Raw genomic sequence first — 53,023 nt, 5'->3', positions numbered from 1 at the left:
GCAATTTTCAAAGTGGCTTAATAAATAGTAAAAAAATTCAGAAAAATGTAAAATTTGGTCTCCAAGCACATTTCAATATAGAGATCATATCTAACGGTTCAGATCGACTTTTTAGCTTTTAAAATTTCAAATTTGGACCGGTAGCACTTCGGCCCATATGCTACCGAATGCATATTAATCACACACTCTCTCTATATATATATACATTCGAAACAATCCCTTCATGAAGACGCATTGAATTATTTTTTTCTATAGTTCTTTTAAATTGGCTTAATTCTTTTTAATTAAGTTAATATGCATGGTAGAACCTCCATTATATATGCTGCCTCCGCTCCTCCTCCCTGTCCTTATATTAATTTCCAGCAACGCAAAGGAAAATTATAGAGATCATTAATTTGTTTGGTAACACAAAATTTTAGGAGCATAGGAATGAGGATCTATAGAATATATTTAAAGAGTACAATAATTTATAGAAATGTGCACAAAAGAATTATTTGGTTGTATATAGCGAGAACAATTACAGAAATGATTTTATGAGAGAAGAGGTCATGGAAAAGAGAATTTTAACCCAAGCAAAAAAAAAAAAAAAAAAAATCCTCCCATGGAAGGAAATTGAAAATCAGTAAAAGTTCAGTTCAAAATAATATGAAAATTAAAATTTTCCGAATATTACTTGAAAAATAACTTTCATATGTTGGACTTTAATTTGAGTTTCCAACGTTTACATTGAAAAAAAAAATTATACAAGAAAAATGAAAGTCAAGCCTTCAAATTCTAATGATAAAGACACGAAATGTCTAGATTTTACAATAGTTTTTATTAAAAAAAAGTTACAGAAAATTAAAAAAAATAATAATTTACAACACCAATGTTAATATGTTGCTTTGTCAATCCGGAGTGTTTCGCAAACTAATAAGTGAAGTCTTGTATAAATGAGTCCGGCTAGTATGACATCGGTGTCATATGACACTAACTTCAAAATTGATCGAATAAACTTCAAACAACTAATCCAAACTGTTCAAACCAATTTGCTTTTATGAGTGATACGTTTACAAGCAAATATTTATATTTTCGAGTTATTTTAGTATCAAATCAAGCAGTAAAAATATTGAAAAATGAATGTATTAAAATTAACTTACACATTTGACTGCTTGATTTGATACTAAATAAATTCGAAAAATGATAAATTTTGCATGCAAACACACAACTAACAAAGTAAATCGGTTTGAACGGTTCGGATTTATCATTTAAAGTCGATTTGATAAGGTTTGAAATTAGTGTTATATAAGCTAAAATTATATTGATATTATACTAACCACACTCTGTATAAATATATTACCAGTCAGCTACTTACCAGCTGACCTTCAGGAAAAAAGAAAAAAGCCTTGTACAATTTTGTACAATTTTGGTACCGCTACGGACCTTCAAAAAACAGCAAAATTATGCCGAATTAACAGAAATTGGGTTGCACAAGTTTCCATGAATTTCCATTGATAGTTAGAATAAATATCGTAATCTGTGAGGATGTATAAAAAACTGGTTTCAAGCTTTACGATTACAACCAAACAGGTAATATATTTAAATGGACTCAAAAAGTTACATAAAAAACGCCTTGGTGGTGTATGGAAAACTACAAACTTTTGAAATGTTAATCACACAATTGACACCGGTAATATATTTAAATGAGACTATAAATTGGCAAGCAGATACTTCAAAATAACAAAATTAGACATGCAGAAATAATCCAAGCCAATACAGTTCAGCATCTCTAATGATCCAATTCAGAAATAAAGAAACCTAATTGAACATAATAAAACTAGAAAGAAAGGAAAGCGAGCAGACATGGATAGATACACAACCCACATGCGTGGGAAATATCAAGAGAGAAGCACACACATCATAGACATGAACAAACAAGCGAGAAAATAGGATGACAAACAACCACAAACCAATAAATGAATTTAATAATCCTCGCCTTCATCACCCTCATCATCAGCTGCCTCAGCACCGACTTCTTCATAGTCCTTCTCAAGAGCAGCAAGATCTTCTCTTGCTTCTGAGAACTCACCTTCTTCCATACCTTCACCGACATACCAATGCACGAACGCCCTCTTTGCATACATCAGATCGAACTTGTGGTCAATGCGGCCAAACACTTCTGCCACGGCAGTGTTGTTGCTGATCATGCATACAGCCCTCTGCACCTTGGCCAAGTCTCCTCCAGGAACAACACTTGGGGGCTGGTAGTTGATACCACACTTGAAACCAGTGGGACACCTTTAAGCAAAAAAAAAATATATATATATATAGAGTAACAAGATTTATTAACTAAAACCAATGTTCAATGCAATGGAACAGTTGAGGACATCTTGGCTCTAAAGGGAATCTTTGTTCTCTTTGAACAAAAGAGAACAAAAAAAACTTGAGATTTCTTACTTCCAAGTTTGATATATAAAACAAGACAAGCAAAAGATTCATAATTCTTTGATGAGTAATGTCAGGAATAGCGTACCAATCAACAAACTGGACAGTTCTCTTGCTCTTGATAGCAGCCACAGCAGCATTAACATCCTTGGGCACAACATCACCACGGTACATCAAACAGCAGGCCATGTACTTGCCATGCCTTGGGTCACACTTTGCCATCATACTAGAGGGCTCAAACACGGCATTAGTTATCTCCGGTACTGAGAGCTGCTCGTGGTATGCCTTTTCAGCTGAGATTACCGGGGCATATGACGAAAGCATGAAATGGATGCGAGGGTATGGGACAAGGTTGGTCTGGAATTCAGTGATATCAACATTGATAGCACCATCAAACCTGAGAGAGGTGGTAAGTGAGGAGATGATCTGAGAAATGAGGCGGTTCAGGTTAGTGTAGGTTGGTCTCTCAATGTCAAGGGCTCTGCGGCATATGTCGTAGATGGCCTCATTGTCTAAGAGGACAGCCACATCAGTGTGCTCAAGCAACGAGTGGGTTGACAACACACTGTTGTACGGCTCCACCACTGCTGTAGACACCTACATTTTATCAACTGCTTCTTTAAGCATAATTCTGTTCTATTCATGAATACTGCAAAGGCTCCATTCATGAAAGATGTACTAATATTAGCAGTGGCCATTCAAAAAGAACTTTAGTTGTTTAAAAGATGTACCTGGGGAGAAGGATATATGGTGAAGCCAAGCTTTGATTTTTTCCCATAATCAACAGACAAGCGCTCCAACAGCAGAGAACCAAGGCCAGATCCAGTGCCACCACCGACTGCATTAAAAACAAGGAACCCTTGCAACCCAGTGCAGTTGTCTGCCAGCTTACGCACACGGTCAAGACATAGGTCCACAATCTCCTTTCCAACTAGAAGAAAAATACAAAATAAACCAAAAACATTAGTATTGCTTTAAAAATTCCTTTAAGAAATTTGTGTAAAGTTGTTGTTGCAGCCTTGCAGGGGTGGGTGTCTCCTTTTTTCACTCAATTTACATTTTGTTTCCTAAATAATATATTTTTTGTACATTAAATAACATAAAGAAAATAAGGAAAAATCATCCATCCAAACCTGGTATTTTCGTCACAAGAGCAAGTCAAATTCAAACTGATAAGAGATAGGGGAGGATAAAAGGTCGTTACCAGTGTAGTGGCCTCTGGCAAAGTTGTTAGCGGCATCCTCCTTGCCAGAGATGAGTTGCTCAGGGTGGAAAAGCTGGCGATAAGTACCAGTACGAACCTCATCGATAACAGTCGGTTCCAAATCCACAAAAACAGCACGTGGCACATGCTTGCCAGCTCCAGTCTCACTGAAGAATGTGTTGAATGCATCGTGCTCTACACCAACTGTGCTATCACTGTTGAAGAGAAGCATCATAAATTAAGTGGTGAAAAATAAAAATTAAATCCATTTAAAATTGCTAGACTGATTAATGATGGTTTTATATACCAGACAGTTATGAGGTTCCTTTAGGTCTCAAGAATTAAAACATAGGCTTCAAGTAATCATATTTAATATCCTAGGATTTAAATTGCAGTTAGTTTGCACGAATCAATCCATTAATCAGACAAAAACTGACAATTTTCTTCTTCTTTTTTATTACACTGTAGCAAATGGGCTTAAAATTGAGAAAAAAATCTGCATGTCCCAAGTTTCTAATAAACTACAAGCTTTTAGTGAGAATAGGGATTGATTGCTCAAGTCAATTCAAAAGATATCTTGCATACCTAGTCTTGTATATGCCTATGATTTACCCTTTTTTTTAATGTGCATAAACTAAGTTAGTTATACAAAAAATTGCAGTTCTATCATAGGAGACTTAAAAAACTAGATCCATGAGACTCGTGCTGCTAAACTGTAGATTTTCCTAGAGAATATTATATTAAAAAAATAATTTAAAAGAAATGACAAAAACCAACGCATGTATTAGAAGGCAATAAATTAAATAACAGTTCCTAAATGCACAACTATAAGAATTCAACTAATTCTACTAAAATATGAATAAACTTGTAAATCAATATTAGATCCAAGGCACAGGCTTCATCAATCATTACTGATATCATACCTGACTTAAAATAACAAGAAACACCTAAAAAAAAAGACACAAAAGCGAACTGATACTAGGTTTAGGAACCTAGGTAAGAGATCTAAGAAAAAATAACTCCAGTATTAAAATACAGCCGATAATCATAGTACCCTTTTTTTCAAGTCGAGTAGAGATAATAACACATTATATAGATCAGACTCAAAACTAACAACAAAGGCAAGTGATCAGTCGCAAACGACAGAAAGATCTAGAGATCCTTAGATCCAGGAACAATTTGCCTTACTAATAAGCAAATTTGCCTTACTAATAAGGAATGTCCTGATTCTCCTTTATCGAGAGATCTACTCCAATAATTTCAAATACAACTGAAATTGTCTTCGTAGATCTCTAAATTCACACCAGCTTGGCATTGCAGATCTGGTATCAGATCTCGATGGAACAACTTTTTTTTTTTTTTTAAATCTTAAAAAATTGTAGTTCAGGCGTAGATCCAGTGCATAGAAAACTAAATAAATAATCAGACCTACTAGAAAAATCTCGAAAAGAGGAAAGGGAAAAAAAGAGAGGAGGATAATAGATCTTACGAAGGCATGTTGCCATCAGGCTGGATGCCATGCTCGAGGCAGTAGAGCTCCCAACAGGCATTACCGACCTGGATACCGGCCTGGCCAATGTGAACGCTAATGATCTCCCTCATTTTTTGCCTCTCTTTTTTTTCTCCTCTCTCTCTCTCTCTCTCTCCTATCTGAGTAGTAGATCTCGCTTAGCTTTCTTCCACCTACTGGGGGGAGTGAGAAAAGAAATGGAGAGTGGAAGAGTGGGAGTGTCGGTATGTGCTTTTATTTGCGCGAGTTTACAAATGACCCCCCGTTAAGATAAGAAATTAAGAAATAGTGGGTGAGCTAAATTTGGCCAAGGAAATTCAGATTTTCTGGTGCTCAAACATTCGTACAAAAAAATATTCTGACAAAAGGACCCCACTTAAACACTGTTTCATTAAAACTTTGAATTTTCCTGGACCCCGGATTCGGTTATTTGACACACGCGTACACATACTATATGTGGCCTCATAAGAACCGAAATCTACATGATTGTAGGTAGACTTATCCTTGAGTGCAAATCCTCGACATCGTTGTAAGATTTCTAGTGCACCGAGTGCCGTTGGATCACGAACTTGATACGATTATCCGTCTGATCAGCACTGTAAACCTTCAAGTGCTGTCGAGGCTCTGAATCCCTTATCCACCGGAGGTTTAGCTGTCCATTCTTCGGGTAAACATCTGATGCTAGCTGTCGACCTTTCAAAATCCGACAGATCTAGCTTGTTGCTCTGATTTACTTAAAATATCAGAGGTAACATTTTAATTTTTGTAAAAGGGCTGAGTTGAGCAGCATCAGATTAAGGATTACATTTTTATTTTAAATTATTGACTGTAATCAGAAATTTGTACGATCGAACCCGTGTATATGAAGCGTCTTGTAAATAAGAATAATTTATATTACATTTAAGAGTGAGTCCATGGTATTATGCATATTAGATTTGGTCTGTAATACGGCTCAATATTTGACTTTTCAAAATTTTAACGGTCGATCTAAACCGTTCATCTTGTTCCCCATATTAATATGTGTTTGGAGACCAAATTTTACATTTTTTGAAATTTTTTTACTATTATTTTAGATTTATTGAAAATCACTGTTTTTGAATGATCCAGAATTTTCAGATCAAGTAATTTTCTAAATATATAAACAAATAGTAAAATAATTTCAAAAAATGTAAAAGTTGGTCTCCAAACACATATTAATATGGAGAACAAGATGAACGGTTCGAATCAACTATTAGAATTTTAAAAACTCAAATATTGAGCCGTAGCACAGACCAACCTGTAATATGCATAGTACTATAGACTCACTCTACATTTAATTATTTGAGTGTTCAGAATTTCGATTGCCGTTATTGACTATTTTTTTTATTTATATTTATATTCATTTTTATTTTTTTCGAATATAGATATAAATCGGATATTAGATTGATAAAGATATAGATATTTATTAAAAATAATAAAATTTATAATATTTATTCAATTATAATAATGAATAATGTGATTTTTTTTTATAATATATTAAATTATATTGTATGTATCTGCTATTTGAATATGAATAATTAAAACGTAAAATTATATCTGTATCCACACAGATATTTGAATATCAAATATTTATATTTAACTTTTTTAATATGGATCGAATATTATCCACTTCTTTCAACCCTATTTATTGTATTCATTTTTCATTATTTTTTTGACCACTTGATCACGTACTAAATAAATTCGAAACTTTAAAATTTTCACATATACATGCATCACTCATGAAATACATAGATTTCAACAGTTTGAATTCATTGTTGAAAAATAATTCAATAGTCTTTTAAAGATGTATACTCACTCACTAATCTTTTTTGATGAACACATCCATTAGTTTTGCTCTTATATTTTGAGGATTTCAAAATAATTTAATTTTTATTTATACTAACTCGTCAGTTCGGAATCACTTCCGTACTGAAATAAATTTTAAATTAAATTATTTAAGAGAATACTGACCGCCCCTAGGCACATTAGTCCTGTTTTCCATTTAAAGGGAAGAGAGACGAAAAAAAGTTTGACGACGCTATTATTCATATTTAAGATAATACTGACGCTTGTAATCGTAGCTGATTGACGTGAATCACCTGCTTCATAATCATAAATTTTGAAGGTAATTTGTCATGCACGGCTCCTTTCTTTCCTTACTGTTCTCTTTTTCTGCGCACTTGTTTCTAGAGCACAGCTCTACACTCTAGTCCCGTTTAATTTCATCTTTATTCACTTAGATTTATTATCCTTGTATAATTTTAAGACATAAATACTAGTCATGTTGTAATGTATCAAATTTAACATGTCGTGCGGTATTATGACTAATACAACTTTTACGTGACGCATTGTGCGTGACCAAACTAGGATAGATGATCGCGGTACGTTAGTCGCATTAATTATAAGTGCACCTCCTGTCATGTGTCTAAATATAATTGTTTGTGTTTGTCATATTTAACTATTTTTTTTGTGATTTAAGTTAGCTTATTCAGAATCCACCGTTACATCAATATTTAATGGTCCTGATCACGCGTGACTGTATGTCTTACAGTGCCGTGACTACACCAATTCGAATGTTGTGCTGCGTTGTGCTAATTTTTCGAAAAATAATCATAATTGATTGCAGCACGAGGCACACAAATTACAACACATGACCGGTACACGTACCATACCGCACCGTGAAATATTCGATTTGGACATGACCTTTTTACATCCCCGTATAATTCTATACGCATGTCACAGGAAATTAAGTCTTTCAGAGTTTCAGTCATTCGGAACTATTTTGTGCTGAATTTCTCTGCCATTTGAGATGCAACCCTCGCAATCGTCTCAATATAAGTATTTTTCGTTTAATTTTATGAGTATATTTGCAACAAATTAAGGATGTGTCAGGAGCTCCTTTTCATATATATTTTTAACTATCACGCCTACCATGTCTGTTGCTTCTGGCACGGGTATGTTTATAATTTATGTAATGAATTGCATTGATCAGACACATATTCTATTATACATGAGGGATCTTTAATAATAATCTATGATTCTAACCCCTTTTTTTTACTCATGTCTAAAGTCCTAATTAATAAAATTTTCTACGAGCAAAAAAAAGTTCAATCGAATTAAATTTTCAGGGTGTGGTATTGGTGTGTTCACTGCATCCAATTGCTGGTACCAGTCGACCCCTCGCAGAATTGCATTCATTGAATATGCATTGCACCGATTCGGCATCCGCTCTGCACAGCACCCATATATTTGGCATAATCCAACCTCTTCATCTCAGGTTATCAACTGTGAGCAACCTGTTTACCAGTAGAAGCCAACCAAAGATGTGAAACCTCGGTGGCACCGGAATCTGTCATATCCTGTGACCACAATACTAATAGCACCAGAAAAGGGAATTTACTGACAGAAACAAGGTCGCGTACTTGCGTTCGATTTGATCGAACAAATGGCTGATCAGAGGCGTTTCTACTGAGTACTGAGACCCCCTGTACTGACACTCGCAACAGCTCAGTTCAACTTAGCCCCTTTTCTTAAAAAAAAAAAAAAAATTACCAATTTTTTACAATATTTTATTATCTGTCCTTTGGTTTTTTAATTTTTCACAGACAATGTTGAGCAATTTCAATTTCTCAATACTGTTATAACTCTATTGTAACTCTTCTAATTATTAAATGAGGAGGGTTCAAATGCACCTAAAGTTTTGTGCATCCAAATACACCCTATTCTTTTTCTCCGTTTTCAAAGTCCGAATAGTCAATCCGAACCATTAGATGCGATCTATATATTAAGATGTGCTCAGATACCAAATTTTACATTTTTTTCGAATAGTCAATCCGAACCTTTGAAAATCGCTGGTCCAATGGTTCAGAAAATATAAAATCAGCGATTTTCAAAGTGGCTTAATAAATAATAAAAAAATTTCAAAAAATGTAAAATTTGATCTCCAAGCATATCTTAATATATAGATCGCATCTAACGGTTCGGATTGACTATTCGGACTTTGAAAACGGAGAAAAATAATTTGAAATATAGGGTGCATTTAGGTGCATTTGAACCCTCCTCTTATTAAATATGGGCTTGATCCATTTTTTCCTCAAAAATAGAATTAGGTTTTACGAAAACAAATCATCTTTCAATATTTTATTTTCCAGATTAGACCCAAATAAATATATTTCTTTTTCTCACTTGAAAGACATACTGGCACAAAAGACGATATTGCGTCCCTTAATAAAATTTATCAAATAATAATAAATCCGAGCGATGACATTTGATTCAAGGCAAAACAAACCGTCAAATAGCTGTTTTCGAGACAGCATATTGAGAAATTTGAAATGTCTAGCTATTAATCGCTGATCAAATTCGGATGAAATATATATATATTATATTATTATATATATATATATAAAAGTAAAGTGTTAGGTCCTTCCATTACTAGCACTTATTTCAAAATTTATTGTATTTTACTTTATTTTTAATAATTTCCCAATGTTTTCCACACAACGTATTTATTATTCAGATTTGAACCATGCGCTATCTACAGCTTGTCTTTATTCAGGTTTACAGGTGGATGAATTTTTTTTTTTTTTTTATGGTTGTCAGCAAATACAGGTGAATGAATTTTGAATTCAAATATTTGTTGCTAAGTTGTATGTTTTATTTTTTTAGTAAAACTATTTAATTGTTTTAATATTAAAAAAAAATTATCCGAATTACAAACCAGCACTCTTCGTGCGAAGTTTTATTAAATCTAGACTCTAGAGCACACTAGCTACCACAGATTGATTGCCGAATTAGGTTCACGTAACTTTTGTAATTACATTCTGAAAGTTCAGTAATTAATTAGATATCAATCGATCAAACTCGTCAGTCAGTCATCAGTAATTCCACACTTATTAATTTAAACTGTCAAGAGTAGAACTAGGGTGTTCTTAAGTTGACCGAGTTTCTTGGTGAACTCAAGTCTAAATCTTATCAAATCAGCTTCAAACGACGAATTTGAACTGTTGAAACCCGCCAACCTTACGAGTGATGCGTCTACTTGTGAAAATTTTGAACTTTTTAATTAATTTAGTATAAAGTCAAACAGTCAAAATTAAAAGGTTAATAAATTAATTTTAATACATTCATTTTTTGCCGTTTTTTGACCACTTGACTTTATACTAAATTAATTCGAAAGTTCAAAATTTTCACATGTAAACGCATCACTCGTAAGGTAAACATATTTCAACAGTTTTGATTCGTCGTTTGAAGCCAATCCGATGAGTTTTAGACTTGAATTCACCAAAGGATTTAGTGAACTTAAGAACACCCTAGTTCACTCAACTGTGAGTAGAACTAGGTGTTCTTAAGTTCACGTAGGGTGTGTTTGGATAGAGCAAGAATAGCACTAACCCGAGAATAACGCTATTTTTTTGAGCTATTCGATGTTTGGATAAAACAAGAATAGCACCAACCCACTATTCTTTGTTTGTTTTATACGGGTTAGCTCACTATTCTACTAACCCAACTAAAAGTTGAGTTAGCTACTATTCTCAAAATTGAGATTAGCTTTATTCTTGTTGTATTCCTTTTTTTCATCCAAACTTACCCCTAGAGATTTAGAACCTAAGAACACCCTAGTTCACTCAACTGTTAATACTAGGGTTACACAAAAAATTCGTAGTTCATGATTCGATTCGAGTTTGATTCAAAAAAGTTCGTAAAAAATTTGATTCGAAATAGTTCGAAATTAATTCAAACTGGACTTGGTTCGTTCGAAATAGGTTTGCGAACTATTCTAGTTCGAATATCAAAGTAAAGTGAACCGTTGATTTCCGCTGATGACTTATGTTATGACTTAAAAGTTAAAACATAAGGTCACCCAACCATAAGTTGTAACTCGTAAGTCGTAACCCTCGCTCTCAGTTCTAAAATACTATACGACTTTCATCTCTCGTTTTCGGTGACTGTGATCACTTTTTCTTGTCGTAAAATATTTAAAATTAAGTTCGTAAATAATTCAAATCAAACTTAGTTCAAAATTAATTCAAATCAACCTTAAATTAAGAGGCGCGTTGGATTCGTTTGCAGCGCTAGTCAATACTCAATATATATTTTTTTTTTGATTGATGTCAATACTTAATACTCGCTATAGCACATATGGGAAGCATCGGTTCAAACAGGCCAATCATCACAAACCACGTGGCGCACTCTCATTGGATTAAAAATCGGCTCCTGGCCTTGATTATGACTGATTGCCGACCACTGCACACTTGCGAGACGTCACGTGGCAAGCTGCAACCAAAGTAATTTCTGCATATATTTTGTGTACCGAACCGGAGGATCTTTTATTTTCAAAATTAACCTTTTACTTTATTTCAAAACATGGCACAGAAGCTTAGGCTTTCAGCTTTTGTTTCCTTATCCAATTTCTAATCGAATGCTGCCATGTCTAAATAGAATTCGAATCCTCTGAGTTAAGATGACTGTCCGATTTAAATTCACATTAATATTAAAAGTCGCTGTGTGTTATAGGTGTGGTCCGGATTGGTTCAAATTTTAATCACATGGCCGAAAAATTAATTCAAACAATGCGTTAATGCAGATGATATAGATTCAGTCTAAATACCAGCACGGTGTGCATGTTAAAACGTGTCTTATGTCGAATCGTACTGGTAAACATGGACTTAGTTCGATAACCCTCCTTAAAAGATAATTGATTAAAAACTTAATTCATACTAAGAAGCACTTGTTCGATAAAATAGTAAAATTAAAGATAAAATTTTAATATGAATAAAATATATATTATAGTATGTAAAGACTAAATGTCCCTTGCATCATGTTTTGTATCATTTAATTTAATTATCCAACATAATTATTACAACCAATTGTAAATAATTAAACTTATTTAATTAATTAAATAAATTAAGAAAAATAATTAGTATTCTGCTGTAAAGGTCAGGGTCAGCGAGTGTGTTTCATTAAAAATAAAAAAAAATGAATTTTCGCTTATAAAAAAAAACAAATGTCATATACAATAATTCTCAAACTAGAGAATTAGTTTTTTGTCTAGTGACAAAGATAATATTCTCTTTGTAGAAAGTCACGTTTCAAAATCTAGAATGAACAATTATCTGTGAATATTAAATAATTAGATGACTTGAATTCTAACTCTTACTTAAAAAGGTTCCCAAACTAGTTACGTGAAAAAGAAAAGAACAATTTCCAGTTTTATTCACAGAGAGTATGAAGAGTTATGTAATGAGAAAAGATTTACGCCCTAATATACACATTCTCTTCTCACAGATAACATGATTTTGAGAAAACGTAAAGGAAAACTAGAATAACTTGATAGAATCCAGAAGTTAAAACTCACTTTCTATCATATTTTAATGAGAATTTATAAAAAGAAGGCGGAAATTCAACAAAATGGATGTCTATAGAAAGAGCTTCGCGAAAAGAAGCTATTTACTGTTTTAGATTTACGAGTTTGTTATTGGACAATTGGCAGAGATGAAAAGATGTTTTTTTTTTTTTTGAAATCTTAGCAGCTGCTGCTAAGTAATGAAAAGATGTTTTATTGTGCTATTTTAGACTGAGTGCTATCATTTGAGGAAAAAGGAGTAAATAACAATAAAGAAAAAAGTTGCTCCGAGGAGGGGACAGTGGAGGAGTGCGTATCCTCGAGATATCTCAATTTTTGTGCGATCGACATGTACGGTGCCTATTTGGAATGCGTATCCTCTGGATTAACTCAAAAAGGAATCTTTTGAGTTAATGAATCTCAACCGTCTGATTTTAAGCGGAGTCAATCCGGTCCCTGTTTATGTTATAGGGGCCTTTTAATATTAGTGCGGATCTAGTTTGCACGAATCTTAAAACAGATCAGATGGTCATGATTCATTAACTCAAAAGATTCCCTTTGAGTTAATGCAGAGGATACGAATTCGCCTATTTGGAGATAACACAAGGAGCAATATTACTTGTGCTTTGAGATTCGTGCATAACATATTTGAAAGGTTGAGAAAAATAATAATTTGTTTTTAATTTTAATAAGTGAGAAAAATAAGATTTCTCATAATTAATTCTACAGTAAAACCGAATACTCATTTCAATACATTTTCGTATATATATACTTGTACTGTGGATTCTGAATTTTTCAAAAAAACTTTCCATCTATATCAAATCTTCTCATGTAATTCCTTAACAAAGGAACATACTCTTCAAAAAGAGATGCCAAAAAAGTGTCATATATTCATTTTCAAAACTGTACGGCACAATACACTACGACACTGTCTTAAAATTTCAGTGGACACGACACATCATGTATTCCTTATACACATGAAATACAACACAACACAACACGGTTTCAATTCCCTGGCCTCGGTAGGATAATTAAAAATTTACCATATTGATCGTAATTCAAATATATATTCAATAGCTCAGTATCATATATACTGCGAAAGGTCTTTCGCTTAACATAATTATTTTTATTTTTAAGTTAATGGGATAATGGATAAACAATAATAAGTTATAGTCACGAAAAATTGACCACCGTTTAAGTCGTAATTTTAGTTAAATAATAAATTATCACACTTATATCGTCCTCTGTGTAACATATGATCACCTTCTACCGCTATTTACTAAATATCTCAGTTAAATCATTTGCAGCACATGATTATAAAATTTCTAAACAAAGTATTTATATTTTATAATAACCACGATGAGCATGATAGTTCATTGTCAGTGTCTGTGGAGAGTCTCGCATTTAATATTAACCGCTAATAGTTTAATACGTTCAAAGTGCACCATATATGTACTCAAAATCAAGACCTGGAAAATTTAGATTGAGGGGCTCTTCTCCACAATTTAAAATGGATGGTATTTAGTCTAATTGTGCAAACTAACCTATTGTGAACAATTTAGAAGAGTAGAGAATATTTTATAGTAAATTAGTTAGAAATTAGAATAGTGAAAAAATAAATCGTATATTAACAACAACAACAACAATAATATTAATTACTTAAAATGATAAATGATTATGAAATTAAGCATCATCATCATCATAATAACAGTATATCAATGATGATGATAATGCTGTTAATAATAATCTAAATAATATAAGAGTGAGTCTATGGTACCATGCATGACAAGGATTGGTTTGTAATACATACCAATATTTTTGTTTTTAAAATCTTAATAGTCAATCGAAACGTTCAATATGATTCTCATATGAAAATGTACTCGCAAACCAACTTTTATAGTTTTTAGAAATATTTTATTTTTTAAGATAGGTAGAAAATCATTTTTTTGAATGGTCCAAAATGTTCAAATCAAAGTTATTTTCTACCTATCTTAAAAAATAGTAAATAAATTCTAAAAAATATAAAATTCAGTATGCAAGTACATAGTCATATGGAGATCATATTGAATGGTTCAAATCAACTGGTAAAATTTTGAAAACAAAAATATTAATCAGTATTATGGACCAATCCATACTATGCACGATACCATGGACTCACTAGTAATATTGATAATAATAGTTTAAATAATAACACTGCGGTAAATAATGATAATGATGATAATAATAGTAATAATAATAGTAATAATAATAATAATAATAATAATAATAGTAATAATAGTAATAATAATATTACTAATTGTAATAAGAGGAGGGATCAAGTTACAACATTTTTTGAGTTACAACAAGTTACAACAAGCATTATTTACATTTTCAAAGTCCAAATCGTCGATCCAAACCGTTAGATGTGATTTCTACAATAAAATGTGCTTGGAGACCAAATTTTACATTTTTTGGAATTTTTTTACTATTTATTAAGATGGGTACAAAATTCAATGGTATGAATTTGACTAGTTTTTGTACCCACCTTAATAAATAGTAAAAAAATTCCAAAAAATATAAAATTTGGTCTCCAAGCACATTTTATTGTAGAGATCACATCTAACGATTTGGATCGACGATTTGGACTTTGAAAATGTAAATAATGCTTGTTGTAACTTGTTGTAACTTGATCCCTCCTCTTGTAATAATGATAATAGTATCGATAATTATAATCATGTGAAATAGTAAAAACTGCGGATTTAGTGTAGTGGCATGGTCCGTATGGATATGTCTATCTACGGAGAAGTCGCATGTTCAATTGTCGAAAACAACATCTAAAGGATGCTAGAATTTACCGAAGTCCTTTAATGAAAAATGATAATCCTACAAAAAATGACATAATATCGATAATATTGATAGTTATTTAAATAATATCAAATAATAATGTACTAATAAATAATATAATAGTCTCCCAATTACAATTCTTCCAACAATTTTACAACTCTAACTGTCAGATATTTTAACAGTTAAACAACTAATGGCACATATCGTATTCAAGAAAGTCATTGCCAATCGAATTAAAGAAAATCAACAATGAGTATTCTAGCCTTAGTGCATGGTGTTCACTAATGTTTTAATAGTGTTTTAGTCAAGTCTTACTATTTCTTTTAACAAGTTTTAACAGTGATAATTATTTTTCTCCCAATTTGCCTCCAAGTTAAAAAAAGAAATATTTCTTTCACTTTTTTTTTCTTCTTTGACAATTCTTATCTATTTTTTCGACAATCTACGAGAAATTTTACGAATATAAAACTAAGAAAGTATTTTACCTAATTTTTTTTTTCAAATGAGATCCACGATGAAGAATTTTTGAGTTATACTCGTGTCGTTGTTTTATTTATTTTTAAAGCCTTTATACCTGACGTTGTAAGCTAATAGTGCTTCTCAGATGTTTTTGGAGTGTTTTTAATAAGACTTAATAGTTATTTTAACAAGTTTTAATAGAGCTTTTAGAAAGACCTAACAATGAATTTCTTATGTATTTAATTTTGCTTTTGACAAATCTTAATATTATACCAAGTTATAAAAAAAAGAAGACAAATCTTAATATTTCAAAAAAATTTAACAATTTTCCCATAAAGTCTTAATAATGCATTAAAACACATATTTTAGGAGTCCTTTTTCTTTTCCATCTCCTTCTCCCTCTCCCTCTCCCTCTTTGTAAATAACTCTTATTTTATCTTATAAATTCCAAGCACTAAGAGGTTGGAGGCAGAGGTAGGTGGTATGACGGTTGGAGAGGTAACTGCAATAGGATTCGAGAAGGAAGAAGAGGGAAGAGAAGATTGACGAGGTGGTTGCCACAGGTCCTAATTGAGATCGTTTACGAGAGATTTTCTAAACGGTATCGCAACTGAGTGGAGATTTGACAGAGGTGTAAGAGGCAGAGGTGAGAGGAGATTAAGATCAGAATGATGAGGCGAGAGAGAGCCGACTTTTGCTTTTGAGAGGAGATCAGAATCGGAATGGGAGAGTAAACTTTTTTTGTTTGTTAAAGTCTTAGACTTTTGAAATTAGAGATAAAAATGAAAGAAGAGATTGGAGAACATTTGGGGATAGAAGGTCCGGAGCCCATAAATTCTTCTGCGCTAATAATCATTTATTTTTAATTCGTTGTTCTTAATCTTTGAGGATAATGTTTGGTTGGAGTAAAAATAGGCTATTAATAGAACGAGGCTATTCGGAATAGCTTGTTCTTTGTTTGAATGAAATTGAATAGTTAGAATAGTGAATTCAACTATTTTATCTTACTAAAATAGTATATTCTTATAAAAAAATAAATTTAAGCTATTCTAATAAGAAAAATGCAGAAAAACTATTCCAGCTATTGTTATTTTGCAACCGCGCATACCTATGCGTTTGATAAAATTGTTCAATCGGAACACTACGCTCCTATATATATTTTATTAATTTTAACAACGGTCAAACAAGCCTAATGGCTATTACAAATTTAAAATCAAAGAAATCCCCTCACCCAAATAATCATGGATGCTTTTGAGCATCTTCAGAAAAGCCCAATGGCTATTACAAATTTAAAATCAAAGAAACCCCCTCACCCAAAATAATCATGGATGCTATTGAGCATCTCTTATCACCATAGTGACAAGGTACTCGAATTATATCCGTTTTATTCTTTTTTGGAGTGATGTCGAACCGAACACTGAATTATTCGGTTGACCGAACTTTGACCGAATTAAACCTGAATAATTTCCGAATTTTACGAAGTTTTCCCGAATTTTACGAATTATTCACGAATTTTTCCTGAATTTTTCTAAGAACAATTATTTTTTTGGTTTTTTTATTTTTTTGCTCCCTTGTAGGACTGAGATTTCTGATCCGGATAATTCCGAATCTTTTCCGAATTATATCCGAATTATACCCGAATCACGAATTTTTGATCTCGCCGAGCCGAACCCGAATAATTCATTTGTCACTATGCTTATCAGAAGGCTACCATAAGTACACAGCACAACTCAATAATTACACAATAAGTATAGCAATAGCACCTGGGTGACCGATGAGGAGTGAGGACCCACCTGTATGATTCCAGTGGCACTGCAAGATGCAGTCTTTTCGACACTTGCTATTAAAAACTAAAAAGGAAACCGACGTATGATGCACCTAGAAAATTCAAAATACACGGGCCCTTGAATCCAAATGCGTAGCCGACAGGGCTAGACCGCTTTGGCATCGGACTCGGATCGTATTTTTGCGCGGTAGTTTTACCGCTTTTGGTTGGAAAACGCAAAGAAGGTACGGGGTTGTTGACTGTTGTGTGGCCTGATAGCTGAGTTCAGATCCTCTGCATTACCTTACCTTTTGAGTTTCAAGTTAGATCAGAATCCTAGTCAAACCGGCCCAAGGCTGCAATGCACGTGGTAATTTAAGATTCGTGCTAATATATAAAGAACAGCCAAATTCGAAGTTAGACGGTGAGGTACCTTAGGTGATACGATTTAATGGTGAGAGAGAGGTGACACGGAGCAAAAGAGGAAAAGATCAGAAATTTGAGAGAAACAGGATAAAATCAGATAAAATAGAAAGGGGGAAAGAAAAATAAAAGGAAAGCAAAAGGAGGTGACACTCTCCATCTTTCTCACATGGCTTCGTTGCGGTGTCTATTGGCATTTCTCTTTTGCATCTCCGCCTTCTCAGTCGTCAAATCGTCTGCTGACCCACCTTCTCCTGTCTGCCCCCAAACGGGTCCCACCTTCCTTGATTCCATCAGAGCTCAATGCCCTCTCTCGATCGACTTCGCTTTACCCATAGAGGTTAGGGTTTCTTCTCTTCTTTTCTTATTCCTTTCCAGCTCTATTATTTCTTTGTTATTTGCGATATTGGTTTAATTCGAGTATATTCTGGGGGTTTTCATGCCTTTTGAGCTTCAATTGAAGGGGCCTCCTGTTCTTTTAGGTTCTATTGGTTTATGGTAGCTGAGCTAATATTCAACGTTGTTATAAAGATTTGAACCGAGATCCTTTTAATTGAATCAAACGACCATGATTTGTGAGCTATTTCTTGCTTTGAGCTCTTGTTCGCAAATAAATAAAAAAAAAAAACACTGAATATTCCTTGGATGTATGTGGTGAGGCTAGTGTTAAAGTGTGGAACCCAGCATGTTAAAATCCAAATCTCACTACTTTCAATTTGGGAATGAGACTAAATATGGTTCCATACATCTCTCTCTCTCTCTCTCTCTCTGTGTTCTTTTTTTAATATCTTTTATCCTACCTGGATAATTTATTTTTTGTTTATTTGAAGTACCAACAGAGGCTCTATTTTAATATAGTGCATTAACATACAAAGATGATAATATATGTTTAGGCTGTGTTATGATAGTAGGATTATATCATTATATGCTTAGGCTGTGCTCTACAATCCATACAATCCACAAGAGGGGTTTTGGTGGGGGGGGGGGGGGGGGGGTGGTGGTACAAAATTGGTGAATATTATATAATGCTGATAACCTCCTTCCCGTCCTCTATATCAAATAACCTAGGTATCTTGAAATTATTCTGAACCTTAAATTGCTAATGTAACAAGTGGTCAAGATTCATTTGAAATAATCTTTTGTTCTTATGCACTACAGTACCTCTCTCATGGTACAGTTGGGTCAAATTGTTTGTTTCATCGTTCAATTGCCTCTGTTTGCTACTTTGAATTATATATATCTTTATTTGATGCTCTTGTTTTTTTTTAAGGTGGATGGCAAGTCTCTGGATAAATTGGTGGCGGGTCTATTGCGTGCCAACAAGAGAGGTTCTTATTATGCGATCTTGTTCTATGCCAAGTGGTGCCCCTTCTCAAGAAATTTCAGACCAATGTTTGATGCACTCAGCTATATGTTTCCACAAGTGACACACCTTGCTTTGGAAGAATCCGCTGCCACCCCAAGGTACCGCTGCTTAGGAAATGCGTGTTTACCAATTATTAAAAGGATCTGTCCCTGACATGCATTAGTAATGCAATATATTCCCGACTGGCATAGTACCAGAATCTGGTATAGTATATGTGTTTCTGAAATGCAAAGAACAAGAACACAATGTAATGTAACATTTGCATTTAATTTTTTTGTAGTCTGTATTCAAGATATGGGATTCGTAGCGTTCCAACTGTGCTGTTGATTAGTGGCACTTCAACAGTTAGATTCGCTGATACAAAGGATATTAGCTCTCTCGTGGCATTTTACAGGGAAAACACAGGTAGGTTGTCTGGCCTTGGTTTCTGATGGTTTCACAGAATATGTATATGTGTTGTAGTTCTGCATTCTTTTACTACTAAGCCAGCTTGAAGGATGGTATTAGAATAAGAAAAGGAGTGAGGCTATGGCACTATGCATAGCACGGATTGGTCTGTACTATGGATCAATATCTCCATTTTTAAAGTACAAACAGTCGATCTGAACTGTTCAACATGATCTTCATATGGAAAATGTACTTTATGCTCAAATATTACATTTTTAGAATTTTTTAGATAGGTAGAGAGAATCACTATATCTAAAAATTCTTGACCATTCAAAAGTAGTGATTATCTACCTATCTAAAAAAATAGTAAACAAATTCGAAGCATGTAAAATTTAGTCTGAGATCATGTTGAACGGTTCAGATTGACTATTTGAACTTTGAAAACGGAGATATTGATCCATAGTACGGACCAATCCGCACTATGCATGGTACATAGCTTCACTCTAAGAAAAGTCTTAAACATTAAAGTTGCGTTTGGATGAATCGTGGGGTTAGCGAGGTTAGCAGCTAACCCAAGAGTTCGGAATAGCTGCTAACCGAACTTTTCATTGGAATAGCGGAATAGCCGGTAGCTCAAGAGAGAGAGAGCATAGAGAGTTGTGTCCAACCACAGAATAGAGTTTGGAATAGCTCGCTAACCACCTGGGTTAGTGCTATTCCTCACCCATCCAAACTTAAGCGCTTTCAACAGCTGGCTCCTGTGTGGTTTTTGAGCACCTTGATTGTCTACTTGGATAACTGTTGAACTAGACCTAAAAACAAGAAGAAGAAGAGGTGCATTTTTTGTTGGTTGCTGGTAAACATTAAGGGGTTATTCTGTCTATTTCTTTTTCCTATTTACAACTCCGGGCCTGGTTCAGTGTACCAGCTGACAGCCAGTACATTATGGTAAATAGTAGTATTGGCTACTCTGAACTAACCAAAATTTTCTGTTACACAGATTTCGAACCAGTTGCAAACCTGGATGTCCAGCCAAGTGATATCACTTTCACATCCATTTGGCTACAAGATATACCATTAATGGAGAAAGTTGTGGCCGACCCCTACCTAGCCCTTAGCGTGCTTTTTGTGCTGCTGAAAGTTGCACTCTGGATCCTTCCTTTGGTCGGGCCACACCTAAGAGCCTTCTGGGTGGTTTATGCACAGGGTTTAAAGCAAAAGGTTGTTGGTGGGATGAATCATATCTTAGAGCGAGCAGCACATGTGCTTGATGTGAAGAGGCTCTGCAACAAGCTCAAGCACTTCAACAAGAAAAGGAATTTGAGGAGAGGCGCTAAAAGTGCTCGTGTCTGGGCCTCCCCTTTGGCGTCTGTTTCGCTTGGTGAATGTTCTACTTCAAGCCGACACGCAACCTGATATAGCTCTGATTTGTATTTGGTTCCACTAGTCGATTAATCTGACTGCTTTTCTCTAATTTAGTTAATCCTTTTAACTGGTGGATGTGATATATGGGCCGTATGGCATCTCGGGCATGTAAATTTCAGAGGACCTAGTGCTGTAATTCGGGCCTACGGTGTTTTTTTTTTCCCCCTTTTTAGTCATTCCAGTGAGGGAAACTTGAAATGCTTTCATTATTTCTTTGTACTGTTTTTTTGCTTTTTTCTTTCATTTATGTCAATTTGCTCATCAACTACTATATGAATTCGATCATCTTCTGTTTGTTTGTATCTCTGTCTGCTTGTTCAAAGCTGTAATGATTTGCAGCTTTTGCAGTGATGTTTTGGTTTTATTCAGTGTTGTAAAATGCGGTATGCGGAAGGTATGCGGAAGACCACCGCATACCGCATATACGGTATACGGCCGCATATGCGGATTTTTATGCGGACTTATATATGCGGATTTTAAAAGAAACGATCAAATAAAATAAGATATAATACTCACAATATAATAAAACAAAGAAAACATACAGCCCAAAATCAAATAATAAATAAGCTGGACTTAACAAAGGGCTTTTATTTTTAATTAATGCAAATATATATGAGTCTGTATCTCAAAGTAAATTTCGGCCCAAAATCTCATGTACTGGCCCATGATCAAAGCTACGCATGAATCTCATTAAATGAAATAAAGTGAGTTTGCACAGCGAGCCAGCGACAGCTCAAAAGCGTCCGGACTTGTTTTTCTTTAGTCCCACAGCATCAAATTAAATATATGAAGACGCTTAGGACTCTATAAAATAAGCTGGGAGGTTCCTTTCACAGATCACTTAACTGGATGTCTCCATCCGGATGAGTCTTTGCAATTTGATTGGATCCGTTTTATCAATGGATATCAGATCATTTTTTTATAAATAAAATTATTTGAATTAAGAAATTTTAGAATCTGGTAACAGGTTTTAATATTTTTTAGTATGTTTTCAATGTGGACCGCATATGCAGTCCGCATAATTATTTTTTATGCGGTTCACCGCATACGCATATGCGGCCGCATATGTGCCGCATAGAACCGCATTTTACAACACTGGTTTTATTTATAAATTCTAACTCGTCTTCTAATTTAACGATCAAAATGATGGTATGAAAACATTTTAAGCACTAAAGCACCTACCGCAAAACAATAACAGTGCTGGTTATAATATCACCAGTTTTCGTTGTTAGTACATCATGTTATAACTTTGTTTTTTATTTATAATTTATAATTTAGAATTAAATGTTATATTTAAATTGTTGGTCTTGTTTATTTTTGAGAGACGTGTCTATAGAAAATTATATAATTCTAAATTATTTTATATTAGATTAAGTGATTGATAAAAGAACGAATTTAGTAAATTTTGATATATCAATTTTAATGGACTTAATTTCTCACATTTGATCACTATAAAATGAATTCTGAAAGTTACAAAATTACGTACGAATATTAAATTATACAATATAAATAAAAGAATTAGATTGGAGCAGCAAGACTTGTAACATCGAAAAGATACACCAGACAAAAATATAATATGAACAAAAGGTGTGAAAGAGAACTGTATTCTATTCGTATTTGTTCTATTTTGGATTAGAAACAGTTTTCAAGCAGCGATGCTAAAATAATAACAATTATCGCGACTATGAATGATGTTTCCCCATGCCAGTTTTGTGCGTAGCACGAAACAGAAGCAATCGGATCAGAACAAGACGGTTTGATTCGGGCCGGATCAAGTTTAGTTCCCTCCTGTTCTCTTGGCATTTCACAAACAGGAGGATCTCTGAGACTGACTGTTGCAAAACAAAGAGGAACAGGACGGGTAAGTATCCCTGCGGTACTAGACCGTGTAGAATCATCTCCAGCCGAGCACAAATTATTTCGGTACTAACTACTAAGATTATGAATTCGCACTCATTAGATATCTCAAACTTTGAGTCGAGCACAAATTATTTCGGTACTAACTACTAAGATTATGAATTCGCATCTCATTAGACATCTCATGAGTTGATATGTGAAAAATCTAGACCGTTCAAATCATTTCTACATGAATCTCAAAGCACAATAATATTGGCTCCCTGCATTTCAAATAAGCACAAATATTTTTTGATCTGGTTTTAGATAAACTGAAAGTCTGAAAGTTTGAAGTATCTCATAGAATACAGACTCATAGATTTGCTTTAAGATTCGTACCAAACTAAAACGGATAATGCAGATCTCATTCTACACAGTATTGTACCACACGGGATCTGAACATGAGGACTGTGTCCTCGACTCCTCAGTCCTCTCTGCGACTCTATGAGATAGAGTATCTAACTCAGTTTTCGCCGTTCCCGTATTCCCAAATACTAGCGTGGCTTTCCCGCCACAGCTTGGCGCCACAAACGCTAAACCCTAGCGGTCTTATCGAGACACTCTATACAATCGCAAGTACCCATCAGTCCATCACCCACCAGTCCATACATTTCCATTCCCGCCATAAACCTAAAAGAGGTTATAATCTCCATCGCTAGAGAAAGTACCCGGTTCGTTCTCTCCCATCTCTTGCTCCGCTTCCTTGATCACAGTCGCCAACGCTAATGGACAAAGATCAATCGCCTGAAGTAAACAAGCTTCCCGAGCTCAAATTAGGTTATTCTTTTCATTCCCAAATTCTTATTATTCAATGTTTTACCTCCACTTTAATTTCAGAATCTTGTTTGAATAAAAATGGTTAAATTTTGTTGGAATACTTCCTTCAGGGTGTGGAGTTGGGGGGGGGGGGGGGGGGATGGTAAAATGTCAAGTTCTCTTAATGTTGAGCAAAAAAAAAAAAAAAGGCTGTTTCGATTGATTTTAACCTGTCATCTGTGGTTTTGTTTAGACGCTAGACAAGCGCAGGGTTTCATATCTTTCTTCAAGAAGCTGCCTCAAGTGAGTTTTTTATTTTTATTTTTTTGGTGGTTGATCTAATCCTCTTTGATACCGTCAGCAAAATATGCTAACTATTTCATTAATATCTATGTGGATTGTAGGATCATAGAGCCGTGCGCTTCTTTGATCGCAAGGTGAGCTGCTCTTTTATCAATGGAAATAGTTATATAAGAGTTGCATAGTTGCATATTCTACTAGATATCTTTAAGGTTTAAGCTCTACATATGTTATATATGTCAAAAGAATTTCATGTGTGGCTTTCTTTTATCTACTTGTCCTTCACTAGTTCACTTGACTTTTAACTTACTGCGCCAGGCCCTTTTCTTGTCTTCATTTTTTTTTTACTGTACATGACTATATTATATTTTATCTATATAAAATAATATTGAATGCATGAGTTTTAAACAATAGAAAATTTCTTAGGCCTCTTTTCTGGATGCTATTTTTCTTCAGCACCCTTGTATCACTGCTAAAATTTTCTTGCACAATTTTGGCTAGTTCTTACACGTACCATTGGGAATCATAGAACTTGTTTCTTTTGTTTAAGATACTATATGAAGTTAATTCGAACAATGGGAAGCATTTCTGATGCCCATAGGATAAATTAAACAAATGATGTTGAGCTAAATAAGTCTAAATGTACTGCTGCCACTAGCTGCTCTCTGGAGATTGTATTTTTTTACTTAAACTAAGCAATTTTTGTCATTTTACATGTTATTCTGAACTGATCTGATCAGGATTATTACACTGCTCACGGTGAAAATGCCACCTTCATTGCAAGGACATATTACCACACTACCACCGCCTTGCGCCAGTTAGGAAATGGTTCTGACGCTCTCTCCAGTGTAACCATCAGCAAAAACATGTTTGAGACGATCCTTCGTGATCTTCTACTGGAGAGGTCAGATCGCACTGTTGAGGTCTATGAAGGTAGCGGGTCAAACTGGAGGGTGAGCAAAACGGGTACACCTGGCAACACTGGTAGCTTTGAGGACATTCTTTTTGCAAACAATGACATGCAGGAAACACCTGTTATTGTTTCGCTTCTCTCGATTTCTCGCGAGAATCAGTTAACTGTCGGGTTATGTCTTATTGATCTGACAAGGAGAAAGCTCGGCATAGCTGAATTTCTCGATGATTCTCAGTTCACAAATGTGGAGTCAGTGCTGGTAGCACTTGGTTGTAAGGAGTGCCTTGTTCCAATTGAAAGTGCAAAATCTGTTGAATTCAAACCACTTTACGAAGCTATCTCAAAATGCAATGTACTGTTGACTGAAAGAAAAAAGTCTGAGTTCAGGTCGAGAGATCTCGTTCAAGATCTCGGCAGGATAGTAAGAGGTTCAATTGAGCCTGTTCGGGACCTTCTTTCCAATTTTGACCTCGCCCTGGGTGCACTCGGTTCTCTGATTTCCTATGTCGATTTACTGGCAGATGATAGCAATTATGGGAACTATTCGATCGAGAAGTACAGTTTGGATTGGTACATGAGGCTGGATTCTGCGGCGGTGCGTGCATTAAATGTATTTGAGAGCAAGACTGACCTGAACAAGAATTTTAGCCTGTTTGGTCTAATGAATCGCACCTGTACTGCTGGTATGGGTAAACGGCTTTTGAATCGGTGGCTTAAACAGCCCTTGTTAGATGTCAGTGAAATAAATTGCCGGTTGGATTTAGTTCAGACATTTGTTGAAGATGCTGAGATCAGACAAGGGTTAAGACAACACCTAAAGAGGATAGCTGACATCGAAAGAATAACTCGGGTACTTCAAAAGAAGACCAGTAGCCTCCTTCCTGTGGTAAAGCTTTATCAGGTTAGTTCCCTCGGACATTGAAAAAAATATTTGTTTGTTAAATTGGTACAGCAGTATAGATAATAATGGTAGGTGAATGCAGTAAATTCAACAGAACTACCTTGGAATAAACTATGGCTAGTCGTGTTGCTTTTATCACTTGTAATTTTTTCTGGAAAATTTAATGTAATTTACCTTTTGTTTTCAGTCAGCAATTAGGTTTCCGCTCATCAAAGATGTCCTTAAAAATTACCAAGGCCAATTCTCGAGTTTAATAAACAGTAGGTACGTTAAGTCTTTGGAGTTTTGGATGCAAGAGGATACATTGGGGAAGTTCACTGCTATGGTTGAGATTGCAGTAGACCTTGATAAAATAGATAACGGAGAGTATATGATCTCACCGAGCTATGAGACAGAGCTTGCTTCTCTCAAGGATCAACTCAATGAAATCGAGGAGCATATAACTAAATTGCACAAACAAACTGCGAATGATCTCGATCTTCCAATTGACAAGGCGTTGAAATTGGAGAAAGGGACACAGTATGGGCATGTTTTTAGGATAACAAAGAAAGAGGAGCAGAAGGTGAGGAAAAAACTGAGTGGCCAGTACATTGTTCTAGAAACACGCAAAGATGGAGTCAAGTTCACTAACTCTAAGCTCAAGAAATTGGGAGATCAGTATCAGAAGTTACTGGGAGCGTACATGGATTGTCAGAAATCGGTTGTTGCAAGGGTGGTGTCTACATCCGCTACTTTTTCAGAGGTTTTGAGCTGTTTTTTATTTCCTTGTTTTTGGTCCTTGTCCTTATCGGTCAATTGATGATACTTTGTACATTGGCTGGGCCTATGCAAATAGCTTAGGTGTTGAATTTTGAGAGGAAATGAATTAATTTATTGATTTCTGATATTGTTTCAATCTCTTAGTGGTGCCTATTTATAGGCTACAGAATTTAAAGAGCTATTAAAATATTTTCTAAATACATGATTTGATATATCTAATAATTAATACTAATTAATCTCTAATTTATCTTCTATCAATGTAATTAATCTCTAATTGATTCTTTATCTTCAACATTAGGCCTATTTTTTTTTTTCATTTCAACTCTTGGTAATTTGTTCGACTTTTTAATCTGAACAATAAATCCAACTACCAAGTCCCAAGGAATTGCACATTACCAAAAGAATGCATTTGAAGGACATTGCACTTATTTTTAATCTTCTTTGCCGGTAAAGATAGCATATCTGATTAGTACTTCTTATCTTAGGTGTTTGAAGCTATATCTGTGATGCTTTCAGAGCTAGACGTTTTATCAAGTTTTGCTGATCTTGCAACTAGTTGTCCAGTCCCTTACGTAAGGCCAGAAATCACAGCATCGGTAAGGTCCAATCATATTATCTCATTAAAATGATTTCTTTCCAGACTGTCTGTGTAAAATATTTTACTTGTTACAGGAGCAAGGCGATATTATACTAGAAGGATGTAGACATCCTTGTTTAGAGGCTCAGGATGAAGTGAACTTCATACCTAATGACTGCACTCTTGTGGGTTTCATACAGACTTCTCATTATTATATTTGGTTGTATTTAGAGAAAATTTCTGAATAAGTTTGTGGTGTATGTTCTGGAAAATTAGGTGCGTGGAAAGAGCTGGTTTCAGATTATAACTGGGCCAAACATGGGGGGTAAATCGACATTTATACGACAGGTCATCTTCTTAATTTTATTTCTTTCTAGTTATCTCATGTTTTAATTAGTACAATGACTCTGAAATACACTATTACTTACTGAGAAAAGCTTAAACTTGTCATATTATGCAATTATTGATAGGTTGGTGTGAATGTTTTAATGGCTCAAGTCGGTTGCTTTATTCCATGCGACCATGCAACTGTTAGTGTAAGAGATTGTATCTTTGCTCGTGTTGGTGCAGGCGATTGCCAAGTAAGTGCTAACTTTAATATATCATTTGAGGCTCTGTTTGGACAAATAGAATTAAGCAGACAATACTACGGCAGGTAAAACCCTGTAAAAAGAAAATAATGAATTTAAAATAACTCAAAATTGTTCTCCAGTTTTGGCTACTACCATACCGAGCTCTTGTAGAACTAAAGTTGTTTTCTAAATTTTTCTTGGATGCATTTCTTCCTTTGTTTTGACCCTCTATGGTCGGATCGTGGAGCTATAAGGCTCTATTGCTATATTTTATCCTTGAAATCACTTGAATACCCCATAAAGAACCAACCTGTTTGCTTTTGTTGTTTCTGAAAAATTAATTTTTCTTTATGCCCCTTGCAGCTCCGTGGAGTGTCCACATTTATGCAGGAAATGCTGGAAACAGCATCCATATTGAAAGGCGCATCTGAAAAATCACTTGTTATTATTGATGAATTGGGCCGTGGTACATCTACATATGATGGCTTTGGTTCGTCTTTCAACCTTTAGTTTTTGTCCACATTTATGCATCCTTCTAGATTTTTGCAAATGGTATACCAACTAAGTTTGGTTTTTTAGGGATCCTAATATGGCCAAATCAGAATAAAAAGGAAAAAGAAATAAATTGATGTGGGAGAATTTTATTTACAGCATCATGGTTAATTTGTTTTTCTTATGATGTGTACTGTGCAATTGGAATTTTGATCAGGTCTTGCATGGGCTATCTGTGAGCATCTTGTGGAGGTGATCAAAGCACCAACGTTGTTTGCAACTCACTTCCATGAACTGACTGCACTCGCTCAAAAAAATGAGCACGAGCCCCAAAGTCTTGGAGTTGCAAATTATCATGTGAAAGCACATATTGACCCGTCAAACAAGAAGCTAACCATGCTTTACAAGGTAGTTCACTTGTTTTGTTGGTTATTTGTTAACCTCTTTTTCAGCTTTATCTTCTTTTTATTTAATTGCTCTCATCTGGTATTTGAGAAAGCTTCAGTAGATATAGAACGTTCCATTCTACTGATGCAATATGTTCAAATATATTTTTTATATCACTTTTCAGTATAAGATTGCTTCAACACGTGTTTAGATTGAACCGGGTATACTTGTTTTTAGGTTGAACCAGGCGCCTGTGATCAGAGTTTTGGAATTCATGTAGCAGAATTTGCCAACTTCCCTGAAGAAGTTATCAGTCTTGCAAAAACCAAAGCGGAAGAGCTTGAAGATTTTTCAACTGCGCCTCTATCCTGTAAAGACTCGAAAGAAGAGGTATAATCATACAATCATACTCAGAGATAATTAAATTAAATCTGAAGTGCAAAAGGATGATTCCAAACATAGTTATGATTAGTGCTTTTTTTTTTTTGGGAATTTCCAGGTCGGATCGAAGCGCAAAAGGATATTCAGCCCTGATGACCTGACAAGAGGTGCAGATCGAGCTCGTCAATTCTTGGAAGAGTTTTCTGCTCTGCCATTGGATCGGATGGATCTGAATGATGCTTTGGGTCGTGTTGCACAACTAAGGTCTGAGTTGGAGGTGGATGCTACCAGTAATCCATGGCTTCAGCAGTTCTTCTAGATTGTAAATAAGGTTCTAATTCTGGATTTGTGTTTTGCTGCGGCAAAGTTGTATGGTTCACGAACCAGTTGATCTGAGATCACTGATCTTTGCACTGTTACACTTTGAGGCCTTGTATATTTACAAATGTTCTCATTTGGGTGAATAGTTAAACTCTTTTTGTTCTGGAATCTAATTATGCTTAATGTGTAACTTTTTATTTTAGTTCATTTGAACCCGTACCAATGTGTTGTTTACCATCCTGCTATAAGCATGAATTAACATTAATTTAACATGAAAGAAAAGTAAAGCAAAGAGAAAAATAAAATAGAAGGGTAGTATTCAGAAAAAAACATTACAAATGTTCAACGGGATCTCCATACACGTCTTTAATTCATGAGAGATACTTTTATTTAGTAATATTTAATATAACTTCTTTAAGGACAGCTTGTACATGAAAGCAAAAATATCCCCACGCAGACACATTTCTCTGTGTTATCCCTTTTTTTGTTTTTTTTGGTATTCCATTTCTCTATGCATTATCAAAGCAAAAAAGAATCGCAAATCACGTAAAATTCATAAACCAATGTAATGAACGTGGAAAATTCACATCAGAACACCTTTGTTTGTGATAAATTCAATATGATCAGAAGAAATAACCAAACATGGCAGCAACCAAGGACACAAGAATGAATGCAGGAGAGATGGAGGTCGCATCGGACGCAGGAGCAGGAGCAGGTGCTTTAGATGGTGAAGCAGCCATGGATGGAGCTACCATGGCTGATGCAAGCATGACGGCGATCACAACCATGGCAACACAGCTCAACTTGGCCTCCATTGTTATCTGTTTGGTCGATGAATCAATACGATTTTGAAGTTTAGAATATGAAAATAAGAAATGGCCTCTGGAAAGAGTGAGAGGTTGAACTGAGGCAGAGGTAAGCAGAGGAGACCAGGGTTTTTATAGGGAGGTAGAGATCGTGGGGGCCAGTATATAATTGGCATATACACTGTTCCTACTTTATTATTTTTGACAAAAACGGAAGCAACTAAATATAATTGGTCAAAAATGTTTTACAAGCATGTAGGGCTTGTACAACTGTACTTAAAATATCCAATTTCGCGCTGTTATAATATATATATATATATATATATATATATATATATATATATATATATATATATATATATATATATATATATAGAGTTAGGCTGGGGTGCTATGGATAGCATAGTGGCCTCTATGCTACGGCTCAATATTCGAGTTTTCAAAATCCAAACGGTCGATCCGAACCGTTCATCTTATTCTCCATATTAATATCTGCTTGGAGACCAAATTTTATATTTTTCTGAATTTTTTTACTATTTATTAAGCCACTTTGAAAATCGCTAATCCAACGGTTTTACTGTTTTGTGCAGCCACCGTTGGATCAACGATTTTGTAAAATACTTAATAAATAATAAAAAAATTCAGAAAAATGTAAAATTTGGTCTCCAAGCAGATATTAATATGAAGAATAAGATGAACGGTTCGGATCGACCGTTTGGATTTTGAAAACTCGAATATTGAGCCGTAGCATAGAGGTCTCTATGCTATCCATAGCACCCCAGCCTAACTCTCTCTCTCTCTATATATATATATTCATAACAGCTGATAAAGTGGGTGCCAATGATCCCATGTTCAGGCAACATGCTGTCATGCTACCGTAATCCCATACTTGGCTTTATGAATCCTTTTGGAAATAATATATTTGATTATTTTTCTCTCTTAGTTTTTTTTAAGAGAGAAAAAAAAAACAGCAGGAATAGACTGGCTAACAACTTTGACAAATATCTGGAATCTTCACCTGCACAAAACTTTCAAAGTATCTTTTCTTTATTGATTTTAAAAAGAAACAATTAGCTCTATTTTGCAAACAATGTATTTGTAAAAGTAAGTAACAATGTATTTATCTCGGTGAAGTCTTACTGTTAATTAGCTGCCAGACTAACCATTAACCTCTTTTCCATTATCAAATCCTTGATCAAATCTCTTTATCAGAGAACTGCTACAAGATCAGGAATAAGGCTGAGAAGTACTATTTGCAAAAAAGTATAGTATTTAACTACCAAAACTCTCAGTAGTCAAATTATGCAAAGCCCAAATGAACTCAAATTAACACCATTCATAGGGACAAAATTAAAATTTAAATCTCATCAGACAATAACCTGAAAATTTCTCCAAGTCAAACAATCTGAGAATTAAAACAAAATAGACCAAGCCCATTTTGAACAAGACTTGACACCAAAAACGAAACAATGCAAACCCAAAACTAACTTGAAACCTGATATGAGCAAACCCAACCCAATTAGGCAAGCCCTGGTTTCCTATTACAAGAATGTCTCTTTCGGCCTAGACAACTAAGACAAGGATACATATTGACCAACAACAACAGTCTACAAGAGATGAATTTCAATTAAAATAAACAGTCATTTCTTTTGCAAATTACATTTTCTCCTAATTTAAGAGGGGACATCAAATACTAGTACGGTATTCGTGTTATATTTTATTATATAAACTTTTAATGTTTTGAAAATATATTTATCTATGCTTAAAATTTACTTGACTATAAGATTTTTAATAATAAAAACTATCACTGTAAAAATTCAATTTAGTATGAAATAAATATTATTTCACTCAACAGACAATCCTGGTGGGGGGAAAAAGACCTGAATTAATCCTTCCTTTTGTATAAAAAAAATGAGAAATAATCCCAAGGGAACACGCAAATAGGCACGTACAAAATTAAATAAACATGCCCACCTAATTTATTTTAAGAAATGATGAAGTTTGCTTACCTTTTAATTATCTACACTGCACCGGCAAGTTGGTTAAATTTATTTCATCATGCATGCTGGCTGAGGAGGTTTACAATATGATGTTTTTGGCTTCTCTTTACTGTGGTCTACCAGAAAATTTCTTGATTTGCAAGGATGTATATATTTCCTAAATAATCATTTCTGTACCCGCGCTACAGTACCCGCATTTAGAGGAATAATGTATTATGGTCCCCACTAATTATATTGTGTCCACTAATTATTATTCTTAAAAGATATTATATAGTCTCAACTAATTATTATTCTAAAATTCCAGCAGCACCCTTTCAATATTTCTCTAACAAAAATAGTTGACCTCATAAAAATAAATACTTCAGTGCATATATATAAATACTTTCAATACTTAGATATTAATACTTTCAGTGTCATATGTAAAAAGAGGAGGGATCTAATTACAACATTATGGCAGTTTAGGTTCCCACAAGCAGTTATGTAAAAATTACAACATTGTTTACTATATAGATATAAATACTTGTGTTCTTTGAACTATATACTTCAAGATTTGACTATTAATATTAAAAAAAAGTTATAGATTTGGAACGATTGCGGTCCCCACAAGCAATTATGGCAGTTTAGGTGCGGGTACGACGTTAGAAATTTCAAAAAAAGGTGCGGGTATGATTATTTAAAAATAATTAATTTATCATTTACATTGTTTACTATATAGATATAAATACTTGTGTTCTTTGAACTATATACTTCAAGATTTGACTATTAATATTTTAAAATAAAGTTACAGATGTGGAACAGTTGCGGTCCCCACGGGTAATTATGACAGTTTAGGTGCGGGTACAACATCATAAATTTAAAAAAAAAGTGCGGGTACGATTATTTAAAAATAATTAATTTATCATTTACATTGTTTACTATATAGATATAAATACTTGTGTTCTTTGGACTACATACTTCAAAATTTGACTATTAATATTAAAAAAAAAGTTACAGATCTGAAGTGCAATTATGGCAGTTTGGTTCCCACAAACAGTTATGGCAGTTTAGGTGCGGGTACTGTGCGGGTACTATAGCGCGAGTACTCATATCAGCTTCCATATTTCTTACCATGGGGCGGAACTGAAAATCTTAACATGGAGACTTGAAATTTAAAATGCACAATATATATATTAGATAAAATCGAACTCTAGTCTTTACACTCGTAAAATAAAACTCTTAACCATAATCTTTTATGAAAAAACTGAACTTTATATAAAAAATTAAAATTCAATTAAATTTCAATACACGTGATTTCAATTTTAAAATTATAGAAGGTACTGAGCTAATCTCCAAAATAAAGCGGATGCATATAGGTTAAATGGGAAGTCAATTGACCCCTATTTTAAAAAAATATATATATATTTATATAAATTTTCTACATAAATTTAGAATAAAATGTCATGAGTATTGTAAGATTGACTCTCATTTTAAGTATAAATGATTAATCTCTATTTACGGTTGACTTCCATAGTTTAAAATTCTAGCTCCGCTCCTCCTTAAATCCACCCTTGTATTAACTAGTTTGTATGCACAAATATGCTGTCTTACTAAGGTCATGGATGATTATCCTTAACACAACTTTTTTTACACAATCAAAAGAAACAAACAAAATGTTCTCTAACAAAACCTCGCCAAAGAACTCGCTGAACATTCCCAAACAACAACACATCAAGCAATCATAAAACCTCATAGAAACATCTCTAAATTTAACAACAAACTAAGATGCAATTCCTTTACTTGCCGAAGAGAGATTTAATCCACCAAATCCCCTTATCATTAGGCGCTTCATCGGCTTCTGGTATCGACTCAGATTGCAGTGTCCTTTTGAGCTTGCTAACATCATACCCATTTTCTTTCGCCTTCTCTTGTAAGAAGTTGTAGACATCATCATCTATTATTGGATTCCTAGACAATATCTACATGCAAAGTATTAACCAATTATTTAGAATAGGTACATTAAATAAGTGAAACAACACTAAATTTGGAAGTTTGTTATATTCATAACAAACAAGAATCAGCACAATTGGTAGTACAAGCCAAATGATTTTATCTATGATTTCTTCTTCTTTTTGGTTTTATTTTTGCAGACATTTGAGTATATTTACCTGATAATTTGAGCTTGGTAAGTTGGTATATTTATTTTATATGAACATATCATAAGAAATCACACACTATGACCTGTTGCAAGTCATACTAACATTTTAGCACTTCTCGTGAAAATATTAAACCATCAACAATGTCTCAACCCTAATTCAGTTCTATCTAATTAAAAAATAATTACTCAAAAAAAGAAGTCATCACAGCACAAGTCTCAATTTCAAGATAATTTAACGGACAGGCTCCTTTCCTCTGTAATTGCATAATTGGGGCATATATAACCATTTAAACCACAAGGACCACAAACCAAACTCCATTTCACTAATAAATGCTCATTCACCTAACCAATTCAAGGGATGTGTTCTTACAATTGGAGAGATATATTCCTATACACTTCCAAAAAAAGTGTTCCTAAAATTAGTTAAATCAGACATATGTAGTAGATATATTCTTAAATAAACAGAATCATACCCAGAGATATTTCCTACTTGGCTGTCCCACAACAGCGTGCTGATAGTCATCTCCCACATAGAGTACCCAATAGTCTCCCGTGATAGGAATTATCGGAAGAAAAGGCGGTACATAGAACCGCACTTTGAGCTTGGCCTCGTCGCTACTCGGATCGGCTTTATACGCTGTTCCCTCTATGTAACCGCGCTTCCCATCCGTCCATGTCTCGTTCAGGACCTTCACTGTACCATCTGGGTTGAGAGTGTAGGTCGCGCGAGTGTTGGCACCATTTTTGGGCTGGAACGTAGACGGGAAGCACGCAATCTCGTACCAGCGTCCCATGTACCGGTTCAAGTCAAGGCCTCGAACCGGGGTTACATCCTTAGTTTGCTCCGCCATTGTTTAGTTGAAGAAAGATTGGTTGGGGTTAGGGTTCGCGAAAGGTTTCGATAGTGAGAGAAGAGGGAAAGCGACAAAGATGGAAACTAGAAAGTTGCCGAAGGAAGGAAAGAGTACGTGGAGAGTTGTCGACCATAAACGGAAGCACCGCTTTGTATGAGTCCGGTGTTTGGTGAACCACGAATAGCTGACATGTAGACCTGCCTACCAGGTTGTGATCATGGTGCATCTTGCAACAAAATCTGACAGGCGGGGGAAGGCGATTTCAACGAAAAGTTCTAGAAACTTCATGTGCGGGAATTAAGTGGGCTGGGTTACTTGCTGCTTTAAGTAACTTGAGGCCCACCAATAAACTAATGATGTAAGAAAAAAAAAATCGATGTTTGCTTGCTAGGAAAAATTATTCCTCATGAATTGTTTAATCTATAAAATTTTGTAATGAGAAGTGAGATGTGGTTATGTTTATTAGGGAGTAACAAAATTGATCTATACATAGAGTAGAACTAGGGTGTTAGTAAGTCATTAAGTTTATTTGTGAACTCAATTTTAAATTTATCGGATTGGCTTCAAACGATGAATCAAAGTTGAAGCTCATTTACCTTACGAGTGATATATCTATATACAAAAATTTTAAATTTTGGAATTTAATTTGCATAGAGTTAAGTGGTCAAAACACATTCACAATGAATGAACTAAAATTAATTTATAAACCTTCTAATTTTGACGGCTTAATTTTATACTAAATTAATTCGAAAGTTTATTTTTTTTTGCATATAGATGTATCATTCGTAAGGTAGATGCATTTTAATAATTCAAGTTTATCGTTTGAAGCCAATATGATAGGTTTTAGAGTTAAATTAACAAAGAGACTTGATAAACTTGAGAACACCTAGTTCTACTTTATCTTATATATTTGATACTTATTAAACAATCTAAAGAAAACATGGTTATAGAGAGTTTTTTTTTGGAGGTCTTCAAGACCTCAACTCCAAATAATCTTTTTTGTTAGTTGTTTGATATGAATCAAACATCATAAAAGGGATAAGTCATTGTGTATGTCTAATTGTTTATTTTACTAATTTTACCGTACAAATATATAATTTTTTAGCTAATTAATATTAACTGATCGATTTTGAGAGAAATTGATATGCTTCTATTTTGTATAATATTTTTTTTATTTACTAAGTACTTTAAAGAATTTCGTTTGATCTTCGTTTTATAAAAAAGTAAAATTTTAAAATTTTATATAAGTAGTAAATTTATAAGATACAATGTTTATTAAGCTGAGATTGATGCTCATTTATGTATAAATTATAAGATATTAATTCTCTTATTAATTATGTTAAAGAAATATATATCCATAAAATAATTGATTAGAAGAAGGAGCTGTAGCAACACAATTTTTCACGCAATATGTATTAGTAATAGAAGATAAAAAAATTTCTCTCAATAAAAGAAAAGATAGAAGATGAAAAAGAATTTTACATACAGTTTGGTTTGTACTGCTTTTAGAATCCAATTTTACATATCATCAATTAATGGCTTCTATCGTAAGAATTTCCACCATTGTTCCATTTCTTTAACTCAATTTATAGCTTTTTCTAACAAAACAACAAATTTCCCCACAACATTTAAAATATCAATCTGATCATCATACATAAATATCAATCAGATGCATGATTAATTAGATGAACGGACCGAAACAACACGAGACTTTGCACGTAGTATATATATATATATATATATTAACAATAGAAGATAAATAAAAGCTTTACATGCAGTTTGATTTGTACCGCTTTACAATCCAATTTCACATAACTCAATTTGTAGGTCTTTCTAACAAAACAACAAATTTGCCCTCAAAATATGAAATATTAACCCAAGTACATATATATAAAAATGAACGAAAAAACCAAATAATAAAGGGCATCAATGTATCATTTTTGATAAAATCAAATCAAACTCAGAAGTAGTAAGCAAAGAAGCCAGCCACCAAGGAAACGAGCACGACAGCCGGAGATACGGATGTTGCATCAGATTTGTCCGGACCCGGGGCAGGAGCTGGTGCTTTGCCGGCTGCCATGGATGTGTCTACCAAGAAGGATGCGACCACAATGGCCACCATTGCCATGGCAACAATTCTCATCTTTCCCTCCATCTCCTTGTTTTCTTTTGAAATTTGTAGTAAGAAAACAAGAAATGGTGTCTGGAAAGATGATAAATGTTGAATTGAGGATGGAAGAGAAAAGAGAGAATGGAGGTTTTAATTTAAAGGCAAGAGGAGAGAGATCGTGGTGCCATGTTCTCTCTTCTAAAATGTTAAGATATTTTTTTTGATTGAGGTATATATTAAGTTTAATTTGTTTATTAAAATAATTTAGAACATTTCCTGTGTTGACAAATTTTAAGCGCGTATGACGTCATAAAGGGCAAGAAAATAATTACATACTGTTGCATTTTTCTCCAGCAACTTTCATACATTGATGTAATGATGTAATATGAATTTATCTTAATATAAATCCCATGGCAGCTTCTGTCATGTTTTCAAAAAAAAAAAAAAATTCTTGAATTCATATTTGTGAGATAGTTATTCTTATGAAGAACTCTCCTCCTGGAAATAAATCTGCTACGATCCTAAAAGGGATTGTAGGTCCTACGATTTCAAATCCAACCTTTTTTAAGTATTACAAATCTTCATAAAAGTTAATTTTATGCACGAATCTCAAAATAAATAAAATGTTTGATTTGAAATCGTAGGACCCTAGGCTACAATCCCTTTTGGGATCGTAGCAGATTTATTTCCCTCTCCTACTACTACATATATTACTTCTGTGACATATTGAGTATTATTACTCCGAGATTTTTATTTTTACCAAAAAAAAAATATTTTATTAAAAATAATCACGATTCGGCACAATTTTTAAAAATACCTAACTCGTGGAAAAAAAATTACGGCCCGGGATTTTTTATTCTGCCCCGTGGAAAAAATTCGTGGCCCGGGAATTTTAATAATTTTTTTTTTGGAGATTATGCTGTTCAGTTTGTTTGGAATTTATATTAGTTTGGAATTGTTAAGTTGGAGGTTTGTATGAATTTTATTTGTATGAATTGTTAAGTCAGAGTGCTTCTGAATTCAATTTTGCACCTCTGGTTAACATAGCAAAACATCTTAAAAAATCATAAAAATTGACCGACATGCAGTCTTGATATCGTAGAACAAAACTGTGAAGTTTCATACAAAATCTCAAAATAGATCGCGAGATATCATATCTCAAAAATTGCCCGAACTACTGAAGGAGTGATTCTGAGCCTAATTTTGCACCTATGGTTAACATAGCAAGCATCTTCAAAAATCATGAAAATTGACCGACATGCATTCTTGACATCGTAGAACAAAACTGTGAAGTTTCATACAAAATCTCAAAACAGATCGCGAGATATCATCTCTAAAAAATTGCTCGAACTGCTGAAAGAGTGCTTCTGAATTCAATTTTGCACCTCTGGTTAACGAGGAGGGTTCAAATGCCTCCATTTTTTGTGTCTCCATCATGCCTCCATTTTTAAAAACTTTAATAACTCAAAATTTAAATCTTAAAATTCAAAATAAAACCGTTGGATATGAACTACATCATTTTATCTATGCACGTGCAGAAAATTATGACATTTCAACTTTGTTTTGGTTGTCATCTTGAGCTTATAAAAATATATACTAATGTGGATAATTTTTAGACGTTGACTTTTCATCTTATTGATTCATATAAAAGCAAAATCAAAATGTGATAATTTTTTATGGACACATAGAGAAAATAACATAGATCACATCTAACGGTTTTATTTTGACGTTTAAGTTTTAAACTTTGAGTTATTTAAGTTTTTAAAAATAGAGACATGATGGAGGCACAAAAAATGGAGGCATTTGAACCCTCCTCCTGGTTAACATACCAAAGCATCTTCAAAAATCATGAAAATTGACCGAAATGCAGTCTTGTTATCTCTCAAAAATTGTCCGAACTGCTGAAGGAGTGCTTCTGAGCCTAACTTTCCACCTCTGGTTAACATAGTCTTGTTCTACGATGTCAAGACTGCATGTTGGTCAATTTTCATTATTTTTGAAGATGCTTTGCTATGTTAACCAGAGGTGCAAAATTGAATTCAGAAGCACTCCTTCAGCAGTTCGAGCAATTTTTGAGAGATGATATCTCGCGATCTGTTTTGAGATTTTGTATGAAACTTCACAGTTTTGTTCTACGATGTCAAGACTGCATGTCGGTCAATTTTCATGATTTTTGAAGATGTTTTGCTATGTTAACCAGAGGTGCAAAATTGAATTCAGAAGCACTATGACTTAACAATTTATACAAATAAAATTCATACAAATCTCCAACTTAACAATTCAAACTAATCTAAATTCCAAACAAACTGAACAACATAATCTCCAAAAAAAAAAATTATTAAAATTCCCGGGCAGTGGATTTTTTCCATGGGGCGGAATTAAAAATCCCGAGCCGCGGATTTTTTCCGCGGGTTGAATATTTTTAAAAATTCCGCCGAACCGTGGTTATTTTTAATAAAATATATTTTTTTGGGGTAAAAATAAAAATCTTGGATTATTACTACTTAGCCGGATGCTTCTTTTGCTCAGTTAGTCAAATATTGAATCAATTATTACGGCTATCTAATTAGTTTACGATGTGAATTGAATTCGTAGAAATTAATTATGTGGGATTTCTTCAACATTTCTTGAATCAATTAAGAAAAAAAGACAAGCAAAACTATGAGAACTAAAAAAAATGTTTCTAGCATGAGATGAAGATAAAATTTTAAATCATCTCAGTTCGATGTTTGATTTTGACGTTGTAACTTTTCACATATAGAACAAACTACAAAAAATAATTTCACTAAAAAAAACTTGTATTTCGTCCTCTTTCTTTATATATTTTTACTAGTCCTATGCACTATATTATTGTCTTCAATTGGGTGCATACGTAACTTGTTAGCGACAATAGCAAAAATATACCCCTTTAAAAAGTTATTTACCGATTAATTAATTAAAGTAGTTAGGCTTAACCGCTTAAATGAAAAATATTACCGTTTTGTGCAACAAGTGAGGTTAGTGAGAATAGCATGTTAATCTCAAATTCAGAATAGCCGCTAATCCAACATTTCAATGGAATAGCGAAATATATAGCATCTAACTCGAGTTATTCCTTGTGTTGAGAATAACGTTTTTTTCACCTAAACGTGAAATAGTGAGAATAGCATGCTAGGAATAGTCGCTAACCCAACTAACCCTGCTATTCCTTGGCACCCAAACACACCTTAACTTTGACTGCAAGATTATATATCCTTTATCTTTCATATTTTATTAATAGATAAAACCTATCCTTCTCCTTAATTTGAAGATTAATAACAAAATCATACATAATTAGATATGCAATTAATGAAGACATTATAGCGGGAGACACTTACAAACAAAGACTATGTACAATTTTACCAATGTTACCTTCTAAGTTTGTATTACCAATTTTACCAATGTTACCTTCAAATTAATTAGAATTTGCATAAATAGGAAAACCTACTATTACTAGTCTACTAGTAGCATAATAGGGAAACATAACAGCTAGTTTGTCTATATAAACCATATAAGCTTTGCAAGCATCATCACAATTAATTTAAGGAAGCTGCTAACATTTTCCTGACACCAATCTCCATATTATTTCATAATTGAACTGAAAAGCGTATGTAAACTTCTTTGCGGGATTCTGTAAACTTCTATACTAATCTTGTAAACCAATTCAACGAATTATGCAAATATAATAATTTTTAATTACCGTGTGGTTCCCAATAAACCTCAAGTTGAATCTCCAATTTAAAATATATTTTTATATATTCTACAGAGTAAATATTATTCATGAATACAACTTTCCTTTGATATACATTCTCTCTTTTATATTTGAGTTGTAATAGCTTCTAAGTACTGGTACAAACTGTGTTATGTTGCTTTGGTATTTTACTAAATACCAGTAGTTGTAATTTTGCTGTTTTGATACTGGTACCAGCTAACTTTGTAATGATTTTCATATTAATAGAAATCGGTGGATTGTTCCCTTTTTTAAAAATAAAATAAATGTTATTTACGAATACCATTTAATCTTGGTTTCACTTTTTTAATTTTAGTTAATAAATTTTAAGATATAGTGTTTATTAAATTGAGACTGATGCTCATTGTACAATGTTATAAGATATTTTAATTTTCTAATTAGACAAAAATATGTATCTAGAAAATGATTAAATGAACGGACCAAGGCAACACAAAAGTTTTGCACGTGTACCTAATATATAATAATAAAAGATAAATAAAAGTCTGACATTTAATTTGATTTATACCGTTTCTGAATCCAACCTTACATATCATAAATGGATTTTATCTCAAGAACTTCCACCATCCACCATTTCTATAACTCAATTTATAGGTCTTAATTTCTTAACAAAACAACAAATTTGCTCACAACATTTGAAATATTAACCCAAGTATACATATATAACAATAAAAAACCAAATAATAAAGGCGATCAATATATCATTCTTTGATAAAATCAAACTCAGAAGTAGTAAGCAAAGAAGCCAGACACCAACGAAACAAGCACGATAGCCGGAGAGACGGAGGTTGCATCAGATTTGGCCGGACCTGGCGCAGGAGCTGGTGCTTTGCTGGCAGCCATGGATGTGTCTACCAAGAAGGATGCTACCATGATGACCACCATTTCCATGGCAACAATTCTCATCTTTGCCTCCATCTCCTTCTTTTGTGAGAGATGTGAAATGACCTTTAGAAAGTGTAAAGAGATGGTTGAATTGAGGTGATGGAGAGAAAGGAGGACAGCAGAGTTTTATAGGGAGAGGGAGATAGCGATTACCAGTATTTTAATGTTTTTTTAAATGAACTTTATTTTTTGTTTTAAGTTTTCTTTGACAGATATTCGAACTCTGATTCCGTCTCCGGTGACTTACAGCAAACATGCAACTGGTGGGAATTAGTTAACCCAGTTATTAAAAAAAAGTTCAAAATGAAAACAAAAAATGATGTAAAATTAAGAGGTTAATGTCTTGTGGAATGAATACTTAATTGGCTTCAACAACTATAGTATAATATGATCAAGATCAACTATAGCATTAAATGATTAAATCGAGGAGGTAAGATTGTCAAGAGTTATTTTGATTTCATGTAACGCACAAATAATATAATACATATATATATACATATATATATATATATATATATATATATATATATATATATATGAGATGGCTAAAATGAGCCATGGAGTAAAATAAATTGGTACTCCATAGCACTATATTTTCATTTTGAAAATCCAAACTACCGATCTGAACCAGTCAACACGATCTCCATATTGAAATGTGCTTGGAGACCAAATTTTACATTTTTTGGAATTTTTTTACTATTAAGCCACTTTAAAAATCGCTGATCTGATGGTCCATAAATTTTTACTGTTTACAGAAAAACAGCGATTTTCAAAATTGCTTAATAAATAGTAAAAAAATTCAAAAAAATGAAAAATTTAGTCTCCAAGCACATTTCAATATATGGAGAACATGTTGGAAGGTTCGAATTGGTTGTTTGAATTTTCAAAATGAAAATATAGCGTGGAGTACAAATGCATTTTACTAGTATATATATATATACTAGTATCGTGCCCATGCGTTGCAACAGAGACATATTATAAGAAAAAAAAATCAATGAAAATAATAATTATCAAAAAATTAAGAGACATATTAATAGAGAATTTATATGATTATGCATTTTTAATTAACTTGAATCGTGATCTCCGATAATAATTTGTTGATGTGATGATTCTTTATTTTTAAGTACTAACGATATCAAATAATAACTCGATTCGAATCTAATATCAAATATCGTAAAACAATTAAATATCGACATATAATATAATATAAAAAAAACATAAATAAAAAAATGTTATCGTGTGTAAATATAGAATACACACACACATTATAAGAGAAATATATATATATATATATATATATATACACGTTCCAATTTATATTCTTCTTCTTCTTTGTTTCCAATTTAGAATACACACACATATTGATATATTATATATTGGAAATATATTTGCCCACAACAATATGTATAGAAACAAAGAAAGAGAAATAAGGGAATAAAAAAAATTAATTTTCATTGTAATTCATATAGAAACGAAGAAGAAGTAAAGAAACAAAGAAGTAAGAAAATGAAAGGTGGAGTCTGCTTAATTGAAGAGAAGAAAAATGAAAACAAAGAAATAAGGAAACGGAGAAATATATCGCTAAATTTCATAGTCGGTTCAATTTTAATTGTAACGTATCGTGTGACAGCACATGTGGTGAGTATATTTTTAACTAAATTTAGACTTCTATACATAAAACATGTGCATTTAATCAAAAGATGACAAATTATGTAATTTGAGGGTTGAGATTAAATCCGAAATTTCATCTTTCAATCGTAGCTGTTAGCGGATCGGACACCCAACGTGCTTAATAATAGAATAAATAAATAAATATATATATGACCTCAGTCAAAACAACACTGTCAATAACTTTTATCATTAGAAAGCTGCATCCATATGATCTCAGCCAACTAGATCTCATTGGTCAAAGAAATAAGCAACCAATAATGAATAATCTATTCAAACAAACATGTATAACCAATTTGATAAGAGAAAATAATAACTGTCCTAAGGTTGAGAAGGAGACTTCTCCTGTCTCCGTAATTTGCTCAACTGAGGAGAACTTAGAAGAAGACTCCTGTCTCCTTCCCAACCTTTGCGTCCTGTAATTATATCATTTTGATATGTGATCCAACCTATTAAATAATAGGTAATTAAAATAAATACAGAATCTTTGATGAATAATATAAGATCTTCGAAACTATTGACAAGTATATTCAGAATCTTTTAGTGAATATTTGATATGAAGATTTTTTTATAATAATAATAATAGGTGTAAAGTTATTTGCGAGTAAATTTTGATATTTTTTAATTAATATGTTATTAATAATAATAAGTGTAGAATATAAATTTCCGTAATATCAAAATTTATAATAATAAATTCTGCCATTATAATTTTTTTTTATTAATTGGATCCGCTTAAGGCCATATTTGTATTATTGGAACTATGAGTGATTAATGAGCGAGTTTGAGCAAGTTGGGTATGCTCATGTTCGGTTTATTAGCTTAATGAGCGAGTTGACAGCTGTGCTCATGCTCGGCTTGTTAAATGTTCGAGTTGACTCATGCTCATTAAGCGGCTCGTTAAGAAATCAAGATTGTAGGCAATTTGAATTTTGTTTTGAGTTTTTTTTTGTTTAAGATACATCATTCAAAAACTATTTTTCATTTATAGAATTTAACAAATTGTTATAATCCAACCTAATTAAACGGTACATAATTTAACAAAAAATTGTCCATATGCAAATTTAACAAAAATCAAACAACTATGATCTTCTTGCGATTCTCACGGTCCTACATGTCACATACTCCTAACTATCTCCTTGTCACATACCTACACATTTGCATTATCAAAACAATAATAAGAATCCATCTTCAACAATAATATAAATTTATTGTTAAACAAAATAAATAAATTAGCCAGAAATTTAGTTAGTCTTGAATTAACAAAACAAATAAATTTTAGTATTGTTAAACCATGTTGTACCTTTTTGTCATTTGTTAGCTTACAAATGCTAGCAAAATAAAAAAAAAACAAGTATATACAAACCTAAATATACTATTAACACTTGACAAATCACATTCACAAGCAACAAACATTTATTTGGGTTTCAACTTTCCAGGACTGGATGTGGCATAATTTCATGTAACTCAATTTTTAATGGGCGAGTTATGAGTAAGTTGGGGCATACTCATACTCTGCTATTTCTGTTTTTCTGAATCCAACTGTTCAATGACTGGATTTGGAAACAATTCAATGACTGGATTTGGAATCTCAAAGCAACTTTTTTCAAAACTTTTCTGTGTACGTATCTCGAAACAATTCAATGACTGGATTTGGAAAAACAGAGATAGCATGAACACTGTTTATGGACGAGAATAACAGCAGATTTTGATCCGTAGAGGAAGGTGTTATATACAGTGCATAGGATCCACTAGCTAGGTAATTCACCGTTTAAATTTTAATTTGAACTGTCTAATCAGAATTCAAACTAATTCGATTCAAATTTGTAATGTATTGGTTCCTCTTAAGATTCCGACTAGTGTATGATAAAAGTATCAGATTCAAATTAAAAAAATTAGATACCTCATTTATAAGAATCTTTCTTTGAAAATCGGCAAAGAGTCCCCGATTTGATATCACGGTTTATTTTATTTTATTTATGCTACAAAAAAAAGGTCGGAGAAAAATTGAAAACAACATTAATCAAATCGATATATTTTTTTTTAACATAAAAAGGGAATTTATAACAGAGAACCGGAGTCTGGAGCCCACGTTCTATACCACTAAATTTCCGTTTAAAATATTTTAAAATCTGAATTCATATTAGGTGAATTCGGTAAAAATAGATGATGAAATTAGATAAATAATATTTTGTGAATTATGTTGCTGAATATTTTATACATAACAAATATTTATAATTTTTGCAGTCTATTTTTATAAATATTTATTTATGTTGATGAAATTAGATTAATTAATATAGGTTACCTAAAATATATAACAATATGAAAGAATTACTGAATTAGGATAATAAAAAATGGCATTTGTTGGTAGAGGATCACTATTCTTTTGCTTGTCACTGAGATAAAGATAACAACAAATTAACAATGTTGTTTTGACTTTATACAAACGTACGAATCATATGTATTTTTATTTAAACTCTATTATTTATGCGTTGTATGAAACTAAACCAGCATTGTCAATATCTTTACATATGCAACGATGTATCTGCAAACGACATGTTTTGTTGCCTTCTATAGATCCATTCCCCTTCTTCTTTTTCTTTATCAAAAAGAAAAAGTAAAAACAACAATCATAATTGAGAAGTTCGTTAACTCAATTACGATATTTTTTTTCTGCTATTTGCTTATGAAAAATAATAGAAGTGGCCGTCACGAAATTCAAGGATTTTTTCTTTTGACAGGAACAATCCAAGGAAATTAAAACCGCGTTTTGCAGACATATATTTTGTATTGTTTCTTCTAAAAGAAAAAGAAAGGGAATATATAATTTAAAGATCGGCTGCAAACAGAAATCATATTTCCCAACGTGAGCGCATTTCTTCTTTTCAAATAAGAAGACATTAGTGCAAATATCTTTCTGGCATTATTAAAGCAATATATTGAATGAGACTTCCTACGGTGATTGTTTGCTTTCTTTAAACAAGTTTGGGGTTTATGATGGGTCCACAAGGCCAAACTTTTTTAGAAATTATAAAATTATTTTTTCATGAACCAAATCGATATTATTATTTTTTTTTTTCAAAAATAGTAAGGACCGAATCAATAATTCGGTCACCCCATTTGAAATGAATCAATAATTTAGTTCTTTAGTCACACCTTTTACACCATTGACAACAAAGAATATTTTAGTTCTTTAGTCACACCTTTTACTTCATAGTTAATTTTATTTAAATGATTTACTGTAAACTGATTTGTAACAATAAAAATAACATTTGAACATCTCCTTTTCATAGCATGCCACATACACTGTAGAGTTTGCACAATCGTACTTGATAGTTCTTAAAAAATATACTTCTAGAATCTAGTTATGCTATCTTTTCAAAAAGAATCTAGTTATGCTGATTCGCATAAAAGCTATCAAAATTTAATCAACTCGTATGCAGATTCACAAGCATTATAATTATGAAAACCAATCACCATCTATCCTAAATTAAATAAATATTATCAATATTCACCCAGAAATTTCTTTTGTATTTTGTTAGTATGCACTCAGCCGAATTCTGGGAACCAAAAAGAAGTTCACCCAGCACGAGTTTTTAATAAAGAAATTAGACGGAAAAAATGACCGAGGGCCCATATAATACCAAAATTTGTAAAACCAACGACAAGGGAACAATTCATACCCTGGTGTAAATCTATGTAGATTCATAGTAACAATTCATACCCAAAGTTTGAATCAGGCAAATTAAATGTTTGTACTTTGTAACGAATAAAAATACATACTCCCCGTTCGAGCTCCCAAAATAATTATTAGCTCAGCAATCGGTTATTAGAATTTCATATAAATGGTATTTCAATTATAGTATAAATAAGCCAATGCGCTTGTTACCTTGCCGTGAAGATACAAGCCTTGTCGTGAAGAGCAAAATAATACAGGCGATTTAAACTATTGGATATATAATCATAACTTGAGTCACCAACCCTGAGCCTCTATGCACCTCCAGAAATTGTCAAAGCAATGGAGTACCTACTTTAAAGCGATGATGCTAACCGCTGCTCTAACCAAGTTTTTAACTCAGGAAGGGTTTCCATGTTGCAGGAGAGTGCACCTAATGGTGTGACCGAAATCTGAAACAATATCAAGCAAGTCAAATTAGATAACAGTCAATTGAATATTTCTTACCTGTCCATCAACATACAAAAAACAACTTAAACTTTTATTGACAAATATTTCTTACATATCCATCCATCAGAGCTTCATGGTCAGTTTCCCCTTCTTCAACTTCTTGATTTTTAATCCTAGTAAGCTGCGTTAAGTAAAGAAAAGGTATTCTCACATTTACTTGTGTACAGACATATCAGGTTTTGCATAGCAAATAAAGCGAAACATTGCCCCCACAGAAACAGAAACAGATATAGATATGGCAGTGGCAGTTATGAGCCTTCTCTATTTGATCCAAATATAAAAAATAAAAGCAAATATTATTCTAGTGAGCATGATAAGAGTAGACCCTAGCAGCACTATACTAACGGCAGTCACTAAGAATACTACCTAATCCATTGGGCATAACTTAGTAAGCCAATTTTAACCAAAGAGAATCGGAAATGTGGTTAGATCAAATCATTTAAGCAAGAAACCAAGATCGTACTGGCTTGATTGGGCTTGGGTCAGAGCAAATCATGTTCAGGTCTAGGTTTTAGTTACTCTTCAGTCAATGAATTGGTGGTCCTAGGGTTACAGTCTTCCCAACTTGCCCTGCTCAGCTCAGTTACATGTTTCGAAGATTTCAAGAGTCGAGTGGTCAATTCAGGTCATTTTGGTGTCTCATTCAGTTTTTGGGTCAATTGGGTCAATCATATGGGTCCCAGTCAGATCAGTCCAGCTGGGGTGAGTTGGGTGTTGAGTAGGGTGAGTCGGATTATGAGTCCGTAAGGTTGCTCCGGTTTGGATCAGTTGGGTCACTATTTGGAGATTCAGTCAGATCAGTCCGGCTGGGTAAGTTGGAGTGTCGTGTCGGGCAAGTTGTGTTTTTGTCAGATCAAGTATAGTGAGATTAGCCTATTTGGATAGATCATCACTAATTTTTGCAAAGTCCAAGTGTATCCTACAGGTATTTCATCTCTTTCATTTTTTTGCATATCTCTGTTTTTTTTTTCAGAAAAAAAAAAGAGAACCATTTAGATAGACTAACCACTCTTTTGAATAAAATCTCATTCTCAGCAAGAGGAGCACTGCCTTCGGAGCTGCTTGTGTTAGCAGTGCTGATATTTGCCGTTTGATAGCTTTCTAGTGTAGGCATGTCCACAGTAGTTTGCTCCCAACCACCCCGCATCAAGAATTTTCCCTGCTTAGTAATCTTAAATCCCTACCGGCATGACCAGAGACGGGGAAAAAAAAGAAACAGGAAGAAACACATATAACACACAATTTTGACATTGACTGCATTCAGCAATAACTTGTTTATTATAATAATTTTGAGGAAAAAGTAAATTGCATGACCCAAATTATTTGATATCCTCCTAATAGAAAGAAAAAACAAGCAAACCTTTTACCCAAGTCGTTTGTTATAACTATGGTTTGGGATAACCAACAGTGATAATTAATATATCACACTTTTTATGTTACACTAGTGCTTAAAATGAAATGTCACTATTTGAGGGGCAATAAATAAGTAAAAATAAATCCTGTACGTAATTCGGAATTTGAATACCTTCACATGTGAAACGTCAGTTGGGACATCAACATTCAAGAAACATCCTTCAGGAAACGACTTGTTTTTTACCTCATAGAGTACCGCATTTATTAAAGGCATACATGCCTCTGCCGCAAGTTTTAAGTCATCTACAGTGCTCTTACTTCCAACCCTGAAATTTTAAAATACATATTAAATTATGTTCACATAATTTATTTCTAAATTCAGTTGAACGCAATTAGAAAGATTGCGGTACCAATTATGTGATATGGCCAAAGAAGGTACTCCACAGAAGAATGCTTCTCTAGCACCGGCAACTGTTCCAGAGTAAACACTGCATATTCAAAAAGGTAACAATACTTCATGACTAGAAACGTGAACTATGAATAAAAAAAATTAATGGCAACAAGGTGAAACAATATTAGAGACAGTAACTAACATGTGATACCCACAGTTGTGGCCGACGTTAATGCCGCTAATCACCTGAAATATAAAGAGCATTCCCACCATCTCAGGAAACCAAATCACCCATATTCAAATTCGCAGTACTACCATCGACTGGAGGGGAACAGTTATGTCTAAATCTCAACTGACATTAAATAATGTAGAGTTGAATTGAACCTCACTATATTCATATAAATAAAAGCACAAACCTAAACATAGGAACACGTAAAAAGAACACATAGTATTGGCGCATGTTGAGTCTAATTGAAAATCTTAACACTCAATGGCAGAATAAAATTATTTTTATAAAGAAAACAGCATCAGCAACTATTTTCTAAGATAGCAAAAAAAAAAAAAAGTGAGGATGTATTAGGGCTGAAAACAAGTAAACATTACCTGTCGCAGTCCACCTCTAAGATATACACAACAGTATTAGTACAAATTTGAAGCGCTTACCAGATCAGGAACCAAGCCATCGAAAAGTTTACCAGAAACACCAAGAGATGCACAATCAGCAGGAGTTCCTATCAGATAAAATAAATTCAATCAAAGGGCATGATTGAATGTGCATAAACTATTTTGGTAACAAGTACTGCTTCTGGCCGGTATATATATGTGTACTGAACGATGGTGATTGAAACTGTTTGACATTATAATTTGGGAAACTAATTTCACTGAATTCAATGACAATTCTACAGTGATTTCCTTTCAAAAACAAACCTGAAATTGCAAAAGCTATAGCCCCTTCTATTTCAACACGCTTTGCCTTCATTGCATGGCGCCACGTAATCCCATGGCTAACAGCAGAGTAGTCTCTGCATGTTATATTAAATTTATGTCAACATATCAATCCACTTTACACACAAAATTGTACATGATCATGCTCCAATTTCCAAAAATAAAAACGCATTGCATAACTTAGTACTACTTTGAGGAATAAACTAGATTCTGACAAATCAAAAAATGAGAAATTTGAAAGAAAATAGCAGGGAGGAGAGGAATTGACTTGTCAGGGGCGGAGACAAGGACGACGTAGCGAGCTGCGACGAGATGGGCGACGAGGAAGCGGAGGCCAGGGGCGTCGATCCCGTCGTCGTTGGTGACGAGCACGGTGGGGCGCTCGTCGGCGATCGTCGCCTTACAATCCATTTCATTCGCCATGGTCGATAAAGTAGGAATCGTGAAGTGTGTCAGTAGAATTTCGTAAAACGAACAAAAATTAGAGTGAAGAAAATCATGTGCATAAATAAATCCGTATTCTCCGAAGTAACTCATATATTGCTTTTATATTTGGACCGTCTGATCAGAATCAGGGATAATCCGGCGAGAGGTGGAATGCACGATCCTTTAATATTCGTGTCAAAATAGATCTGACGGTTTAGATCTAAGTTCAAATTTGAGTTACTTTAGGTGATTTCAAATCTAAATAATTGCAGTTGCAAGTTGCAACTCTCGTTGCAACAGCGCTGGGCTCGTGACCACACTGGTTGGGGAATTCATTTCGATCCCATGTTGATTTTTCGTTGCCCAGTCCGTAGAGGTACCTGAGGTGCAACATATATAAACGGACGGCACAGATTAATCCTAGACGAGCCAACTTCAATCCAGTGCCCATGAAAACTATAAAGGTCCGTTTGAAAATTCGTGCCAGGTTAAATGCACAGTCCAGATTTAATAGTTGCGCCTCCGGTACCTGGGGGCTGGGTCGGAAATCTTGTTGCCCTGGGTGTCTGTCAGGTGTCGGGTTTATTGTTCTGAATATTCTGTGGCGAGCACGAACAACTTTTTGTGAGTCGAGTGATTGCCCAATTGGACCAATATGCAACATTGTTTTACTGGCTCTTCGTTGTATCTAAAATTAGAAAGGATGTCTACACCCGCCTCAGAAACTTCAGATCTAACCTTGCATACTATAAATCAATGTCATATCTGGTAGCTTTAATCGGGGCCGGGCCAGTATCCGGTCATCCGCCTAAGGGCTTTCACCTCAAAAAAAAAGAAAAAAAGTATCCGGTCATCCGTGAATCGTATCCTCTGTAGTATTGTAGAGGATCACCCTCACTTTACGGTTTGAGATTAAATCTCAACCGGTTTGATATTCGGGTCGTAATAGGGGGCAGTATTTTTGGACTTTGAGATTCGTGCCAAGTTAAAAGGAACGGTTCAGATCTAGTAACTCTACGGAACAGTACCTCTATAGTAATAGAGAGGATACGGATTCGTCATCCGTCATCTTTAATCGTTGTTAGGTTGCAACTTGCAAGTCCTATTACATAGGAATTTGCTTTTGTTCGGTTGGAAATAAATTGTGTACGAAAAATTAAAGAACAAAATTTAAATTAACCTTTGAGAAACAAAATTTAAAATTTAAAAACAGATATGGATATTTAAAAATCTGATATTTATTTTCGGATTGAAATTTTCAAACTCCGGCCTCTAACTTTTTTCGACAAGTCACGACACTCATAGAAATTTAAAGTGAGTTTACGACTAGAAATTTTTGAGTAAACTTAAGTATACCTTGAAAATGAATAACATTTAAAATAAAGATTAATTTTTTGTATACTTTTACAGACTTCTCTAATTTTCTATGCATCCATCAATACTTACATCTAATTTACCTCTAAACTCTTAAATCTCTTTTCTATTTACCCATTACACAAAAACTCTAAAGTTAACCATAGTTAAATTCCTAATTAATATAATAAAAGACAAAAATATCATTTTCAAAAGAAGGTTTTTAATGGAATACAACGATTGTGAGGCAAGAGATCAAGCACAGGTGATTGTGTGGGAATAAAAGACAAATCGATTCTTCTATCTTCTAATCCAATACATACACCGATTCAAATATGAGCAAGGGAAGAGATCAGGCACATGCATACAATGCCTTAATTTCTTATTTTTCCTCCATATGAGGATATTGTCAATTTGTGGGTTAACTAGTTACGAAATTATGACTCTAAGTTGTTACTAGTAAAGAGTTGTTACTGTAAATAAGTTATGAGTTAGGTTGTAAACATTTTTCATTTTGTTTAATATATGTGTCAGTATTAGTGGCAAATTACCACCTGACCGCATATGAAATTTCCCTTGAATGCGATTCTAATTGTGTGGATCATATGGTTCTGTTGGCTTTTGCATTAATCAGGTTAATATTATGAAGTTGAATTGTATTCTATTGTATTGATTAATATAATCCATTAGATTTTTCTTGAACTTAGATTTTTTTTTTTTAATAATATGGATACGGTGCCAGATTCTAGTA

General features: G+C 33.6%; 5 protein-coding genes across 6 annotated transcripts; 2 read left to right on the top strand and 3 right to left on the bottom strand.

The window, feature by feature from the left end:
* Positions 1 to 1,695: 1,695 nt before the first annotated feature.
* LOC144574771 (tubulin alpha-3 chain) lies at positions 1,696 to 5,392 on the bottom strand. 2 transcript variants are annotated; one of them, XM_078324828.1, is made up of 6 exons: positions 5,118 to 5,390; positions 3,629 to 3,843; positions 3,156 to 3,355; positions 2,513 to 3,021; positions 2,157 to 2,277; positions 1,696 to 2,071 (listed from the first exon to the last, which is right to left on the bottom strand). In XM_078324828.1, exons 1-6 carry the CDS (start codon positions 5,228 to 5,230, stop codon positions 1,898 to 1,900), a joined length of 1,332 nt encoding a protein of 443 aa, XP_078180954.1. In that variant the 5' UTR covers positions 5,231 to 5,390; the 3' UTR covers positions 1,696 to 1,897. The 2 variants fall into 2 exon arrangements, with proteins under 2 accessions (XP_078180954.1, XP_078180953.1); XM_078324827.1 differs by having other exon boundaries at positions 1,696 to 2,277; positions 5,118 to 5,392.
* Positions 5,393 to 17,785: 12,393 nt separating this feature from the next.
* LOC144574722 (5'-adenylylsulfate reductase-like 5) lies at positions 17,786 to 21,415 on the top strand. Its single transcript, XM_078324761.1, has 4 exons — positions 17,786 to 18,308; positions 19,239 to 19,432; positions 19,615 to 19,739; positions 20,722 to 21,415. Exons 1-4 carry the CDS (start codon positions 18,138 to 18,140, stop codon positions 21,135 to 21,137), a joined length of 906 nt encoding a protein of 301 aa, XP_078180887.1. The 5' UTR covers positions 17,786 to 18,137; the 3' UTR covers positions 21,138 to 21,415.
* A 2,001-nt stretch (positions 21,416 to 23,416) lies between these two features.
* MSH2 (MUTS homolog 2) lies at positions 23,417 to 29,621 on the top strand. The gene is made up of 13 exons (XM_078324593.1): positions 23,417 to 23,816; positions 24,049 to 24,098; positions 24,200 to 24,232; positions 24,836 to 25,909; positions 26,097 to 26,651; positions 27,154 to 27,264; positions 27,341 to 27,430; positions 27,522 to 27,593; positions 27,716 to 27,826; positions 28,181 to 28,307; positions 28,527 to 28,717; positions 28,934 to 29,086; positions 29,196 to 29,621. The coding sequence occupies exons 1-13, from the start codon at positions 23,765 to 23,767 to the stop codon at positions 29,394 to 29,396; spliced, it is 2,820 nt and encodes a 939-aa protein (XP_078180719.1). The 5' UTR covers positions 23,417 to 23,764; the 3' UTR covers positions 29,397 to 29,621.
* Positions 29,622 to 33,736: 4,115 nt separating this feature from the next.
* On the bottom strand, positions 33,737 to 35,316 carry LOC144574935 (temperature-induced lipocalin-1-like). Its single transcript, XM_078325039.1, has 2 exons — positions 34,812 to 35,316; positions 33,737 to 34,159 (listed from the first exon to the last, which is right to left on the bottom strand). Exons 1-2 carry the CDS (start codon positions 35,187 to 35,189, stop codon positions 33,977 to 33,979), a joined length of 561 nt encoding a protein of 186 aa, XP_078181165.1. The 5' UTR covers positions 35,190 to 35,316; the 3' UTR covers positions 33,737 to 33,976.
* Positions 35,317 to 47,267: 11,951 nt separating this feature from the next.
* LOC144574629 (Survival protein SurE-like phosphatase/nucleotidase) lies at positions 47,268 to 51,001 on the bottom strand. The gene is made up of 9 exons (XM_078324638.1): positions 50,762 to 51,001; positions 50,476 to 50,570; positions 50,212 to 50,279; positions 49,751 to 49,794; positions 49,568 to 49,645; positions 49,330 to 49,483; positions 48,811 to 48,984; positions 47,857 to 47,925; positions 47,268 to 47,746 (listed from the first exon to the last, which is right to left on the bottom strand). Exons 1-9 carry the CDS (start codon positions 50,914 to 50,916, stop codon positions 47,651 to 47,653), a joined length of 933 nt encoding a protein of 310 aa, XP_078180764.1. The 5' UTR covers positions 50,917 to 51,001; the 3' UTR covers positions 47,268 to 47,650.
* Between the last annotated feature and the right edge of the window lie 2,022 nt (positions 51,002 to 53,023).

This window comes from Carex rostrata, chromosome 23, assembly GCF_964058835.1.
Source record: "Carex rostrata chromosome 23, lpCarRost1.2, whole genome shotgun sequence".
Taxonomy (NCBI): domain Eukaryota; kingdom Viridiplantae; phylum Streptophyta; class Magnoliopsida; order Poales; family Cyperaceae; genus Carex; species Carex rostrata.
The sequence above is the reverse complement of the archived record's forward strand: the minus strand, read 5'-3'. Positions and strand labels throughout refer to the sequence as shown.

Bases quoted from the DNA above. Each gene is read 5' to 3' on its own strand.
- LOC144574771 (XM_078324827.1), bottom strand. From the start codon at position 5,230: ATGAGGGAGATCATTAGCGTTCACATTGGCCAGGCCGGTATCCAGGTC. The intron at 3,356-3,628 runs GTAACGACCTTT...TTTTTCTTCTAG, and splicing joins TGCCAGAGGCCACTACACTG to TTGGAAAGGAGATTGTGGAC. The intron at 3,022-3,155 runs GTACATCTTTTA...GATAAAATGTAG, and splicing joins CCATATATCCTTCTCCCCAG to GTGTCTACAGCAGTGGTGGA.
- LOC144574722 (XM_078324761.1), top strand. From the start codon at position 18,138: ATGGCTTCGTTGCGGTGTCTATTGGCATTTCTCTTTTGCATCTCCGCC. The intron at 19,433-19,614 runs GTACCGCTGCTT...ATTTTTTTGTAG, and splicing joins GAATCCGCTGCCACCCCAAG to TCTGTATTCAAGATATGGGA. The intron at 19,740-20,721 runs GTAGGTTGTCTG...TCTGTTACACAG, and splicing joins ATTTTACAGGGAAAACACAG to ATTTCGAACCAGTTGCAAAC.
- MSH2 (XM_078324593.1), top strand. From the start codon at position 23,765: ATGGACAAAGATCAATCGCCTGAAGTAAACAAGCTTCCCGAGCTCAAA. The intron at 28,718-28,933 runs GTAGTTCACTTG...ACTTGTTTTTAG, and splicing joins AGCTAACCATGCTTTACAAG to GTTGAACCAGGCGCCTGTGA. The intron at 29,087-29,195 runs GTATAATCATAC...GGGAATTTCCAG, and splicing joins GTAAAGACTCGAAAGAAGAG to GTCGGATCGAAGCGCAAAAG.
- LOC144574935 (XM_078325039.1), bottom strand. From the start codon at position 35,189: ATGGCGGAGCAAACTAAGGATGTAACCCCGGTTCGAGGCCTTGACTTG. The intron at 34,160-34,811 runs GTATGATTCTGT...CTTTGCATGTAG, and splicing joins CAAGTAGGAAATATCTCTGG to ATATTGTCTAGGAATCCAAT.
- LOC144574629 (XM_078324638.1), bottom strand. From the start codon at position 50,916: ATGGCGAATGAAATGGATTGTAAGGCGACGATCGCCGACGAGCGCCCC. The intron at 50,571-50,761 runs GTCAATTCCTCT...TATAACATGCAG, and splicing joins CTTGTCTCCGCCCCTGACAA to AGACTACTCTGCTGTTAGCC. The intron at 48,985-49,329 runs GTATTCAAATTC...TCATGCCGGTAG, and splicing joins CTGACGTTTCACATGTGAAG to GGATTTAAGATTACTAAGCA.